This window comes from Gymnoscopelus braueri, assembly GCF_963280865.1.
Source record: "Gymnoscopelus braueri genome assembly, chromosome: 23".
Lineage (NCBI taxonomy): Eukaryota > Metazoa > Chordata > Actinopteri > Myctophiformes > Myctophidae > Gymnoscopelus > Gymnoscopelus braueri.
The window spans coordinates 26286262-26358036 of NC_137625.1; the positions used below are offsets into that span (position 1 = coordinate 26286262).

A 71775-nucleotide genomic window follows, 5' to 3' on the forward strand; every position below is an offset into this window, starting at 1 on the left:
ATGTGAAAGATAAATACGAATTGATTGCATGAAACAATCACCTGTGCATTCATATATATATATATATATATATATACTAGGGTGCCTTTCTATTCTGATTCCACCACCCTGACTATCCCCCTGACTAAGCTCCTCAATATAGATAGATAGATAGATAGATAGATAGATAGATAGATAGATAGATAGATAGATAGATAGATAGATAGATAGATAGATAGACAGACAGACAGACAGACAGACAGACAGACAGACAGACAGACAGACAGACAGACAGACAGACAGACAGACAGACAGACAGACAGACAGACAGACAGACAGATAGATAGATAGATAGATAGATAGATATATACAGTGTATATATATATATATATATATATATATATATATATATATATATATATATATATATACACACACACACACACACACACACACACACACACACACACACACACACACACACGCAGAATAATCAAACTTTATGAATGTCTTATATCTAATTTAAAAAATCAACATAATAATTTGTAGAGAGCAGCACTTGGTTTATCCGACTTTTTGATTTCCCAAAAACAGTCAAGGAATCTGAAGAGAGTGCACTGTTCGACCTGTTTGACCTCTGCTGCCCACACCGCGCACCTGTTTTGCATCAAAGTGTGATTCAGGCAGCACTACATGCATTGGCGGCAAACAACCAGCTAGCGTTAACGCTCAATTGCTTTAATGTCAGTAGTTACTCAGCTCAAGTTCTTTCAGGACGACTTTGCGGGGAAAACGCGTTTTGAATTGTTTGTTAACAGACTTCCAACAAACGGTCGGTTAGTTGGAAGGTTAGTTACTAACGGTTAGTTACTAACCTTCCACTTGCAGCATGGACTCTGTTTTCCCACAACATCGTCTTCTGTCATTTGAGACTCAGATAATTGACTTCAAATCACCCTTCAACCTGCTTCTTTCCATAGTTGCCATGCCTCATCATCACAGCAGGACAGGTAGGCTGATATGATAGGCCTATATAAGTATTGCCTTTATCTTGATATTTGTTTGAGGACGTGAATCTATATGTCTATAACCAACCAACTACCAATTAAATGACTCATTATGGGACAGCTACTACTTGTATATTTGGCTGATGCTGGTGGGAAGCTACTGGCCATGCATGACATCTCTGTGATTCTGTCTAGCTATAACAAAGACTTATGGGCATAAAAGATGAGTTACAGAGCATCTAGACCAGTGGTTTTCAAACCTTTTTTGTCCCAAACTGATATGTATTTTGGCCGCGGACCCCCATCTGAAAAGGTTTTGTGCCAAGGACCCCCCAGAAGAAATATGTTAAATAAATTCAATTTTATCATTTTATCATTTTTATCTTTAAAAAAATAGCAGATGTACAAGTTCGCAGCACGGCACAATTGTGACGTGCTGTGAGCTTGTAGATCTGCTATTTTTGAATAGCCAACATATAAATGGATAAAGTGATGGTGATGCTATGTTAACTCCTTTAGCTGGGGACCCCCTGGAATCCCCACAAGGACCCCTGGGAGTCCCCGGACCCCACTTTGAGAACCACTGATCTAGACAGTGCCTGTTCTAGATGCCAGTGCTTCCAGATAGGCCTATGATGCTATAGTGCAGGGCTACTCAACTTAAGATGGCTCAGGGGCCACTCAGCAAAATACCAAAAGTCCAAGGGGCCGCAAGCTAAAAATGACGGTCCTATTTTGGATTTTTCGATTTTGTAACACACACTACGCATTGTTATTGTTATAAGAAAATGTACATTTTGACATCATATTCTTTTCACTGTACCTGTTTATTTTGTGTGTATGTCCAGTGGCATCAGTTCAGCAAAAGCTAAGGTATGGCAAGGTTAGGGTTGCCAACTCCCAGAGATTGAAATAAGGGACACCTACCCTGGGCGCGCGGCAAAGCCGCGTGGCCGGAAAAAAATGGGGGTCAAACCCCCCCCAAAAAACTGAAATGCATAGAAAACTATGCATTATACCTGTAACAATTGATGTTTGTTTTTGAAAAAAAATGTAGCAACCCATATATTTGAACGGAAATGTATATTTTTATTTTTTATTTTATCCTGTGCTTTTTTTTTTTTTTTGACCATGAGGGGCCGCCAAGACGCTGCGTTGTGGCCGCATGCAGCCCGCGGGCCGCGGGTTGAGTAGCGCTGCTATAGTGCTTCCAGATATGAAAAGCAACATTTTCTCAGTTCATTTAGAAACATATTACACACCCATCAGTTCCCCACCTGACCTTTTGACCTTCTGGAGCACCAGCACTTCAGAGTTCAGAGTCAGACACTCCCGGGCGAAACACACTCTCTGACACTGAATGTGTGCTTGACCCAGGTCCCTCCTACACACACACACACACACACACACACACACACACACACGCACACCCGTGCACACGCACACACGCACACACACACACACACACACACACACACACACACACACACACACACACACACACACACACACACACGTATATGCATATATGGATATACAGTATTTTTCGAATTTATTTATTTGTTTGTGGGTATGTTTCCCTGCACATTTCATTTTTAAGGGAGTGCCCACTTAAACCGTCAGTATCCTACTTTACTGGTACTTTACCATAACCACTTATACCATGTACTTTGTTGTACGTCAGCAAGCTCAGAACACGTCCTGTTTCGACGAATGTTCTTCTATTTTCGCTGAATGTTTTAAACATTTTCACCAATGTTCACCTATGGATGACATGCTCATAGAGATGCTAGGGGTCATGTGGTTGTGAGGGGAGCGTTGAATGTTCTACACATTTTTTTTTAACCATTTGACCCATGTGATACGTTTTTTCCCTTCCTCAGGCATGCCAACAACCTCTCTGCCCACCTACCACGTTGAGATGCAATTGTTGGAGAGCCGTTTACTTTATTCAAAAGATGTGAGTGATGCTCTCCATGAGAATAATGGAAAAGCCTTTTGTTGACAAAGAGCAAACAAAACACCAAAGGGTTGTAATTTGAGGCCAAGTCTCCTGTCGACAGCTTAAACAACTGAATGTGAGGAAGGAAGGTTGGGGGCTCGGCTCGGTGGGGCTGAGAGGGGGAGACTTTTTAACAGGGCAAACTGCACATCAGTCCTCTGTAAAAAAGAAAAAGAAAGACACCTCACCTTCCCTGGTTCTAAGTGCTCTTTGTAGAATCAGATCTGATAACAGAAATCAAATGTGTCAAACAGAGGTTGTTTTAATAAGTTAACTGATCTACTGTTTACTGAGACCCTTTGTAGCTGGATAATGGCAGCTGTTTTGAGATGATCCAGAAGTCATAAAGCTTCAATCCATAACTTTCATTTCCTACCTGGGATTTGAACCTGGGTCCCCCACACTGGTCACGCAGGCACCACATGTTCTACTGCTGAGCTACAGAAAGCCTGTTTGGTTGGAGGATATATTGTGTTTTGAGCTTCATGCAATATCACTTTAAACCGGTAGTGGTCCTACCTGACCACAGCATGTACATTTCTCAATAGAAGAGCAGGTAGACCTACTACAACCACCGCAGATGTGTATATTGTATTAACATACTCTACCATACAAATTGGTCAAAATATACCTTATTCACATAAAGAAAGCTACAGATTGGAGCTTTAAAAGAAACCTGCTGTGCCATACTGGATTCCATGAGTAGTGCCCACTACCGCGGACAATGCTTCCAGAGAAAAGCTTCATCTCTCACTGTTCATCCGTCTCCATTTCAGCTGGAGTTTCAATAGTTTCCCTGGGAAGGAACATTTTGAGGGCTGCAGTTGTATGTTGGCTGGAACGTCACAGCAATTTACTCATAGTTTTCTCTGTGTTTGCCAATGATTAATGAGTCCAACATGGACATACAGCTCCTCCCGATGCAATGATGGCTGATGAGTGGGCTTTGTGTGGCTCTTTAAGATTTTGGAGAGCACGGATCAACTGTCCAAAAAAACAAGCAAAATTCTATGCTAAATTATACATGCGGTGAGATACAACTCATACAAGAATCACAATCATGTTTATCAGCCACCACAAGCACCCAATGTAGATCTCAGCCACCAGAGAGCTACATTGGGTACTTGCAGTGGTGGAAAAAGTACTCAAATGTTTTACTTAAGTAAAAGTATCAATACTGCAATGTAGACGTACTCCGTTACAAGTAAAAGTGGTATCAAAATGTACTTAAAGTACCAAAAGTAAAAGTACTAAAATGTTTGAAAATAGCAGATCTACAAGCTCACAACGCGTCACATCGCGACGCATTGTGAGCTTGTATATCGGCTATTTTCAAATTTTATAATTGTAGTGGAGTAAAAGTACAATATTTGCCTCTGAGATGTAGTGGAGTAGAAGTAAAAGTACTGAAAACTGGAAATACTCCAGTAAAGTAAAAATACCAAAAGATTGTACTTAAGTACAGTACTTGAGTGAATGTACTTAGTTACTTTCCACCACTGGGTACTTGTAGTACAGAATATACACAGGCCTCATTCCACTGCACTATATATTAACCCGTGGAAAATATTGTAGGCCTACTCAATGAGTGTAATACAATTTATTACACTCATTGAGTAGGCCTACTTACAATATTTTCTATATATAGAATAATTCTTCAAGTAGCCTACTTAATGAAAAGTGCTTAAAAATACAGGAAGCAGTAACCATTGTATTGTACCAGACAGTATTAAGCGTTACCAGGGCACTGATAGGCCCTCAGCAGACAAGAGTACACAATATGAGACAGCCTTCACCGTCACACACCATGAGCGCTGAGAGCGTGTTCTGGCACGCACTGTTGTGCAAACACTGCTTCTTTTAAAACAACTCAACTGTCTAATATTTATTGTTTGGTTTAGGTTACACTGCTAAATCACTGCATTGGCGGGCGTTATAGGAACGAAACGACTCCAGGACGGGGGATTTCCCACTCTCTCTGCCCTGTGAGCTTGTGTGAGCTCCGTTTAGATACAATACAGACCCAAGCTGATCAATGTATACAGTTAACACATCTGTCCAAGAGGGGCTCTACTGCGTGTTGATGGATTGGCCCATTGACTGATTTATTTTTGAAGGAAAAAAAAAAGACACACACACACACACACACACACACACACACACACACACACACACACACACACACACAAGAATTAATAACACTCAGAAATACTGTTAATCCCCCGCAGGCAGGTTTAATATGAGATCTACATCTGAGCCCACCCAGAAGAGTGATTGCAATCAATTTTTTCATGAGACACACACACAGCCATCTTCTGCACTTCAGCTTTGAAAATGTATACACTTTCTCCCCGTGTACCCCCCCCCCCTCCTCCTCCCACATCAACGCAGTCACAGTGGGATCCAAATGGAAACTAAGATATCTTTTCCTGACATGAGGACTGAGGCAGAGGAGCGTCAATGTGGCTGAGCATCGCGCTCTCCTCATAACAAAGATTTTCTAATGTTTTCCAGACTGGAGGGCAGGCAGGCAGCAGCTAGGCGCTGACTGTGGCGACTCCGTCGGCGTGTTGGATAATGTCTTGGCACCGTCGACTCGGTTTTGTGAAACGTAAATAAGACTGTCATAAAAAAATGGTGCTGCTTGGTAGTGGGAGCCAGGCATGCCTAGCAGGCATAGCAGAGCTCCCCACATTATGCACATCATCATCATCCTCTGCCGTTATACTGTGCCCCCTGCTGGTGCAGTGCGGTCACATTCACATTCTCATCATCCCGGCGAACTCAACTCTTACTGTGTGTGGCAGTGGGTCTCAACCATAGACTGTATAAAATGAGGTCTCAACCCGTGGGTCGGGACATGATTGTTTGGGGGGTCCCCAGGTGACAGTGCAGTGATTATTGAATTACTTTTAATACCTTTTTAATACCAAAAAAGAGAAAAGAAAGGAAAAAGACCATTACTGCATCAGCTTGTAGATCTGCTTTTTTCCCACAATCACACATTCACAGTCAAACTGAATTGAATGCCCCAATTCCTACATTCATGCTTGTCAAGGGTGGGGGGTCCCCAGTTCAAATAGGATTCTTTTGGGGGGTCACGGCCTGAAAAGGTTGAGAACCATCGTCTTATGGTACAGATCTCTTAACCACTTTCGACCTGCTGGCGTCCCTATTTTGGGTACATCATTATAGGCAAAATATTTCAAATATTTTCAGAAATTTACGAAAATAGCAGTTCAGCTATTTATTAAAGTATAAAATATGGCATAACGGCCCCATATCACACTGAACCCATAGGTTGTATTTATAAACTATGGCAGTGGTTCTCAAAGTGGATTCTAGGGACTCTATGGGTTCCTTTAGGGGGTTTAAATGGACCCTTACAAGTCTGTAACTCTGACAGTGTACAAATGGAACGAGTTAGAGTTGAGGAGAGAGAGACCTTGAAATGTAAAAGTTTGAGAACCATTGAACTTTGGCATCCTTGAGAGCCCCTGTCTGCCAAAGGTCACTTGTAGTGTCCAGCTTTTAAGGAGAGATGTGTTGTTGCTGTCCTACTCGCCTTCTGTTCCTCAACCACAGCTGACTTAATTACTTCCTCTATGTAAGCTTTCACTTTTTGGCAGTACTGGCACGATTGCTGATGAGAAAGATGAGAAAGGGATGCATGGAAGCGGTAATGACACAACAGTTTAAAAGAAGTCTGGGGAGGAGGGATAGAGGTGCAAAAATTACGAAAGAAAGAGAGAGAGAAAAAAGGAGAGAGAGAGAGAGAGAGAGAGAGAGAGAGAGAGAGAGAGAGAGAGAGAGAGAGAGAGAGAGAGAGAGAGAGCCTGCAGAGGCTACATCAATCCTGGCCTGAATTACTATCATTATTGTAATGGGTCTGTAATGTTTTCTTTCCTGGACCAGTAATTGTTACCTAGCCTGGTGTTCTGAGGTGCAGGTGGACAAATTACTCCCACCAGAGAAACAAGTATTACTTTCCATGATAGTGCGAGTGGAGTGGAACTTGTTTAGCTACACTTAAACTAATCACATCAACAACACGCAGGCCAGACATGAGTGCATACCCCTCTGCCGTTTTCCTTTACCATAATCAAACAATTGACTTATGCAACTATTTTATTTGTTTCTGATCCTCTTCTGGGAGATTACATACATAACAATTCAGAAGGTGTACTAAAGTAATAACATTTCACAATCTGTGTGTGTTAACCAACGAAAACAAAATGAAGAACAGAGTTCCTCTTTGGACAAAGTATTGATCAGATTGAGTGAAAGCAGTTTACAAGCAAACAGATTTGATAACGCTACATTTTCCTAGAGGCCATTTTCCCTTATTGTTGTGACTTCCCACTGTAGCTCAAGCCGCTCCCATGTGCTCGTGCCGTATTAGCCTATGTCTGCCTGTGCTGACCCCTTTAAACTCCCATGGTTCATATAACTCATATGAACCTCCCACTGTCTGCCTCAAAATACCCATGCGTCTTAAAACGGACCATATGGTTCTTTAAGTCATGTAAATACACTGAACACATGTCATGGCTTCATCTAGGGTCAAAACTGGGGAAAACACACTGGGGGCTCTTCAAAGAACTTGTTGCGTTATACATTTTCAGACGTGAGTGTCCCAGAGAAGCCGTCTTAAAGCCCTCTTTATGCATCAACGTCTTTCTGTTCGATCCCAGATGGTCCTTTAGCTGGGAACTCTTCAAAGTCGTTGCAAACGAACATACATCAAAAGGCAAAATTCCACGGCTTTGAAAGTGTTGTAATTACCAGTACACAAGCAGCGCATATGTGAAACATATTGCATCAATCATACGCAGAACACCTGATTTTAATCACTTTGCCACACTACTGCAGTCATCGTTTTGACACCCACGAGAAAACCATCGTCTCGTATTTGTGGAGAACAGTCATCGTGACAGCCAGCGGTTCTCATCGTTTTGTGTGTAACTGGATCACACCCTCCTATAAACTTAAGACATGTGCCCCTAATGTCACGAAGAAACATGGCCATTCTGCATTGCTGCACGCTGCACATTTAAAAAAACATCTTAGGGTTGGATAACGAATGCGGCCTTGGGGGGAGATGTGCTGCATTCTCAGACCTAACCACAGGAAAATGTTTTTGAGCAAATCATCACAATTTGAGCCCCATAATCTGGAGTTAACCGCAGTGTTGATTTCGTCGACTAAAACTATGACGAAAAATGTTCGTCGACTACCCTTTTTTCACTGAAGAAAACGAAATAATAAAATAATAAAAACTAAGCTATGATGACTAAAACTAAGACTAAATATATTGACAATTTTGTCAACAAATAAAAACTAGACTAAAATGTTAGTGAGGGAACGAGTGGAGAAGAGATCCAGTTGAACTAAGACAAGTCACTTTATGTGTTGCTCTCTGAAAATAGCCGATCTACAAGCTCACAACTTGTTGTGAGCTTGTAGATCTGCTATTTTCAGCATGCAACCAAGTGTCAAGTCAGCCATTACGACGCCATCAAGGTACCGCTAGAGTAGACTAACAGTAAAATGTTTCAGATGACAGAAATATGTCTAAAACTAAATGGAATTTGATTCAAAAGACTATGACTAAAACTGAATCGAAAGTTGTTGTCAAAATCAACACTAGTTAACCGTTAAAGAGATTGTGTTAAGGCCCCATTTATATATTATATTATTTATATATTGTAAGACCACTCTCTTACAGGTTCTAGCCTATGTCGATGCCATGCATTTGATTGATGTCTTACCACTTTGTTAGAGAGATGTTTCTAGTCAGCGAGTTACTCAGACCATGTTAAACCACAACTCCATGCCCTTGTGTTATTGTGACTGTCCCCTCCTACACTAAGCCCTGTAGAGTGTGCCTGTTTGTCGGAGCGTGCCTCTGAAACCATTTCCATGCTCTCTCTCTCTCAGAGAACAAACTTGCAAACAGCTGCATTTCCCATCAGAAGTGGTTTCAGAGTCATTTTTCTTTCTGAGGGGCAGAGGGGAGCGAGGGATTCAGGAGAATGGGTGGGAGGGTTGGAGATGAAAGCCAGAGAGGCCCGACTTTAAGTGAGAAAATATGACTGCTGCTTGGTGGCAGGGTTGATGCATGCCTCAGCAAGCAAAGCCTTGGTTAAAAGAGATAGATAGATAGATAGATAGATAGATAGATAGATAGATAGATAGTTTTAGTTCTGTAATAAATATGGAAGAAAAAAGTGTGCACTGCACAGATGTTTTGAGCACTCATAAAGTATCTTCCTCAGGGAGCAGTCCTAAGTCCTAACTCCATAATAAACTCCATTATAGAATCAAGATCATCTCTGCTCACAAGCTATCCTATCACTGTTGTTATGCCGATGACACTCAACTTTTTCTCTCTCCCCATCCCTCTGCCACTCAGGTGGAAGAGCCCATCGCTACATGTCTGGCTGACATCTCACAGTGGATGTCTCTTCTCTCCACCTCAAGCTGAACCCAGACAAGACCAAGCTTCACATCTTCCCAGGTAAGTCCTGCCCCATGCAGGATCTCACTATTTCCATAGACCAGGGGTCTTCAACAGGGGGTCCGGGACCCCTAGCGGGTCCTCAGAGTAACTACAGGGGGTCCCCCAAATCTTTGTGTGATGGGGAACATTAGCCGAAAATAGCCGATCTACAAGCTCACAACGCCTCGTGAAGTTGTGTGCTTGTAGATCGGCTGTTTTCGGAGAGTTGGTGTAGAGGGAAAAAGAGCAGACCAAGTACAGAGACTAAATATTGAGTGTTTGAAAGGTTAACTGTCTGAAAATGCACATTAGCGCGAATCCAAAGATAATGTGCAGGTGTGTCAAACAAGTCCATGAAGCTATCTATGAAATCTATGAAAAGGTTTAATCGGCAGCACAATTTTATACAATATGTAGTGGGGGTCCCTGCTTCATCGCTCTCTCAGCAAAGGGGTCCTTGGCCTGAAAAAGGTTGAAGACCCCTGCCATAGACAACTCCCTGGTGGCGTCGGTTCCAAGGGCCAAGAGCCTCGGTGTTGTTCTGGACAGTCAGCTCTCATTCAAGGCACACATTGCAGTGATAACTGCAATGTGTGTGCAGTTATATCCTGTACGTTTACACTCTATGTAACATTAGAAGGATTAGACCCTTCCTCACCCAGGAGTCTGCCCGGCTCCTTATTCAGGCCTCAGTCATATCAAAACTTGACTACTGTAACTCATTCCTGACTGGCCTCCTGACTTTAGGCCCCTCCAAATGATCCAGAATGCACGCTTGGTCTTCAACCAGCCAAAACCTTCATGTCTCCTCCCTTCCCCACTCCCTCCATCGGCTCCTATAGTTGCTGCCCACACCGAGTACAAAACACTGATGTTGGCTTACAAAGCAACCAAAGGCATGGCACCCCCTTACCTTCAAAGCCTGATTCAACCCTACAACCCCTCCCGCTCACTCAGATCAGCTAACACAGGGAAGCTGTCTGCTGAAACAGGAATATGAAATGTATTTCCATTCAGGCATTATACCATATCGGCAGGAGTGTCAAATGTGCATAGAAGCAGAAGGCACACAAATATATATATATAAACGATAACCCACTTCTATTCCACCTGTCTATGTGTAGCAGTAGTGGTCAGAGCCTCTGCCTGATGACCAAAAGCCTAATATCTCCCCGGGCCAAGGGGGAATTCCCCTTTAGGCTAGTGTTTAAGATGTTGGCTCTCAACACGTTTAAGCCTGATCAGAGACCCTTTGACTTCCATTTTAAGATTAAAGATGAAATGCAAAATCACATATTTCAAAAGGATAAAACGTGGAAAAATAAATTTGTTGCTGAACAGTCCAGCGGTTTGAGAATAGCTCCCGACACACACACACGCACACACGCATGCATGCACGCACGCACGCACGCACGCACGCACGCACGCACGCACGCACGCACGCACGCACACGCACACACACACACACACACACACACCCTCTTATGGTATGGCGGTGCTCCCTTGGTCTACTGACAGCGTGCACAAGAAATATGGTGCTGATTGCTCCAGCGTTTTGTGAGATTGGCCTCGGACAGACAAATTGTGCTCATTTAACACTTCCCCTTTATTTACCTTTGTTTTGACAGGTCGTCATGGGCACCTGTAGACTAAATGTAACATGTAACAAGAATGGTTGTCCCAAGTCATGAACTTCTTAGTTGATTCATGAGTTTGTAAGATAAGTTTAGACTCTCAATAATGTTAAACATTAAATTCCCAGTGCACTTTTTCTTTTTTTCCCCCTTTGAGCTGCCCAACAGACACAACAAAAAAACATGCAAGTACTGTATACTGAGCAGTGGGCTGAGGTTGAGGACAAAGCCACAGTTATCACAAACTACTATGCTCTATGTTCTGATCGTAATCATTACTATAGAGCAGTGGTTCTCAACCAGTCGTCCGGGGACCACCAGTGGTCCTTGAGGGGGTTCCAGGGGGTCCCCAGCCAAATTAATAGTTAGGAACCAAATGGACCCTTATGTGTCTGTAACTCTGAGAGTGTACAAATGGAACCAAATGGACCCGTTATTCCATTTGGTTCCATTTGTACACTCTCAGAGTTACATGAACACTAATGATGATGATACAGTGTAGATTGGGACCCCCAATAAATGAAATTGGTTGAGTCCCTGGCATATCTTTTCAAATGGGTGTCCGTGGGCTATAATATGTGTCAATTTGGGGGTCCTTGACATGAAAAAGGTTGAAAACCACTGCTGTAGAGCAGGGATATTCAACTAGATTAGGCAGGGGGCCACAATTGTAAAATGACTTGAAGTTCGAGGGCCACAAGAACGTGACAACAAAACCGTTTGTTGTGTGCTATAGGTCCGATAGGACACAATAATGGACACATTTTGTCCATTATGGTAACTTATTAGGGCCTGCTACTGATTTTGCATTTTGATGTTTGATAGGAAAGGTTCATTGTCAGTCCTTGGTGCACAGGCTTATATTTTGATATTAAGAAAATAGGAAGTAGATATTTCAGTGTGCTCTGTGCATGGAAGCGTCTTTGTGTGAAGAGTATTAAAGGCAGGCTGGTAAGGTGATGTGTTTAGATGTTCGTGTGAATGAAAGTTTTTTTCATTTAGTTTTTAGCACCCAGGTGATATTAAGAGCAAAGCTCTTATGGTGTGTTTGAAGTGGATGAAGATGGAGAAGCTGGAAGATGGACCAAATCCACACTAACACATAAAAGCTAATGGATGCATAAGGAGAATAATTTCTGTGGTGTATTTGACATCATCCACTTAAAACTCAGAAATAGTTACAAATGGATGGTCCGTGATGGATGAACTGCACTCAAAACCCCTGTTGTGCTCTTTTATGTTGATGTGCCAGCTAGTGGTGAAAAAAAAATGTGCTGAACTACTTGAAAGCTACATTATTCTGAAAGTAGAGAAGTAGAAGTAGACTACATTTCTGGCTGTTTTGTTTCTTTAGATTATGAAAGGGTCTTTATACTTTTACTTTTGGATACTTGTACTTTTACTTTTGATACTTAATACATATTTTAACACCAGATACCTTTCTTAAGTACATATGAGGTGAGCTACTTTAACACTTTTCTTTTGGTTGACTTTTGCACCAAAGATTACATTGACCCACATTTGGGTTCCTGAACAAGACTGTCTTGACTGCAAATGCAGTACTGGTACTGTAGGTGTTAATATCACATTACACATGTCTCAGTCTCGAGCCTGCGCCTGAACTGTTGACTCACACAATTTTCAAAGGCTTCTGTCACACAGTCTGTGCAAAGGAAACGCTGAAAATTATCCAGGAGTAAAGCGGATGTCCCGCCTCCCCCTCAATTTCTTTTCGTCTTTGCAGTCGCGTAAATCTGTCCTACTGTAAATCAAATTAGTCGAAGCATATATAGCTTGTTGCTTATCAGAAAGTGAAATTAAAAAACAAAATGTTACGATATTTTAACATTTGTTTCTGTGAACGGAAATGATGAATCTATGACAGCTTCCTGTCTCAGCTTTCCAGACTCTTTATAGCATTCAGAGATTGTGGAATAGCTGTATGGCTACGCGAGAGTACACTGTGTGTGTGTGTGTGTGTGTGTGTGTGTGTGTGTGTGTGTGTGTGTGTGTGTGTGTGTGTGTGTGTGTGTGTGTGTGTGTGTGTGTGTGTGTGTGTGCGCGCGTGCGTGTACCCTTTCACATAATCTAAGCCACTAAATTCTTTGTTCTTGTTAATAATAAATATCAGCATCAGTGTGACATCTAGTGGTTCTACATTTATATAAGTATATCTCCTTCAGGAGGAACTTTCTTCACTTGTGGGGGAAAGCTGCTGAATGTAGAAATATAACTGTGATATACTTTCTGTTATGTCCTCACACCTGCAGGATGTACTGATCTTATGATCCATCATAAATCCTATATTATAGTTTTTCACTGTGATTCTGATTTATGTCAGAGAATAGATCCAAATTGATGTTAAGTATTCACAACAGTAGGTCATTTAATAGACACAGTAGCTTTATAAAGTAGGAATAGAAAAAGTAGATAGATTGGATGTAAATGTGGCCAGTAGTGAAGCCATGGTGTCCATCATTAATATTTCAACAGGGTAAACAAATAACCCGTCCTGTGTTTAGAGTCTTCCATGCTGAGAACAATTTCTTATTTACAACTGCGGCCTGGCAAAAGGCAAGGCAAGCTAAAATAAATGAACAATAAAAAAACACACAGAACACAGTTCAAGTGCACACAAACGGATTACTGCATAGACAAATATTATATACAGTGTGTGTGTGTGTGTGTGTGTGTGTGTGTGTGTGTGTGTGTGTGTGTGTGTGTGTGTGTGTGTGTGTGTGTGTGTGTGTGTGTGTGTGTGTGTGTGTGTGTGTGTGTGTATACATACATACACTTTTGTTTTTAAAAGATATCTTTAGGGTTTCTGCCTTTATTTATAGTACACAGTGGAGATTTGACAGGAAACGGGGAGAGAGAGACAGGGAGTGACACGCAGCAAAGGTCGTTGGGATCGGGATTCGATCGCGGCGCGCTGTCAGGTTGCATTAGAGCCTATATGTGGTATGCGCCTGCATGGACCACTAGGCCAGCGGGCACACATATATATACAATGTTTACTGTCTTTGGATTTAATGGCGGCATTACTGTGCCTATGATATATCTCAATCAATTATATAACATTGTTTACGCTTAAACACCTGGCTTCTACTTCTTACCGATGTCTCTAAACCGCTGTGCTTATTAGTTTATCCACCCAAGCTCACTTCACTGGCAAGATGTTTGCTCTCTCATGCTAGAGACAATAATTAGAGTGCATTCATGTGCTGCTAAGTGTGCATGTTCCCCCTGCCTTTTGCTCACTGCCTCGGGTGACGAAAACATTTGCCACAGTAGCTGATCAATAGCGGTGGGTACAGTTTTAACCCTTTAAGACCGGGAAAGCATCATTTGAGTCATTTTAAGATTTATTTGGCTATTCAAAAATAGCAGATCTACAAGCTCATAGCGTGGCACCGAGTGCCGCGCTATGAGCTTGTAGATCTGCTATTTTTGAAAATTTGAGAAAATCTTTGAATATATATATATGTTTTCAAGGCAAACATTTGTAACTCAAATCTTTGCTTCTGGGGGATTCTACTAAATCTTTAGTCTTCTAAATCATAGTTTTTTGAAAAAAAAAAAGAATGTTGCTATAATCAGTGGTTCTCAAACTTTTTCATGTCAAGGACCCCCAAAATTATATGAATTTTGGTCGTGGACCCCTCTCTCAAAATATTTTGTTCCAGGGACCCCCCAGAACTTGTAACAGAGTTAAAAATGTTCGCTACGGAAAAATAGATATTCAAAGATTTGCACACATTTTCACGATTTTTCCAAAAAATAGCAGATCTACAAGCTCATAGCGCGGCACTCGGTGCCGCGCTATGAGCTTGTAGATCTGCTATTTTTCAATAGCCAAAGAAATCTTAAAATGACACACAGATGCGTTCTCGGTCTTAAAGGGTTAAGGCTGGCTTGTGCAGTCGGGCTGGTCCCGCCTCGCCAGGCGGTTGACTAATGAGTGTGAGGTGCGGTGAAGACGTGGCCGTCTGGGAGAGGTGGTCATCCTGCTGAGGAGCGTCCTCCTGGATAATGAACCCCCTGCTGAATTAGTGCCAGCACAGGTTAACTCATATGCAAATGGTAATTAGACAGATTCATTTAGCATGGTACAGCTTTTAGTGCTCGATGAGGCGCTGGTATGGACGAGAAGTCAGATTAATTGATTGACAAACCAGCAGTGGTGGAAAATGTACTCAAATGTTTGACTTAAGTAAAAGTGTCAATACTGCAAAGTAGAAGTACTCTGTTACAGGTGAAAGTTCGGAATAAATAATGTACTTGAGTAAAAGTACAAAAGTATTGGTATCAAAATGTACTTAAAGTACCAAAAGTAAAAGTACTAAAATGTTTGAAAATAGCAGATCTACAAGCTCGATCGGCTATTTTCAAATAGCCGAGGTATAAAATAGGGCTAAAGTAGTTAATGTATGTTTTATAATGTAATAATTTATATCTGCAAAGTAACTAGTAACTAAAGTTTTCAAATAATTCTAGTGGAGTAAAAGTAAAATTATAGACCATTGGAAATACTCCAGTAAAGTAAAAGTACCTCAAAATTGTACTTAAGTACAGTACTTGAGTAAATGTACTTAGTTACTTTACACCACTGCAAACCTTGACCTAAAGTTTATATTCTTTATATTTAAAATTTATTTTGGCAAATACAACGAGAATTACTTATTGATTAAACATCACAAAACATGCCTGAGTGTGTAGTCTCACAGTCTGTGTACAGTAGCTCATATATCAAACATAATGCTACTGCATGAGAGACAAGTAACTGTCAGAAAAGCAGAAAATGCATCAATCCTGCTCTTATCCAGGTTTCTCAGCAGTAAAGTGGGTGTAATCCCTCTGGTCACACATGTTCAGGTTCAGTTGCTTTGGTTGCCGCCGGACCTCATGCACGCATGCAGCCGTGACAAATCCCCGAGATTGCGGGGACAGTTATCTGGACTCAGAACGCATGGGGACAAGTCGAGGTCACGCTAAATTGGCTCACCAGAGAGAGAGCTCCACCCTCCGGGCAATCTCCTGCTCCTCCCTTCAATGATGTGTAACTCCCACAGCTGCTGTATTACACTGAGAAGGCCAGCCCGGCCGCCGTCTTGCAAATGGGGCGATAGGAAGATGGAGGTGAATCTCCCCGTGTCCTTGGAGTTTATAACAACAAGAAGAAAAGGCAGCAGAGATGTACAATTGTCACTGAATGAGTTGCTGGTGATCATCATAGCTCTCTCAAAAGTGACACACGGATTGAGGGGATCATATGCTGAGCCTAACCAAATATGAATGAATTTTATTTGTATAGCGCTTTTCCAAACAAAGTTACAAGGTGCTTTACATAAGTTAAAAACAGCAAACATCAGCAAGAGAAGAAAAATATGAAGAAACTAGAAAAAGTGCTCCTCGGAGCACAGGTCTCCGCCAGGTCAGGTACGTTATTCTGGCCTCCTGGTGGCGCTATAATAGGCCAATGTGAAAAGGGTGCCATTTATTCTTAGGTTTTTCATGGCAATCAGACACTGCATTCATGATTTGAGGCATTTGGTTCCAAAAATGTGTTTTGCTAAATTAGACCTGCTGGTGGCGCTATAACAGGCCAATGTGAAAAGGGTGGCATTTCTTCCTCGGCCTAGTGGGAATGTGCGTGTGAAAATTCACGGAAATCGCAAGCTGCGTGCATAGTTTGAGGCTTTTTGTTCAAAACGTACCAATCCTGCAAACTTTGGAAGCCAACCATAGGCAATGAGGATGGAATATGGGAAATCGGACAGATTCGTGTTGATCACATGACTATAGAGATACTGTGTACCGATTTGCATGACGTTTGGATAAAATCTGTAGGAGTAATGTAAAAAAAATGGGTTTTGCACAAATCGGCCTCCTGGTGGCGCTATAACTGGCCCATGTGAAAAAATTGGGGCAGAGGTTCTGAATTGGCATCCAGGGAGTGTGTGTGCACAGTTTCGGAGCGACCGGGCCAACGGTGTCGGAGATTAGCTGCTAACACACAGACAGGACGGACACACACACACGGACACACGGACGGACGGACGGACAGGGGGCAAAACATACTCTCTCGCCATGCCTTTCGGCCTGGCGGAGACAAAAATAAGAAAACATAAAAACATAAAAAACAGCATTTGTAGTCAGTCCTTAAAACAATCCTTAGGAAAAACACTTTATATACAGATGTGTTTTCAAAAGCGATTTAAAAGAGGACACCGACTCTGCTAACCTAAGATCCAAGGGTATAGGCATTCCAGAGCAACGGTGCCCGGGCCGAAAAAGCTTGGTCCCCCTGTGTGACGAAGTGAGTTGTGGGAGGCTCCAGGAGGGCCCTATCCGAGGATCTAAGCTGGCGCACTGGCTCATGAGGTTTTAGCAAGGCCACAATGTAACTGGGGGCCAGTCCATGTAGGGCTTTAAAAGTGATCAATGAAATCTTAAAATCAATTCTGTAGCTCACGGCAGCCAGTGTAGGGCAGCCAGGATGGGTGTGATATGGTCTTGTTTCTTTGTGTTGGTGAGTAATCTTGAAGCAGAGTTTTGCACCATCTGGAGATGGGATATGGCTTTTTTTCTACCTGAGTAGAGGGAGTTACAGTAGTCCAAATGAAATATGTCAGACAGACTAAAATGACCTCACTATCACAGTACATTCCACTGCACAGAAGACACCGGCGGCAGAAAAGATTTCTTTAGGCGTCAAAGTCATGTAAAGTGCGTGTAAAAACTCGGCACAAACTAACTTCAGGCTAATTGCCTTCTGCGCTGGAGAGAGTTGGTTCCCACAGTTAGTCAAAGCAGTGCTCTGAGGCTGGCGGTTTCTCTTGTGCTTCCTCTGTGAAGCCCCGGGGCCGGGAAAGTGGAGTCTGTGCAGCTTCATTTGCAGAGTCAAATTAACAAGAGTTAAATTCACCATACAGTAGGCTACTGATTGCTCGTCTAGAAGGATTAATGCTCAAACCACAAATGTACTTTTCTTTTCAGCTTAGACCGGAAAGACAGACACACATCAGTGCATTGAGCTGAAGATTCAAGATATTTTCCACTTTTGACACTGCCTCCCAAGGACTACACTTGATTTTTGATTAATAAAAAAAATGATAAATCATTCATTAATAAACACAAATAGAACAAGTTCTAATTTGATATTGGGCCATTTCTGTCAACATATAAGCCGATATATCTGTGATAGGCCGCAGAAGTTGGTTGACCGATAAATCAGTCAGGCTTTTAGAGAAAACCTCCATGGGAGGGGGGGGGGGGCAGGGATCTTGTCAAGGTTAAGGCAGGTACACATTGCAGGACCTTAAAGTGCTCGGGGGGTTATCTGATCGTTAAGCATTACACACTGCAGGAGTTTATTTCTTGAAATCGGCTGTCATAATATCGTTGTGGTCTTCACAACAGGATTGATCCCCGACAAGGGCTGACACACTGTAGGATAGTTCACTAGGATGCTATCTCCAGAGTCAGACCCAATACATACATTTGAGTTTATTCCAATTCATTTTAATCGACGTATCCCGTGATATGCCTCTCTCCCTCTCCCCCCTCTCTCGCTCTTTCTCTCTCCCTCTCTCTCTCCCTCTCTCTCTCTCTCCCTCTCTCGCAGTCAAGTGCGCAGAAGCCGTCAGTGACAGCGTTGCCATGTCCGCTTATTATAAGCGACTTTGGGCTTGTTTTTCTGTAGAGTTGCTTGTAAATATTGGTTGTTGCGGGGTGCATTTTTTGGGCTTATTTGTGTAGTTGCTTATTTGGCCTTGTTTCCTAATGTTGTTTAAACCAGTGGTTTAAACAACACATAATATGTATTTGTCCGCAGACCCCCCTTCTGTAAATATGTTGTGCCATCACTGACCCCCATACAAGATTTGTGTGGATTTGGAAAATATTCCACAATTTTCTCAAGATTTTTATTTGAAAATAGCTGCGACGCGTTGTGAGCTTGTAGATCGGCTATTTTCAAATATCCAATGTATTTGTAAATAGGTTTAAAGTGCTCAAGTGGCCTTTTCTTGGGCTTGTTTTCATAGACCTGGTTGCTTATTTCTCTCGCAACATCTGGCAACGCTGTTCATAACAGCGTGCACATGCTGCACACTCACACACACACACACAGAGCTCGCTCTTGCTCTCACTCTCTGTCTGTCTGTCTCTCTCTCTCTCTCTCTCTCTCTCTCTGTACAATTCCTCTAAAATAAACAGCCCACCACCAGGCTCGCTCACTCTCTCATTTTGTTTTATAATGTTAACTTAATACAGGACTGGACGGTAATATTGCGGTAGGGACTGTTTGTTGTGGTCAGATCCAGCGACGCTCCCCTGGCCACGGTGGCTGTAATGTGCTCTCATTGGCTGTAGCGTGGATCTCCTCGCAGACCCTTTCATAATGTATGATACTGTCCGATCTCCTGTCTGGGACAGAGCTGAATATCTAACATGGTAGTTATCTGAAAACGGTCGGAAAGCCGTCGCAGAGCGGATAATCGCGGCCACATCGTCTCGCGGAACCTTTCACACAGAGCGAGCATTATCTCGCAGATCAAAGGCCGATCTGCGTCAGATCGGGAGGTTTTGTCGGCGAGCGCCAAAAAATGTCGGCGACAGCAATCTCGGACCCAATCTCCTGCAGTGTGTACGGGCCCTTACTTGAACTTGGCACTAAGGACTTCTTAATGAGCTCATGACTTGAGGGAAGGTTAACACCCCAAAAAAAACAGCCTTTCTCTTACCCCAGGATGTTGTCTAATGGTTGTTATGCTAATCGCTTAATTAATACCATACATATCATTAGCCAAATGAGGACCTAAATGCCAGGAAACATTAATTACTGCTCAAAGACTCATCTACATTTCTGCCGTGAATGTTAACGGTCTTGCCAACAGTCATTTGCTTGAGCTCTTCCCAGCTATGTCAGAAAATGAGATGTTGTGTCAGTAGCACTTTAGAAATAAGAGGGAAGGCTCTGGTAATAAAATAAACATCCAAGCAATTAGCCTACTGCATAGTTTGTAGCTTATTCCATATAAATCACTGAGAAATTATGACTATTCCAACATGTAATATCTAGAGCATTGTATGTTCAAGTGCTCTATTGTGTGTATTGGTTTGTGATGTGTGTAATTGAAGATCTTTGCCCTTGCATGCTTCCTGTCCTGCCAGAACTTGCTCCTTGCCAACTTACAGAAGCAGTGTGTACAGTATCTAAAATGAACTTAGTGGGGGATTTCCTCATTTAATCTCAAGCCTCTTATTTGTTCTTATTGAATCCCCATTCACTATGTGTCTAATACCGTGTTTGTTTGTGTTGGTGAAATGACATCTGGGAGTAAAGGGAAGGGAACCTGGGGTAGGAATAAGGACAAGAGCGCCATACTAACTTCCTTCTTGGTCTCTGATTCATGAATGTGTGAATACATGTCTGGCCAGTGACCACACATGATGTGTTATAAGTAAACCTGTGAGAAAACTGTGAGGAAGTTCTGAATAGTCGTTAACCTTATGCTTAACCACTTTCAACTTGGCAATTTGTGCTTGTCATTATAGGCACACACACGCACGCACGCACGCACGCAAACCTTTTTTGTTGAAAATGTGAATATAGTCACTCTACAAGCTCAGGTGTCGAATTTTTACTATTAGTCGTACGATGATAGTCATATCCATCGTATGACTAAGTATATTATTCCATTGAAGGATGGTGTTGCTTGCCGAAAATAGCATGAGAAGTGTTTTGTGAGCTTGTAGATCTGCTATTTTCGAGCGAGCAGAACAATCATACAATGAAGTAACACCTGCTACTCACGTTATTTAATCATCAATTCATAATTGTGATTAATTGTTATGTTCCCACGCATTTCACACAATTTAATTTAGGCCTTTGCCCCAAGCATTCCAAATAACCTTCCTAGAATTCTTAGATTCTTTTATGCATTTTTAATGTGAAAATAATTTTTTTATCATCATATTTGCTTTAAAAAGGGCTTTTTTGCTTGAGGCCCTCCCTCCACAATTATACTTGGTCACATTAGGAAATCATACATATCATATAATTAAGTCTAACAAGGGAGCTGAACTAATCTCAGAGGGTGTAGCGAGAACATTGTGACCAGGATATAATTTTTGCTAGTGTTTCTAACTGGCTGAGCCACCAGGCACCCCCTGAAGAGGAGTTTTTGCGTTGCATTATAATGATCCCAAATTAATTCACCACAATGGTACTCTGTGCGGTACACTGATCTATTAACAGTCCAATGAATCATAGATGTTATGATATGCACAAGGTCACAGCAATAGCATTGCCCAAATAACCACAATAACCGTTCAAAGTAACCCATTAAGACGGGGGAACGCATCCGTGTCATTTTAGATTTCTTTGGCTATTCAAAAATAGCAGATATACAAGCTCGTAGCGTGGCACCGAGTGCAGCGCTACGAGCTTGTAGATCTGCTATTTATTTATTTTATCGTGAAAATGTGTGCAAATATTTGAATATATATAATTTTTTTAAGCGAACATTTTTAACTCAGATCTTTGCTTCTGGGGGGTCCCTGGAACAAAATATTTTTAAATGGGGGTCCGCATATTATTTTGGGGGTCCTTGACATGAAAGAAGTTTGACAACCACTGATATTATAGCAACATAAGGTTTTAAAAAAAAAACTGTTAGGATTTAGAAGACATTTGTAGAATCCCCAGAAGCAAAGATTTGAGTTAAAATGTTCTCTTTAAAAAAAACATATATTCAAAGATTTGCAAAAATGTTCATGATTTTTCAAAAATAGCTGATCTACAAGCTCATAGCTTGAGCTATGAGCTTGTAGATCTGCTATTTTTTGAATAGCCAGAGAAAAAGACAAGTGCCAGTCTATATATCTCAGGGTATTGTGGATTGTCGCTACTCTCGGGGGCATATGGTGACATTATGGCTTCCTGCCATGGGTACGCAAGACCTGGATGGATTTAAATGAATCTTTTGGTTGAAGGTTATAAAGATATGCATATGTCTCACCCTGGCCTCTGAACAATGGCTAACAGTATGGATATGTGGTCTTTGATATCTGTGCTCGGGTGTTATGTCGGGGGATAATAAAGTATTAAAGGTAGCCATCTTTAGATATGTGCTCTTGTCCTCAATCAACTGAATGTGATTGTTCACCTCGGGCTAAAGACCAGACACGTGAACCTGATATATTTTCTTTGAGTATTTCCCCAGAGTGCCGGAGATAGGATACAAACGAGTAATGGCCTACAGTAGTGAAAGGATGCCATGTCTTCCAGGTTATACTCTTGCTTTCAGCTGCCACATTTAATTTGCATTCATTCAGAATATCATCCAAGACCTTGAGAAAGCTACCATTAAATTCTCATCCTCCCTTTCTCGTTCGTATCAATTTCGTATTATTTAACAAAGTCAATCACTGCTATACCCCGTCACCACTCAACTTTACAACTGATTCTGGCATTATTCTAATTAAGGAGATGAAGTGCTCTTGGGGCTAATGTGTTAATGTGTTGTCCTACAGCAGATTAGTGGAGACCAGGGATTTCAATTAAGCTGGAGTATTCTAATTACATCACAGTGGGTGTCGCCTGTTTAAATGGATGGAATAATGAAAGAAGCTGCTCCTCTCAGCAGTCACTTGATTACTGCGGCGTATCTTAGCCTATAAAAGGCCCAACATTCACCTGAAACAGGACTCAAGGAAATTGATTAAATTACATGTGTCAATAAAACAGTGACAGCACTTTAAAGTCTTTGAAAGTCTTAATGACACTCACTTGTCCTGGTGTTGTTCAGTATACCAACATTGCCATCTAATGGACTAAAGTGGTACTACAGTCAGATTGATAAGCAGGCCCAGAGGCTGTTGCAAAAAAATTACCACAAAAACTATATTTGCTGAACACATGTCCACCACAACTAAACTTGAGCCTATGTCTAACATTTCTGCAGTAAATTCAGGCTCTATGGAGAATAGTGTAGCGATGTCACACTGTGTTATTTGTGCTTCTACAATAGCACATCTAAGCAAAAGAAAGCTCATTAGCTCAACAAAATCGTTTTGTATTTTCATCAATTAAGTTGGACATATTTTGTTTCTTGATTTTACTTAAATTAACATTTGCTTTGGTGTGAAGTGTGTGTAGCGTTGCAGCAAACCAAACAGTTACTCGCGCTTTTATGTTGTTTACTATGCACTATGACTCACAATAAATCCCGGCCTGCCTATACGCAATTATCTGCAATTTTCTTTAAGCTTCCCAAATTAACGTAATCTTCTTTCGTCGCTCCAGTCCGCCCACGTGCTTTGTTGTTTGATCCCATATGAGTCTAGCTAATCTTTGTAGCCATTTTCCAGAGTTCATACAGAGAATGAGCATTTTACACTCGCCACCAGACACTGCAAGTAAAAGCATAAATTCTGATTAGGATGCGAAGGGTGGTGTCTGCAGTCTTTGTGATAGCCACAACAAAGCTGTTCTGCAGAAAATGGTAGGGGAAGATTATGAGGCTAATTCCCATATAACTTCTCCTTATTAATCTCAGGGGAGGAATGAGATTCTTTAAATGCTAATGTCCAATAAAGATGTCACCACTGACATTTTACAGAGGAGAAGTTAGAGGTGCAAGATGCGATAGTTGTGTAAGATACTATCTTGTTGCGGAAGAACCTTTCTTCTCAATTCTTCTTACTAGGTATTGCATACCAATTTAAAGTAACTTTGGTTGGGTACAAGGTTGAGCATTCTACGTGCCCTTGTTTGTACTTGAAACCTTGAAACAAATGCAACTTGTTTAAATCAGACAAGGCCCACATGCACAGATACATTTGAAATAAGTATTCTTGATATTTTTCGCAATAACCATTCCACATAAATGTGTTGCGTGACCACTTCTCTAAATAGTACGGTAAATAGCATTTTTCATCCCAAGTGTCCCTACACTGGGAATCACAGTTAGAACCCATCCTGTATTGGCAATGTACTGTAGGTACCAGACTAAAGAATACTCAAAAAAGCTAAGTATAACAAGCTAAGTACACAGTATAACTTTAACTACCTCTGTACTGTGTCCATTTCAATTGTAATCAATTTACAAAGACCTCAAAATCAGCTTTCATATGAATCAGTCTAATTTCAGTTGATTTTATTTAAGTTAAGCACATGGCGCTATTTACAGGCAACTCATTGTTTTAAGTTATTTTAGGTCAATGTGGCAGTAGAGTGCTACAGTTTGTAGTCCTAAAATGCTAAAGTGAGTTAGCAATTTTGGAATTATGCAGAAAATAAGGTCTGTGGCTATTGTCAGCCTAACAGTTTCATATCAATATCTCATACATGAAATGTTTACACATTATTTGCATGTGGTTCTCAGATCTTAATTGATTTGTGAAGATCTTGTTTGCTACAGAGCTTATTCTCTTAATTTACACAAAACTTCCATCTGAAATCTGCTGTGGAATGGCGGATAAGTTGCGGTTTGGCGCACAAAAAGACGTCATTCTTGTAGCACTCTATATGAAGCAGTAGGCATTCCCTCGCAGAAATGCCTCTACACCTGCCGTGAAATGACCTTTACAGCTGCATAATCCCATTACACAGAATGTATGTCCAAATGACCCACAACAAAATGAACATCTCATTGGGTCACTCCTTGAATTTAGTAAATTAACTTTTTTCACAGGAGAGTAGACTTGGAAGATTCCCTTATATTAAAAAAAAGGTACTTTACATCCAGTATCAGTTTGGACACATACTTTTGTTGACATCATTGTCAAAGCACCATTGGAAATTAAACTAAGTGCGCTGGCGGACATGTTAAAGGTTTGCATAATATCGATCTCTGTTCTCGTAATCTCTGAAGGCAAACTTGGCATCCTTTTTGGTGTGTGGAATCCGGCCAAACGGCGCGTGGTCATTGAAACACGTGTCAAAGACCTCGTCTACTATTTTCTCTGCCTCTACTCTGGATATCTTCCTCACGGCCAGGATGGAACGCAAGGCACGTCCCCGGACACACTCCTGTCAACGCAAAAAGACATACATTTTATTGCAGTCACAGTTTACAGTGCCAAGAACTGATACAAAGAATATATTTGTGTATGGTATGTTTCATACATATTGCTATATTTAGACAGGAGAGATACAGGACGCTGGTAGAGGGGGTAGGACATGCATCTAGAGCCCGACCAATGCCAGATTTCTGGGTCCCAATTTTGGAATCATAAACCACAGATTAATTATCGATGTTTTGACTGATATTTTGAGAATTCATCCCTCAGTACCTGATGATGCTGCTTCATATTCAAGCCCAAGTTGAATCTGGCAAATTCATTGTTGAAGGAACAGTCTCCACTGAGGTTAGCTGCTCGAATCTGAAAACAAATAGGCACCAACAATAAGCGTTTACTGTGGAGAGTAGTAGTGAACCAAATAATACCATGCTGAACCAATTGGAAAGACACATTTCGGGCATCCAGCAAAGCACATGAACGGATAAACATAGAAAAAAAACTCTGTCATTTTAGATTTCTTTGGCTATTCAAAAATAGCAGATCTACAAGCTCATATGAGCTTGTATATCTGCTATTTTTTTAAAAACATGAAAATGTGTGCAAATCTTTGAATATTTATATTTTTAAAGTGAACATTTTTAACTAAAATCTTTGCTTCTGAATCCTAACATTAAAAAAAAAAACGTATGTTATAATATCAGTGGTTCTCAATGATATATGTATTTGTCCGCGAACTCCCTCCATCTCAAAATATGTTGTTCCAGGGACCCTCAGAAGCAAATATTTGAGTTAAAAATTATATATATATATATATTCAAAGATTTGCACCCATTTTCCTTTTTTTCTTTCAAAAATAGCAGATCTACAAGCTCATAGCGCGGCACTCGGTGCCACACTATCAGCTTGTAGATCTGCAATTTTTGAATAGCCATAGAAATCTAAAAATGACACACATGCCGCTTTCCCGGTCTTGGGTTAATGGGTTAGTTGCTGACCTCTGAACAAGCCAAATGTCTGAAGTTGCTGAACCAGTCCACGTGCGCCCGACAGTGGTCAAAGGCATGGATGAGCTCATGCGTGACAACTCTGTTCATATGTGGCTGCTGGTGAATATTATTCTGACACAGCACAATCTGCAACAAATGAACAAATGTTATCAGCGACAGTATAAACCATATTGTGTGAAAATATCATATCTGCACTGACTGACATCTTTCTTACTTGTGATGAGGCCGCGTCAAACCCCCCGCTGACAGTCCCGTCACAGTCTTCACAGGAGAAATGCCGGTCTTTTAACACTGTACTGTGTAAACACAAGTGTGAACAGTTCATCAACACAACAATTTGACTCCGTCTTTAAAGACAGAAATATCTAAAACATCGGCTCACTGCCATCAATGCAGATGTTTGAATCCAATCAAGTATGTATGATCAGGGTGCCTTTTTTTTTCTTCTTCACCCTGATGGACTAAGTGATATAAAGAAATGACATAAATGCACACAAAAAAACTTGTACAATGACAAATACAGGGATTCTGAAATTAAACAAATAATAACTAGGCACTGATATCAGCCAGTTTTAGAATGTCTAACTTAAAAGCACATGATGCAAAGTGACACTAGGGACATCAGTCAAGTCAAGTCAAGTCAAAGTAAAAAGTAAAAAAAAGTAAAAAAATAAATAAATCTCAAGTTTCATTCAAATGCTTTTCAAGTTGATGACCTAAAGTATAAGCTGGTACCTACCATCCTGAACCTTTCATGGCTCTTAGGAGTAGTTTAGCATATGGACCTAGAGAGAGAGACACACACACACAGACACAGAGAGAATAACAGGCTGATATCAGGAACCATGCAAACTGCAAATCCTCAGTGCTAAATGTGTCAATTTCTTTTACTATTTGTTACATTCAGTGGTGGAATATAACTAAGTACATTTACTTAAGTAATGTACTTAAGTACAATTTGTATACACTCATAATTACATGAATGGAAACATCAAGCATCACACATGTCATTTTCAGCATCAAGCTCCACAGCTATAGCCATATTTTTCTTTTTGATTACTACTCGTTTATATGATGTTTTTGCATAGCTTTTGTATATTTGTCTGTCATTAAATGTTTCAATGAATTGAATACACAGGACCCCAAAGGAAACAAACCAAACCATAGTGCTTTCTTGGGTTTTAATCCTTTTAGCAGACCTGTACTGTACTTTCTGTGCTTTTTTTTTCAATCAATCAATCAATCAATCAATCAATCAATCAATCAATCGAACTCACTAGTTTCCATAGCGAACTGTAACATAACCTGACACTTGTGGTTGAAAGTGAACAGGCTCTGTGCTATGGATCCTTTCTTGTATTTCCCTTGATCACTCCTGTCTGGAAACAGGTCGTATCCGTAGTCCTCCTCTTCGTGTTTGGTCTTCTGAGCCATATTGTCGCATGAAGATCTAAAGCTCTATGCGTTTTACTTTTGGTACAAAAAGATCTGAGTTGTTTGGACGTTAGCTCTGTGTTGTTGTTAGCTAGCAAGAGGTCATATCTGTTTTAGATGATCACGTGATAGGTCGGAGGACAAAGGTAGCGTATGGCTAGCCTTGGATCACACGACCGTCATGGATGAACTTCAACCTGGTGTTTGCTTGTTCTCCCTTTTTGGCCCGTACATCTACTGTAACGTTCAGATTTCAAATATAAAGTGTTTACCTCATGGCCATGGATGTTGCAATTATGTACGGGCTATCATAAGTACCTGTATTTTCCGTATTGTTCAATAAAAAGCATTTTAATCCGATTGGTGGCCATTTTTCTCATAGAGTTATAATGTATTAGAGAGCAATACACCTCCCAACCGATAGGGTCGCGTAGTTGAACGCATAAGGCGAACATATGGAGAAAATGGCCACCGATCTTTTTATTGAACAATATGGAAGATACGGGTACTTCTGAAGACCCGTACATAATTGTAACATCCGTGGCCATGGGGTAAGCACTTTATATTTGAAATTTGAACGTTTATGTAGATGTCCGGGCTGTAAATAGAGAAAGTGCAAACACCAGATTGAAGTTCATCCATGACTGTCATGATATGACAGTCATGTATCAGGGCTAGCGTGTGGCTAGACCGACATCAGTTTGCACATCCGGCCCGAAGCGGATACGAAAATGGTCTGCGTTTACATGTATGTGTTCGTGCAAATTACCGGATGCAGTAGGCGGGCTCTTGACCAAATCTGACAATAAATTGAAATCAGGCTTTCTGCTGTGGTGACGCGAGGGAGCAAGAATATCCCAAATTAATACATAGGTTAATTTCTTTTGAACATTTTTAATGAATTAATTTAAAATCAAATGTAGTTTTTTTCTTTTTAAATATATATAATTATGTTTTTTTTTAATCACTTTATACAGTCTATGGTTTTTATGTATTATTTTTCTCGCAAAGGCTGCTGGGAACAGTGTTGCCATGTCTGCTTATTATAAGCTACTTTGGGCTTATTCTTCTGTAAAGTTGCTTGTAAATATTGCTAGCTTCTTTTTTTCAAGATAATTATCTTCTTTTATTTTTTAAATAGCCGATCTACAAGCTTGTAGGTTGGCTGTTTTCAAATTGCCATAGCCTAGTTGCTTCTTTTGGGCTTGTTTTCATAGACCTGGTCTTGCTTATTTCTCTCGCAAAACCTGGCAACACTGGGTGTCATGGCGCCGAACATAAACAGAAGCCATTCGCATCGATCCAGGTTGAGGATGATGACACATTGTCGTAGTGTTTAGTCTATTTATTCTACTTCACAGCAACATTTATAACTCTTTATGGCAAACGAGAGTGAACCCAGTGACAGATAATCGCTCTATGTGAGTCATGGTCTCATATATACTCCATTTATTGTGTTTCTTTTAGTGTAAAGTTGCTACAAAGCTATATCTGCTAGCAGCAAGCATGTCAGTTTAGATTTGAAAGCAAGTTGGTTTATTATTTTCACACTTGACAACAGTGCTGTGAAGTACATTTACTCAAGTACTGTACTTATTTTGAGCTATTTTTTACTTTACTGGAGTATTTCCCATTTTCAGTACTTTTACTTCTACTCCTCTATACACCCCAGAGACAAATATTGTACTTTTACTCCACTACAATTATTTGACAACTTTAGTTGTAGGTTTTGATTATTATTACAAAACAAACATTCCACTTCAGGCCTATATATATATATTTCGGCCATTTGAAAATAGCAGATCTACAAGCTCACAATGCTTTGCGATGCAACACATTGTGAGCTTGTAGATCTGCTATTTTCAAAATAATGTTATACATTTTAAAACTTGTGATATGGGACATTCTGCATAATGAGTACTTTTACTTTTGTACTTTAAGTTTAATTTGATACCAATACTTTTGTACTTTTACTCAAGTACATTTTGAATTCCGGACTTTCACTTGTAACAGACTATTTCTACCTTATAGTATTGATATATTTACTTACGTAAAACATTTTAGTACTTATTCCACCACTGGTGTTTGTGAATTTCAATAGCTGACAGGGAATGACCTTTGACCCAAGCTGTTCCCTAGCAACGCAGTAGCCAATATTCCACTGACGTTAGAGCTTGTTCTCTATAAAACCAGCGTTTATCAAATAATCAAAATAAATAACCGTTCCACAGAAAGAGATGGCTGGGGGAAATAAAGCTGTTGAGTTACAACTTCAAATGCGACAGAATGCAGAGGATGTACATACCTTCATGAGAGAACTGGACAATTGGGAAACTGATGTAAAGAAGAAAGATGAGCAGCTGAGAACAGCAAACCTTGGAGAAGTTCAGGTATGTTCCAGCCACCATCCATATCAGGAGATGCATATTAATATACTAGTTTTCGTTAACTTAAAACAGCATTCAGTTAACCGCAAAATGTCCATACCTTTATTGTAGAAAGACCTCCCCCCTGTGCGTAACAAGGATTACAAAAAGAAGAAAACGGCAAAGAAAAAGTCTGTGAGCAACGGCGATACGAAGACAGCAGACTCCAAGCAAACGCCAAGAATAAAGTCGTATGACTACAGCTCGTGGGATAAATTTGACGTGGTAAGTGATTAAATAATTTATAAATGTACAAAACTAAGAGGAGACGGACAAATTGACCACAGCCTGTTTACTGGTTGCAGAACAAGGCTTTGGAAGTGATGGATATGGATAAGGAAGATAGCCCTGTAGAGTCAAATGACTCTGACTCGGAGGAAACCACTGTCGATCGGGAGAAGGCTCTGTCTGAGAAGGAAAAGGTATGATAGTGTCTGCAAGTCATAAATACATTTACTCCATATACTAATTAGAACTGGGTGATAGATTGATATAATATAATATTATCATGATCATGATATGATAAATTGATATTTTCTGGGATTTTAGCCTGGGATTTTGGTTATCATGATATCATCACATCATCAAAATGTATTTAGTCAAATATTGTGAAACAAACTTGATTACACATGTTTTGTACCCTTCATCAAACTAAATGATATTACACATTTCTTCCAAGGGTAACGCGCTGTTCAAAGAAGGGAAATATGAGGATGCTATTCAGTGCTACACCAAGGGGATGATTGCAGACTCTTTTAATCCTATTCTTCCCACAAACCGTGCTGCCTGCTTCTACAGACAAAAAAAGTAAGCCGTTTGACCTCCTAGACAGCTGTATGGCTGTGTTGTGCCATGGTCGCATAGCCTTGATTCTATATTTTTATAAGGATGCGATGCTTACATCCTGAGCATATACAGCATGGAAATGAAAGGCAAAGAATGTACAGAGAATGAGTGTCCTCAGGCTTTTATCCTATGAATCAGTGGTGAAAATGTTGTTTGCTGTAGGTATGCTGTTGCTGAGTCTGACTACAACCTGGCGATTGCGTTGGACAGCAAGTACTTGAAAGCGTTTGCACGAAGAGGTGCAACACGAGTCGCCCTGGAAAAATACGAATCTGCCTTAGAAGGTAAATATGTGTAAAGAGATACTTTACAAGAGATACTTAAAATGGTTTATTAATAACTTCTAAGCTTACCGCTCTGTTATTTTAATAATTTGAATGTCTTTATACACACAGATTATGAGATGGTTCTTAAGCTTGATCCTGGAAACCTGGAAGCTCAGAATGAAGTGAAGAAAATAAAAGAAGTGAGTTCTGTGACACTGTTGCATCCTTGCAGTTTGATCTCTGCTACCGTTCTCTCCTGACTCTCTCTGCTAACCCTATTGTAATATGCACCAGGCTTGACCCATCCCAGTATCTGTACACATCTTATAACTATACTCTCTTAAGCTGTGTAATCATGTAGACGTGTTTGTGTATGTACTTTTCTCCTTACCACATAACTATGTCCAGCATACTGTTTGTACCACATCTGTCTGTTCCTGCCTAGTCTTGCTTATTTCTGTATCAGTCACTTAATTTGACAAATGTACATATTCTCTGTACAGTATATGCTTAATAATAAACTTAAGAACATGGCATGCTTTGTGAAACTACCATGTTGGCGTCTGGTTCTCCGAGCTTGCTGCTTGCTTGCAGAGGGGTAATTCAACTGCATGTTGAAGAGAGGATAGCTTTTAGGATCACAACTACAGAGGACTGCTAAATTACACCCCACCCCATTCTCTTCAGACCTTGATTGGTGTCAAATGTCCGAGTCAAGTCACACAATCCGTGGAGGCCCCGGCAGTCGACCCCGAATATCAGAGCCTAATGGCGGACCAACAGAGACGTCAGGAAGCAGTCGTACAGAAAGACAGGGTACGTTTTTTCCATACACCACGTTTAGCTTCCAGAGCAGCAAACCAGTGGTGTAAAGTAACTAATTACATTTACTCAAGTACTGTACTTAAGTACAATTTTGAGGTACTTCTACTTTACTGGAGTATTTCCAATTGTCTATACTTTTACTTCTACCCCACTACATCTCAGAGGCAAATATTGTACTTTTACTCCACTACAATTATTTGACAGCTTTAGTGACTATGTAGATGATCTACATTATTACATTATAAAGCATACATTAACCACTTTAGCCCTATTTTATACCTAGGCTATTTGAAAATAGCCGATCTACAAGCTCACAACGCGTCGCATCGCGACGCGTTGTAAGCTTGTAGATCTGCTATTTTCAAACATTTTAGTACTTTTACTTTTGGTACTTTAAGTACATTTTCATGCCAATACTTTTGCACTATTACTCAAGTAAATTTTTAATTCTGGACTTTTACTTGTAACAGAGTATTTCTATATTGCAGTATTGGTACTTTTACTTAAGTAAAGGATTGGAGTACCTTTTCCACCACTGCAGCAAACCCATGCTGTGTTTCTAAAACAATTTTTATTCCAGTGACAGTTTTCATTGGTATTACATTTCTTCTTCCAGGGGAATGCCTATTTCAAAGAGGGAAAGTACGAGGCAGCTATAGAGTGCTACAGCAGAGGCATGGATGCAGACGGCACCAATACTCTCTTACCTGCCAATCGAGCCATGGCCAATCTCAAGCTGGAGAGGTTAGAACCATTACCTAAAAATGTGTCCTGTCTGTCCCTCTCACATTTATTTGCAGCCATAACACTTAGCAGTCCTCTGTGTGTCTGAAACGCTGCCAAAATTCACTTCGTTGTTTTTAGCCGCTACCGTTGATGGCTGCGACGTTGTAATTGGTTTGCTTTGTTTAGGACAAAATAGCAATCCTGACTTCAGAAAATATGAATACGTTTGACGTAAGTGTGTGTGGGATTTTAGTTGTTACAGCATATTATGTTATTATTAAGTTCTAGTCCAAAGATGACCATTAAACTTAATTGACTGATATGTTGTGAAAATCCCACATTTCTTCCTTTGTGTCTCCCAGGTATAAGGACGCGGAGGAGGACTGCAGTAAAGCCATATCCCTGGACAGAACCTATTCCAAGGCATTTGCCCGCAGAGCAACAGCAAGAGTTGCTCTAGGCCGGCTTCTAGAGGCCAAAGAAGGTACTGTACATAACATCAGCCAATAAGATGCACTGCTACTTACATTCAGTTGTTTTTAGTGGAAATAGCCATGTCTGCACATAATGTACCACAATTGAGAACACATTGTTGTATGGAAACGTACACAGTAAAATCCTCAGTGATCATATCCATTTGTAACTCTTGAGAGGGTACAAATGTAACGGGGTCCATTTGGTTACATTAGTGCAGTCTTCTGAGTTAAATGAACACTAAGGATGTTACAGTGCAGTCACCATCTTTTTGTAAATGTCGATTTTGTTTGACAGATTTCCAGGAGGTGTTGAAACTGGAACCTGGGAACAAGCAGGCTCGGAATGAGCTCCAGAAAATCATGATTGTATGTATAAAGATTTGTATATCTAATAAGCTGTTCAAGAGTAGTTCAGTTAAATGTTGAACTCTAGAGGCAGGAGTACTCTACTCTTGTACTAGGAGAAATGTAATCATTCAAATGGCCATTATCTTATTTACAAATTGTGCAGAGCCGTGTTACTTTAACTAGGATATCAAATAAATAATACACTCAAATATAATACTCTGTTGCATATCATAATTTCTTATACACAGCATTTCTTCATTTGAGAAGCTGACTTTAAAACCTTAATCCTACATCATACATGGGTAACTGGCGGCCCGGAACACTGATATATTATTGATTTCAGCTGTTACAATGCCAAACATGCAAACATGACCCGCTTTAATTACTTCTGTCTATATTAGTAGCTTAATGAGTAGTATTACAATTCTATTGTCTTTTTTCATGTCCAATGTATTTGTATTTAAGTTCATAAAGTTAACAGAAGTATAGCCTCGATCTCCAGGCTTTTATTGTTTAGTTTTGCTAAAGAAATAAAAGCCTGGAGGAGTGCGTCGGTGTACCCGTTATGGGAAGTGTTTCATTTCCCCCAACCAACCAGAGTGCAGTGGGCGTCGCTCGTAATGTTGTGTTAACGGGGCGGGGGTTGACGGGACAGATCGGTGAACCAATGGGATCAGGCGCAATCTCTCCGCGCTTCTATACACCCGCCCCTCTATACACGAAAACAGGAGCGCTAGTGCAGCCTAACAGAAGTATAACTAAATATGTAATTAACTACATGTAACTAATATGTAAAAAACTAAATGTGAAATTAAATATAGATTCCAATTCAAAAGTAGCAAAATAGCAGATCTACAAGCTCAAAACGCGTCGCACCGCGACGCGTTTTGAGCTTGTAGATCGGCTATTTTTGGGCGGTGTAGCCGCCCCTATAAGTGGGGTTGGGACACCACATTAGCTGTATTGTGATTGGCTCATTAGTACACCCCTAGCTGTACTGTGATTGGCAGACTCTATTGGCTGACTCTATTCAGCACTGTGATTGGCTAGCGAGACACATGATGACATTAATAACCTATAAATAGGATTATGCACTTCAAAAAATCATTTTTTTTTAAGTGAGTACCATTAATCTTCCGCTATTATCTTTCTGTAGGACATGGGAGACGGTGGTCTTTTGGCAACACAGGACAACCTACCGAGGAGAACAATCCAGCCCATCAACAAACCACCTCACTTGCAGTCAACTGTGGGTAACTCATTGTTTGACTTCTCAATCATTTGGGTTTTTTTGGGTGAAGACGGGCTGGATTTGACTGTGTGAACACCTTTACATTTGTCATCAGAAACCGCTGAGGAGAATTGATATCGAGGAAGTGAGTGGAAAGATCTCTGTGCCCATGGGTGAGGAGGCTTCAGGTGTGTCCGCGGCCACGCCCTTCCAGGACGTAGTGAAGGAGGGTCAGGATCGATCCTCGCCGCTGTCGACGTCCCCCATCGCTAAGATGCTAAAGATCGAGGAAATCGCGGAACTCCCTGCACACCTGTCACCTGTCAAGTAAGTGGTGCCATTGATTAACCCATTAAGACCGGGAACGCATCTGTGTGTCATTTTTTTAGATTCCTTCGGCTATTCAAAAATAGCAGATATACAAGCTCATAGCTTGTAGATCTGCTATTTTTGAAAAATCGTGAACATTTGTTCAAATCTTTTGAATATATATATTTTTTAAAGCGAACATTTGTAACTCAAATCTTTGCTTCTGGGGAATTCTACAAATGTCTTTCAAATCCTGACAGTTTAAAAAAAAGTTTTCATGTCCAGGACCCCCACAATTATATATATTTGGCCTCGGACCCCCATCTCAAAATATGTTGTTCCAGGGACCCCCAGAAGCAAAGATTTGAGTAAAAAATGCTCGCCCTAAAAATATATATGTTCAAAGATTTGCAAAAAAAAATCCAATTTAAAAAAAAATAGCAGATATACAAGCTCATAGCGCGGCTTGTAGATCTGCTATTTTTGAATAGCCAAAGAAATCAAAAAATGACACACAGATGCTTTCCCTGTCTTAAAGGGTTAAAAAGGCTCCTTATATAAAAAGGCTCAGTTTTATTTGATTTTACAACATTGATCATTGATGCTTTTTTTGTTTGTTCTTTGCCCAGGGTTCCTGAGGGCGATAATGTTGGAGGACAGCAAGAAAAACCAAGGAAAGAACATGTCAGTCTTCCACCAGAGACTCCTAGTGCACCCTCAAAAGAATCAGAGGTCGTCCTACCTCCTCCCAGCAACGGCTTCCAGCTTGAATCTGACCTCAGGAAGATCGGGAATCGGCCTGAAATGACTTATAAATATCTGAGGGTGAGTGAGTGCTGACCAGGTCCAACAAAACTAAACTGGTGTGAATATAATCCTTTGTTTTGACTGAAATCTATTTTTTTGTCTTTCTGTTGCTTTCCAGCAAATAAATCCGGAGGCATATGCAAAGATCTTCCAGAATTCTCTTGAACCTGACATTCTCAGTCAACTATTGCACACTATGCATATTTTCTTCATCAAGTTAGTACTGTAATAAACCTCTTCTCTGTCTAAAATCTTACCCAAGCACATAAGTATTACCGGTAGTTATTATTAGTGTTGAGGCTGGTACAAATTAACCGTGTATGAAAGTTCATCATCTGCTTTAGTGTCCAGTACATTTAGCATGACATAAAACTACAATAATACAATCAACTCTGCTTCAGGAATGAAACACCAACACACATACTGGAGATCCTCAGGAGTCTAGCGAGCGTGAGACGCTTCGACATGGCGGTCATGTTCATGTCCTCCCCAGAGAAGAAAGGTGCTATGTCTTGTTCAACTGCTGCTTGCAATGACCACCAGCAATTAATTTTTATTAAAGGACCACTTCACCCATTTTCCATCTTCATATAATTGGTCCTCACTAATGCTCATTATAAGATTGTACCATTTCTGTCTACTCACTCTGTGTCAGTGGACAGGTTTGTTCATTTCAAACTTTATTTTGTATGAATGCAAGAACATTGGCTTCTATTGCAGTATTCTAACTTTCCAAGAAGAGAACAGCCCATTAGCTTGGATTCCCCACTGATGTCATTGATATGCAGATTTCTGAACTGTCCATAGCCCACCAATGAATTGCAGAGTGAATAGACAGGAATTGTGCCATCTTATAATTATGATACATTTTTGATACACTTATTTGTTTTAGCTCTTGCTCATTTGATTTTCCTATTTGTCTCATCTGTTTAAGTAAGTAGGTAGCTGATATAGTGCACTTTTACCTTAGCGCTAGGTATACTCTTAGTTGCTTGCTTGTTTTAGAAGAGAATGCACTTAAGACTTCCAGTGATTAGTAGTTTTCTTGCCCATGTTGAATGGACACTTATTGTAAGTCGCTTTGGATAAAAGCGTCTGCTAAATGACCGTAATGTTATGTAATGTAAATGTGTGAAATGCTCTTTTAAACATTTGATTTCTCCTTTTTTTTTCTTTCAGTTCTGCAAGAACTGTTTGACTTTCTTCACCAAGCTGACCTGGACAGATCATCCGTTGCATCCTTGCGAAATAAATACGGCGTGTGACACTTGGGATTTCACAGGCGTCTCTAGTACAATTGTTCTGCATAACCTCTGGGAGCTGCCTACCACGGATGCTAAGCCATCACCAACTAGTTTGTTTATTTCAGAAGTAACTGATGAGGAGACGGAACACGCACATCCAAACCAAACTTAGGCAGGTGCTTAGCAGAAAACACAATGACTCAGACAAAAGGAGAAAATCAGTCCGCACACAAACGGCTCCAGTTGAAGCGTGATCAGGTGAGGTCACGCAGTCACTTATGCCCTTATTTGTGCGAGCTGACTTTTTCATTTTATTTCAGAAGTACACACTAATTTGTACTGAGCCTGCAGATGTTTCTGTCTTATTTTTATGGCTCATGAAGAAACAGATTGGTCTGTGCAGGCATGTAGTCTTGTTTGAATGTTCTCATTAGACCCACCTGAGTATCTGCTGTGCATAATTTGTGGGTTGGGAGTGTTTGAGGTTCTGTTACATTTACAGTTTATTGTTGCAAACACACCCCACTGAATTCCAAATAAAAAAAAACATTTTGTATCTGTGCGTGTGTGTGTGTATGTGGGAGAGAGAGTGAAACATAACCCACAATCTTTTTTGAACCACATTGAGCTTCATGTTTTGTTTTTGTTTTTGACAGTGCAATATATATTTACGAAGAGGTCCAAATAACATACATTTTTTCTGCTTTATTTTTGGTGTTGAGAGAGATGCAGGAAAGGGGAGAGAGAAAGGAGATGACAGGCAGCAGAGTCTCAGAATTAAATGTACGTATCAAAAGAGTAGGAGAAAAACCATGTAAAAATGTTGAAGTGTCCTTTTCCATTTTCTTCTCAGCAACCACACCAGTGAGGGTCTGTGATAAAGAGACCATAAATACCAGGTTAAAATTCAGTCTAGGTTTACTCAACACAAAATAAGGTGCATAATTATGAAATCGGGCAGAAAATCGTGGCACACCATAGACACTGATGGTCTCATTGACTACTGCCGTCTGTCCAGTCAAAGTGTTTTGGGCCTGACAGCTGATGAACTCTGTGTCCACATAGTGATTGATGGATATATCGATCACACTTCCTGTCATGCGTCTGCCGTACACACTCCAGGTGTAGCTGCATGAAGGGCTGCACTTGGCTGTGCACGTAAAGCTGGCCTGGACCCCCACTTCAATGGCATCTGGTCCTGAGATGGACACGTTCAGCGGTCCATCTGAAATGAAGGTGAAACTTTTAAGGAACAAAATCACGACCTTTGAAAATACTTAAACGGCTTATGCCATTTCTGCGTCCATATCAGTGATTCTCAGCCTCTTTAATTTCAAGGATCCCCAGTTTGATATGCATTAGGCCAGTGGTTCCCAAACTGGCTGTCGGGATCCCCAGGGGGTCCCCAAATTATTTTGGGGGGTCCCCCAGATGATTAGCTTTATGTGCATTGTTTTCTCACTCAACAGTAAACAAACCAACATACAGTATAAGTCCCTATACTACAGGGTATGTGCACATTTCTGAAGTTACAATTTCATGACTTTTAAGACCTTTTTAATACCAAATTGACAAATATTGTGAAAAATAGCCGATCTAAAATTTACAGGCCCTATTTTGCGCGTCTTTAAAGGAGGAGTTCACCCAATTTTTTTTTTATTTTCTATCAATTACACACCCCATGAAGCTTTTATTTTGCTTGTTTTTTATTTTTGTTTTAGTTTTAGTTTTATTTTTGTTTTTGTGGCATTCCTAAGACAATAATTTGATGACCGTGTGTATTTCCGGTAGGAGACACAAATAATCTACTTTGTGTCTCCTACCGGATACATTAGCCGGTAGGAGACAGGAATCAAATTATTAGCTTAGGAATGCGACAAAAACAAAAAAGAATCCATGGATTCAAGGCTTCATAGGGTGTGCAATTGATAGAAAATCAAAAAGTATTTTTTTGGGTGAACTCCTCCTTTAAGTACTAGGTCTTATGACTCAACTTAAGACCTCGAGGTGTGGCCAATGCTGTTTAGTTATTTTGAGTGTCCAAACAGCATTGGCCATACATGCCTCCAGGTCTTAAGTTAAGTCATAGCGCGCAAAATAGGGCCCTCGAGTGTACAAATGGAAAGTGTCAGTCATTTAGTTGAGGACCCCCTGAAACCCCCTCAAGGACCCATGGTGCTCCTGGAACCCATATTGAGATCCTATACTCAAGGGCAGGGGTCTTCGACGCCGAGGTCTTCGCAGCGCGAGGCATTGTGAGCTTGTAGATCTGCTATTTTTGCCTAAAGTTCTCAGAATAGCGATGCTAGGGTTCAAGCGTTTAAAACATTTTTATCATATCACAAAGATTTGCCGGCCCCCCCTGTAGTAACTCTGAGGACCCCCTAAGGGTCCCGGACCCCCTGTTGAAGACCCCTGCTCTAGGGATCACCTACAGTAGGCAGTTTGTGTGTGACGCTCAAATGATCTTTCGAGGGCCTAACCTTTAAAGGAAACAGTTGTCTTTGCATCCACAGAATTATTAGCTTACCAGGAATAATCACTGTAGTTTCAACGTTGTTTTTCTGCTTCGTCACTGAGTTGTATGCAACACAGATGAGGGCTGCTTCGTTTGGAGGTGCCACTGGTGTGAAAGATAAAGAAGCGTTCGAGGCGATCTTCCCGTCATTGTAGTACCAGCTGTAGGAACAGGCAGGATAGCAGTCGGCTGAGCATTCCAGGGCTGTGGTTGATCCAGGGAGCACATCTAGCTCCTCACCCACTGGACCTTTGTTGGATTTGATCGCCATCTTCTGGGGCCCAACTGGGAAATGGAAGGCAAACGTCACTGTTAATTAAAGGACCACTTCACCCATTTTCAACGTATTTTCATATAATTGGTCCTCAACAATGCTCATTATAATATGGTACCATTTTTGTCGACTCGCTCTGTTTCTCAGAGGAGGGCAGTGGACAGTTCAGAAACTCGCCTACCAGTGACATCATCGATGGGGAATACAAGCTAATAGAAACTGCAGGCTTTCTATTCCTGGAAAGTTAGCATGCCATAATGAATTGTTATCACCTTAATAAAAATCGTATTCATTTTTTTTTATCTTTAAAAAAAAAACTCCTGCCTAACGATGATGTCACTTTTAGGCGGGTTTCTGAAGGGTCTGCAGCCCTCCTATGAGACACAGACCGAGTAGAACTAAATTGTACCATTTTATCATGGGCATTAGTGAGGACCAATTATATGAAGATAGTTTGAAAATGGGTGAAGTCGTCCTTTAACAGTGCTTTATGTTTTGTTAGATTAGTTCAGTTTTCTGTTATCCCAGTGTAGAGTTTATAGGTGTACTCACAATTCACTTTTACTTTATATCCCACTGACTTCAAGGACACCCCCCTTTCTGTGACTTCACATTGGTACATTCCACTGTCTGACTGCTGGAGGGGGCTAAAGGTCAGTGTGGTGTTGTGGGCAGAGAGATGGACTCTGTTGGACACAGGTATGGGGACTCCATCTTTTAGCCATTTTATGGAGGCTGGGTTCTGTGAGCCCACACACTGCAGAGAGAAAGACTGACCAGCTACTGGTAGGACATGGGACACAGGACGCACAGAAAGGTCTAGGGAAAGGAAAATGAACACAAGTGATTCACTGTGAATTAGAAGGGGGGGAAAAGTCTACAAGTTCAGAATTTTTCAATGTGAAAGTGAATGTGCAGTGTTTTAGAATGGAACGCTTTGATTTCCATTTTCACACTTACTTGCCACTACTAGTTGTAGGCTGGTCGCAATGAACATGTCTGAGGCAGTGTTGCGAGCCTCACAGACCAGTGTTTCATTGTCAACCCCGTGACTTAGTTTGACTGAAATAGTGTTTCCTTGTGAGGTTCTCAAAACCTCTCGGTTCCATTTGACCATCCATGTATAGTTACAGGAGGGGTAGCAGTCAGCAGAGCAGGTAAAAGTTAAAGCAACTCCAACGAACAGCTGAGTTGGACCGGTGATCTTTATGTTAGATAGTCCAACTGCAAAGTTCAGGAAAAAGGTTTTTGAGTGTTACTGTAGGATAGAGCAGGGGTTCCCAAACTTTTCCATGCTAAGCCTAAGGACCCCGAAATAGCCATAGCCTCTAGCTGGGGCCAACCTATTCCAAAATGGCCTTTAAAGCTAAAATAGCCAATCTACAAGCTCACAATGCGTCACATTGCGATATGTTGTAAGCTTGTAGATGAGCTTTTTTTTGTCATTTTAGATTTAAAAAAAGATTTTTTTCTCACAATAAAAACATGACCAAAAATAGGGATGCCAGGTTGAAAGTGGTTAAACTGGCACCATAATCTTATGAATAAAAGTTCAATTGAAATTAAAATTTTCATATGTTTTTATGATTTTTATATTTTCATTTTCTTCTCCTTTCCAATTGCCCCCCCCCCTCCATCCTAATCTGTATTTTAGAGTGGCATACAACCTGTCACATGCAGTGATCCTGTTCAAATCATTGTTAGTTATATTTTTTAGATGTATTTTCTCACACTTACATGACACTGGTACTTGTAGGCTGGTGGCAATGAACATGTCTGAGGCGGTGTTGTGAGCCTCACAGACCAGTGTTTCATTGTCAACCCCGTGACTTGGTTGGACTGAAATTGTGTTTCCTTGTGAGGTTCTCGAAATATCTCCGTTCCATTTGACCATCCATGTATAGTTACAGGAGGGGTAGCAGTCAGCAGAGCAGGTAAAATTGGAAGCAACTCCAACAAACAGCTCAGTTGGACCGGTGATCTTTATGTTAGATAGTCCAACTGCAAAGTTCAGGGATTATTTTATTATTTTTATTAAAAAAAAGAAAATATATAGCTATATAGACTGTATTTATTTTCTAACTTAAAGCAGCACTATGTAACTTTTGATCAACTATATAACATATTATGTCCCACAAAATTATAAAGTTACGTGTTTAAGCAATAACAATCATCCTTCCATAAATTCATGAGTTTCATCTTGGCATTTACCAAGGCACCAAGGCAGAACTGCCAGTCAAAGCGACGACAGGCCAATCACAGCGCGTCCTCGCCAGACATGCTTGCAGAGAATCTTGGGTTGTGAAGTCAAAGATGTTGGCTGCCATGTTATTTGTGTCCAAAGTGGCCACTGATACCCCAAACTACATAGTGCTGCTTTAAAATGTAGAAGATTTCTGAATGGCATTGTTACTGTAGGCTAGAATGCAATAAATACCTGCCACTTGCAGTGTCTTATGGACAGTCACTGATGTTCCTGTGGTAGGGTTCACGGCTATGCAGGTCAGGACTTGTGCTGCTACGCGACCTTTGAGACGCAGGCTCAGTTCTGGTCCATGGGAGGTCACATTGTCCCTGATCCAGGTGAAAGTGCAGTTTGGAAAGCATTGGGCTGAGCACTGAAACTCATACAGGACTCCCACAGTCACTGTGTCTGGCCCCTTGATCTCCACTGATGTGGGCCCACCTGCGGACAAAGGTAGAATATCTTATCAATTCATTCACAATTACATTTGAATAGTTTAGTAAGTTAGCCTAGAGATTGTCTAGCAAATTCAACTGCTGGATTTCTTTTATTTATTTTTGCCAATAAATGTTCTTTATACTTGTTAGGTGCATTTTTTCACACTTACTTGCCACTGCTAGTTGTAGAATTGTGGCAATGAACATGTCTGAGGCGGTGTTGCGAGCCTCACAGACCAGTGTTTCATTGTCAACCCCGTGACTTGGTTTGATTGAAATAGTGTTTCCTTGTGAGGTTCTCAAAACCAATCCCTTCCATTTAACCATCCATGTATAGTTACAGGAGGGGTAGCAGTCAGCAGAGCAGGTAAAATTGGAAGCGACTCCAACGAACAGCTCAGTTGGACCGGTAATCTTTATATTAGATAGTCCAACTGCAAAAGTTCAGGAAAAAATACATTGTTATAATTCATTTATTTAAAATATGTATATTCTACTAACTTAAAAGGTTCCGAAATTTCTGAAAGACAGTGTTACTGTAGGTTAGAGTGCTATACTACCTATCACCTGCATTGAACTTGTTGAAAATAAATTTAGTTATACTTTTTAGATGTATTTTTTCACACTTACATGACACTGGTACTTGTAGGCTGGTGGCAATGAACATGTCTGAGGCGGTGTTGCGAGCCTCACAGACCAGTGTTTCATTGTCAACCCCGTGACTTGGTTTGACTGAAATAGTGTTTCCTTGCGAGGTTCTGGAAACCTCTCCGTTCCGTTTAACCATCCATGTATAGTTACAGGAGGGGTAGCAGTCAGCAGAGCAGGTAAAAATGGAAGCTACTCCAACGAACAGCTCAGTTGGACCGGTGATCTTTATGTTAGATAGTCCAACTGCAAAGTTGAAGTTCAGGAAAAACATAGATGGATATTCATTCATTTATTAAATTTTTAGGTAGGACAAATTCTGAGTGAACTTTTTTGAGTGTTACTGTAGGATAAAGCTGGGGTTCCCAGTTCCCACTTCCCAAACCTTTCCATGCTAAGGACCCGCAAATAGCCATAGCCTCTGCTTGCAGCCAACTTATTCTAAAATAGCTTTAATAATAAAAATTAAATAGCGACAATAGCCAAGCTACATTGCGAGGTGTTGTAAGCTTGTTGATCAGCTTTTTTGTTATCTATAGATTTTTGCAAGATTTTCCCAATTATAACATGGTCAAACTAGGGATGCCAGGTTGGAAGTGGTTGAACTTCCACAATAATCTTATGAATTGCAGTTCAATTGAATTTTCCATATAATTATGTGTGTTTTTATTTCATTTCTATTTTTTTTCAGTTGCCTACCCCCCACCCACCTAGTGGCATACGACCTGTCAATCACCTGCAGTGATCTTGTTCAAATCATTGTTAGTAATAGTTAACTAGATGTATCTCACACTTACATGACACTGGTACTTGTAGGCTGGTGGCAATAAACATGTCTGAGGCGGTGTTGTGAGCCTCACAGACCACTGTTTCATTGTCAACCCCGTGACTTGGTTTGACTGAAATTGTGTTTCCTTTCGAGGTTCTCAAAACCTCTCCGTTCCATTTAACCATCCATGTATAGTTACAGGAAGGGTAGCAGTCAGCAGAGCAGGTAAAATTGGAAGCGACTCCAACAAACAGCTCAGTTGGACCGGTGATCTTTATGTTAGATAGTCCAACTGCAAAGTTCAGGGATATAATCTTTTTTATATTTTTAAATATATCTAGTTATGTGTACTGTATTTATTTAACTTAAAAGTTTAGAAGATTTCTGAATGACAGCGTTACTGTATGCTAGAATGTAATAATACCTGCCACTTGCAGTGTCTTATGGACAGTCACTGATCTTGTTCCTGTGGTAGGGTTGACCGCTATGCAGGTCAGGACTTGTGCTGCTACGCGACCTTTGAGACGCAGGCTCAGTTCTGGTCCATGGGAGGTCACGTTGTCCCTGATCCAGGTGAACGTGCAGTTTGGGAAGCATTGGGCTGAGCACTGAAACTCATACAGGACTCCCACAGTCACTGTGTCTGGCCCCTTGATCTCCACTGATGTGGGCCCACCTGCGTACAAAGGTAGAATATCTTATCAATTCATTCACAATTAGATTTTAATAGTTTAGTAAGTTAGCCTAGATTGTCTAACAAATTCAACTGCTGGATTTCTTTTATTTATTTTTGCCAATAAATGTTCTTTATACTTTTTAGATGCATTTGTTCACACTTACTTGCCACTGCTAGTTGTAGAATTGTGGCAATGAACATGTCTGAGGCGGTGTTGTGAGCCTCACAGACCAGTGTTTCATTGTCAACCCCGTGACTTGGTTTGACTGAAATAGTGTCTCCTTGCGAGGTTCTCAAAAGCTCTCCATTCCATTTAACCATCCATGTATAGTTACAGGAGGGGTAGCAGTCAGCAGAGCAGGTAAAATTGGAAGCGGCTCCAACGAACAGCTCAGTTGGACCGATGATCTTTATGTTAGATAGTCCGACTACAAAGTTCAGGAAAAAATACTAATACTTGTTATAATTCATTTATTTAAAATATGTATATTCTACTAACTTAAAAGGTTCCGAAATTTCTGAAAGACAGTGTTACTGTAGGTTAGAGTGCTATACCACCTGTCACCTGCATTGAACTTGTTTTGTTTTTTTTACTTAAAGTTTTATCCCACGATTTTGTAACCAAATTTTTTACACCCAGTGCCAATTGTCTATGTAATCCTGGGCACTACCTTCCCTCTGCCAACCTAGGGAGGCCAGGGCCGAGCTCATGACTCCTTCAGTGCATGAGAGCCAACTGACCTTCTTGTCACCTGACAGGGAAGAGTTCCCTGGTTGGACGTAGCGCGTGGAAGGAACACGTTATTCCAACCAGTTCCTTTCCCCTCCATCAGGCGCCCCGGCTGGCCAGGGGGAGGCAGTATAGTGACCAGGATTACTGCATGTTTTTGTGAGGGTACCTACCCTAGGGAACACGGGGAGAACATGCAAACTCCACACAGAGAGGCCCTTTCACCAACCCCACCTAGGGTATGGGCACTGATGACACCTGCATAGAACTTGTTGAAAAGAAATTTAGTTATACTTTTTAGATGTATCTCACACTTACATGACACTGGTAGTTGTAGGCTGGTGGCAATAAACATGTCTGAGGCGGTGTTGTGAGCTTCACAGACCAGTGTTTCATTGTCATCCCCGTGACTTGGTTTGATTGAAATTGTGTTTCCTTGCGAGGTTCTGGAAACCGCTCCGTTCCATTTAACCATCCATGTATAGTTACAGGAGGGGTAGCAGTCAGCAGTGCAGGTAAAATTGTAAAAAACGCCAACGAACAGCTCAGTTTGACCGGTGATCTTTATGTTAGATAGTCCAACTGCAAAGTTGAAGTTCAGGAGAAACATAAATGGATATTCATTCATTTATTTAATTTTAAGGTTGGACACATTCTGAGTGAACTTTTCTGAGTGTTACTGTAGGATAAAGCAGGGGTTCCCACTTCCCAAACCTTTCCATGCTAAGGACCCGCAAATGGCCATAGCCTCTGCTTGCAGCCAGCCTATTCCAAAATAGCTTTAACATCTAATTAGAATAGGGACAATAGCCAAGCTACATTGCGAAGTGTTGTAAGCTTGTTGATCAGCTTTTTTTGTTATTTTAGATTTTTGCAAGATTTTCCCAATTATAGCATGGTCAAACTAGGGATGCCAGGTTGGAAGTGGTTGAATTTACACAATAATCTTATGAATTGCAGTTCAATTGAAATAGCATTTTCCATATAATTATGTTTGTTTCTATTAAATTTTTCAATTTCCTCTTCTTTCCAGTTGCCCACCCCCCACCCACCCAATCTATAGTTTAGAGTGGCATACGACCTGTCAATCACCTGCAGTCAGTGATCTTGTTCAAATCATTGTTAGTAATAGTTTTTAGATGTAGCTCACACTTACATGACACTGGTAGTTGTAGGCTGGTGGCAATGAACATGTCTGAGGCGGTGTTGTGAGCCTCACAGACCAGTGTTTTATTGTCAACCCCGTGACTTGGTTTGATTGAAATTGTGTTTCCTTGTGAGGTTCTCAAAACCTCTCCGTTCCATTTAACCATCCATGTATAGTTACAGGAGGGGTAGCAGTCAGCAGAGCAGGTAAAATTGGACGCGACTCCAACAAACAGCTCAGTTGGACCGGTGATCTTTATGTTAGATAGTCCAACTGAAAAGTTCAGGGATTTAAAAAAAGATGTATTTTTAAATATATAGTTATATGTACTGTATTTATTTAACTTAAAAGTAAGATTTCTGAATGACAGTGTTACTGTAGGCTAAAATGTAATAATACCTGCCACCTGCAGTGTCTTATGGACAGTCACTGATCTTGATCCTGTGGTAGGGTTCACGGCTATGCAGGTCAGGACTTGTGCTGCTACGCGACCTTTGAGACGCAGGCTCAGTTCTGGTCCATGGGAGGTCACATTGTCCCTGATCCAGGTGAACGTGCAGTTTGGAAAGCATTGGGCTGAGCACTGAAACTCATACAGGACTCCCACAGTCACTGTGTCTGACCCATTGATCTTCACTGATGTAGGCCCATCTGCGGACGAGGGCAGAATAGCTCATAGTTCATTCACTATCACATTTGAATAGTTTAGGAAGTTAGCCTAGATTTTCTAACAAATTCAACTGCTGGATTTATTTTATTTATTCTTGCCAATAAATGTATAGATGTTTCATTTTCATTATCCCACTATAGAATGTATCTGTGTACTCACAATTCACTTCTACTTGGTGTCCCACTGACTTGATGGACACCCCACTTTCTGTGATTTGACATTGGTACATTCCAGTGTCCGACTTATTGAGGGGGCTAAAGGTCAGTGTGGTGTTGTGGGCAGAGAGATGGACTCTGTTGGACACAGGTATGGGGACTCCATCTTTTAGCCATTTTATGGAGGCCGGGTTCTGTGAGCCCACACACTGCAGAGAGAAAGACTGACCAGCTACTGGTAGGACATGGGACACAGGACACACAGAAACGCCTAGGGAAAGGAAAATGATTATGAAAATTAACACAAGTCAATTATCGAGAATTAGGAGGGATTTTATTTATTTTTTATAGTAGAATTTGTTACATTTGAATTTCAGGCATAATTTCTTCCCCAAAAGTGAATATGCAGCATTTTAGAATGAAACGCTTCAATTAAAATGTAATCATTGTTAGTTACACTTTTTAGATTTTTTCACACTTACTTGCCACTGATAGTTGTAGACTTGTGGCAAAGAACATGTCTGAGGCGGAGTTGTGAGCCTCACAGACCAGTGTTTCATTGTCATCTCCGTGACTTGGTTTGATCGAAATTGTGTTTCCTTGCGAGGTACTCAAAATCAGTCCATTATTCCCTTTAACCATCCATGTGTAGCTACAGGAGGGGTAGCAGTCAGCAGAGCAGGTAAAAGCGTAAGCAACTCCAACGAACAGCTCAGTTGGCCCGGTGATCTTTATGTTAGATAGTCCAACTGCAAAGTCCAGGAAAAAATGTCTTGTTATTTATTTTTGAAAATACAACTTAAAACTTTAGAAGATATCTGAACGACAGTATTACTGTAGGTTAGAGTGCCGTGTACTACCTGCCACTTGTAGTGTCTTATGGACAGTCACTGATGTTCCTGTGGTAGGGTTCACCGCTATGCAGGTCAGGACTTGTGCTGCTACGCGAACACTCAGACGCAGACTCAGTTCTGGCCCATGGGAGGTCACATTGTCCCTGATCCAGGTGAACGTGCAGTTTGGGAAGCATTGCGCTGAGCACTGAAACTCATACAGGACTCCCACAGTCACTGTGTCTGGCCCATTGATCTTCACTGACGTAGGCCCACCTGCGTACAAAGGTAGAATAGTTTATCAGTTGATTTACCATAGGGGCGGCAGTGGCTCAGGGGTATAGAGTGGCGATCCCGGGCTCCCCCAGAGTTAGTGTCGAAGTGTCCTTCAGCAAGACGCTGAAAATTGCTCCCGATGAGCAGGTTGGTGCCTTGCATGGTTTTCTCCGCCATCGGTGTATTAATGTGTGTGTGAATGTAATGCACAATCTATGTAAAGCGATTTGGATAAAAGCGCTATATAAATGCACCATTTACCATTTACAATTAAATTGCTGAGATTTATATTATTTATTTTTGACAATACATGTTCTCGTATACTCACTGTTCACTTCTACTTGGTGTACCACTGACTTGATGGGCATCCCACTTTCTGTGACTTCACATTGGTACTTTCCACTGTCCGACTGCTGGAGGGGGCTGAAGGACAGTGTGGTGTTGTGAGCAGAGAGATGGACTCTGTTGGACACGGGTATGGGGACTCCATCTTTTAGCCATCTTGTGGAGGCTGGGTTCTGTGAGCCCACACACTGCAGAGAGAAGGTTTGGCCAGCCACTGGCAGTTCTTGGGATGCCGGACGCACAGAAATAGGGTCTATAGGCAAAGGAAGATTATAATGAAACTTATAAACGCGGAGGAAAACAAATTACTGTTCAGATTTTTTTACAGGTAAATTTCAAGCATCACACTCCCATATACAGTGGTGGAAAAAGTACTCAAATGTTTTACTTAAGTAAAAGTATCAATACTGCAATGTAGAAGTACTCTGTTGCAAGTAAAAGTCCGGAATTCAAAATTTACTGGAGTAAAAGTACAAAAGTATTGGCATCAAAATGTACTTAAAGTACCAAAAGTAAAGGTACAAAAATGTTTGAAAATAGCAGATCTACAAGCTATTTAGAGATTTAGTAGATCGTCTATTTTCAAATAGCCTAGGTATAAAATAGGGCTGAAGGTTTATGTATGTTTCATAATATCATAATTTATATCTGCAAAGTAACAAAAGTTTTCAAATGATTGTAGTGGAGTAAAAGTACAATATTTGCCTCTGAGATGTCGTGGAGTAGAATAAAAAATATAGACAATTGGAAATACTCCAGTAAGGTAAAAGTACCTCAAAATTGTACTTAAGTAAATGTACTTAGTTACTTTACACCACTGCTTACCAGTGACTGTCAGGATCTTGGTGGAGTTGATGGTTGCTCCTGAGGCAGTGTTCTGGGCCTCACAGATCAGAGGTTCAGTGTGGCTGTAGTCACTGATCGTGACCTGTAGCTTGCTCTCATCGATCTTTATAGCTCCCTTGTGGAATATGGGTGCCTGGATCAGGTTGCCATGGAAAATGCGTTTGCCCAGTGTCCATGTGTAGTTGCAGGACGGGAGACATGTCACCATACATGTGAACTGGTGGGTCTCTCCCAACTTCACTGAACTCGGGCCGTAGATGTACATATCATGTAATTCTGCAGACAAGGTTTCAACATAATCAGTCTGACTGTATTCTAAGCAGTGTTAGAAGAAGTACTCCATTTTTTTCACTTGAAAAAAGTAAAAGTATCAATACTGCAATGTAGAAATACTCTGTTACAACTAAGTCTGGAATTTAAACTTTACTTGAGTAAAAGTAAAAAAAGGTATTGGTATCAAAATATACGTACTATACTATACTACAAAAGTAAAAGTAGTCATTATTCAGAATGTCCCATTTCACAAGTTTTCAAATGTATAAAATGTATACAAATCTTTAGAAAATAGCAGATCTACAAGCTCACAATGCGTCGCATCGCGGCGAATTGTGAGCCTGTAGATCGTCTATTTTCAAATGGCCGAAATGTATATAGGGCTGAAGTGGGTAATGTATGTTTCTTTCCAAATCTACAAAGTAACTAGTAACTAAAGTTTTCAAATAATTGTAGTGGAGTAAAAGTACAATATTTGTGGTGGAGTAGAAGTCAAAGTACTGAAAATTGGAAATACTCCAGTTTGTGGGGAACAAAATCTACACTAAACATCTCTTTGACCTTGTTGAATATTTTTTATTTTTTTTAAATACTTTTTTCTCTCACTTACTTGCCACTGGAAGTTGTAGGCTGGTGGAAATGAACATGTCTGAGGCGGTGTTGTGAGCCTCACAAACCAGTGTTTCATAGTCGACCCCTTGATTTGGTTTGAATGAAATTGTGTTTCCTTGCAAGGTTCTCAAAGTCTGTTGTTTCCATTTAAGAATCAATGTATAGTTACAGGGCGGGTAGCAGTCAGCAGAGCAGGTAAAATTGGAAGCGACTCCATCGGTCAGCCAAGTTGGACCGGTCATCTTTATGTTGGATGGACCAACTGCAAAGTTCAGGAAACGTTTTATTATTATTTTTTATTTTTTTGCAACTTAAAAGGTTCTGATATTTCTGAATGACAGTGTAGGTTAGAGCAGTGGTTCTCAAAGTGGGGTCTGGGGACTCCAGACCAACAAACTATACTATAAAAACTGGTCAAACATAGGCCAAATTGTCAAATAATATAAGAAAGAGGCAAAAAAAAAAAGAGCTTGCTATTTTCACAATATCTATCTGTGGAACTCAGGGTCCCCAGTTGAAATATGGGTTAGAGTGCAATGCTACCTGCCAGCTCCAGTGTCTTATGGACAGTCACTGATGTTTTCGTGGTAGGATTCACCGCTATGCAGGTCAGGACTTGTGAGCCTACGCGAGCCTCGAAACGCACGTTCAGTTCTGGTCCATGGGAGGTCACATTGTCCCTGATCCAGGTGAACGTGCAGGCAGGGAAGCACTTGGCTCTGCACCAAAACCCATATGGGACTCCCACAGTCAGGATGTCCCTCCCATGGATCTCCACTGACATAGGTCCATCTGCAGACAATTCATTCACAATTACATTAGGGTAGGAGACAATTATTCTCAGGCATGGACAACAACACTAACCCATAGACCATAGTAGCCTTGATATCTGGATGACACAATGTGAACATGCTATGTTGCATAAAAAAGACTGGCGAAATGTCATCCTTATACAGTGTTGAAAATTATTACAAATACTGTTGAGTAAGTAGAAGAAATAAGAAATAAGTATATAATATAATTATTATTATACTAATAAAATAATATATTCATATTATTACATATAATTTTTGATTGAATTAAAATGACAAAAAAGATTATACTGTATAAAAACAGAATTTTATCTTACATGGTATTTCCACCATGGTTCCACTTCTCACTCTCTCACTGGCGAAAATTCCTTTAGTAAGAAAGAAAAAAAAACAAAGAATGGATCAATATCCATTTTCTGAGTGATCATCAAACCTGGCAAGTTAGTAGGAAAATGAAATACAGCAACAACAACATCAACAACAATACGGTATTCCAATCGAAACCATGTATTACCTGCCAGGCAGGTGAGAAGCAGAGTGAATGATGAATGATGGTAACCCATGGTGCTGCAGACAACCAACCAAGACAGCAACCCTGGTGTCAAACGTCTGCACTGTGAGCAGCTCTGCTTGGCTCTTATAGCCCTTAGGAAAATGACCTTATCCATTCTTATCAAATGATCACTCAAACCACAGATGACGGCATTGCCCAACATTACTGGCAAAGTGGATACTGCTGTTTGGCCTCGATGGTGGTTATCAGTATGTTTTCCTTGTACTGTATTAAGGGCGTGCTAATGTGCTTGGCGTCAGCTTAGGTGTTATTGTGCCCTATGGGGTTGTTTCTTTTGTTCCCACAAAGTCTATTCAAAGACAGATCTGACAATACTGTGCCTCTTTTCATTTTCATATCTGTTTGTGGTTTCGAACGTACGCTTGTGTGCACTGATTTATCATTACAGCCCGATAGAATACAACTGCTGGTGGCAAATACCTGATACGGTTTTGATGTTGTTTTGCTATTTTGTTGGTTTTTAATTGACCTTATGGGAATTATTTGACAAACACTGTTGTGCTGTCCCTCTTGCTAATGAAGTTTGTATCATGTGGCATTCCCTCTAAAATATACAGTGTAATCAGTCAATCAATATTTATCATAATTTATTCAATCACTTTGGAAACTTTTTCAACAGTAAGATCACAGATTAGTTTCAACTTCAGTAGCCTAATGGTGCATACATTATAGAGGTGTTCCTTGTATTGTAATGAAGTGAACGCATTTAAAATCACAGCGTACATTTTCAGAGCAGAAATGATTTAAGCATATCTGACAGCTAGACCAGGCTTATAATTGGTTATAGATTAAAAACACAAACCACACACACTGTGATTGATTGCTCCCCAAGAAGTATTACCACATTAATTGTGTCATGCTGATATGAAGTCTGGGTGGGCCCTTAACTGTCAGTTCTAAGGGCCGAAGCTGGAGTACAGCAAATATGTACCAATTCATCTAATCACTCAAACACACAGCAGATACGCAGAATCTTTTTTTAATATACATTATTTTTTATTGTTTTTTATGAGACATAACAAGCAGGTACATCAACAAGACATAACAAGAAAACAAACACCAGACTATAATGCATAATAAACATGAGTAATATGATATGATGAGATACGCAGAATCTTGAACTTCAGCTTCGAGCTGCGTTGCGAGCTTGTAGATCTGCTATTTTCACTACTTCTTAAACTTTTTTAAAAATGTATTTATGGGAATTTTAAGATTCTATTTATGAAAAGTTGTGATTTTTATGTTTAAACTTTTTTAAATCTTTTGAAATAATATAATCTTGAACCTCATTCCTTAAATTTGAAAGTCAAAGTGGCAAAGGTTCAAAAAGATCAATCATTTAACACATTACTGGTAATATTACAAAAGCACACGTTTATGGTGAGTGGTGACCAGGAGAGAAAAAATAGTCCAAAAACTAATTCTAGTTAGTTTCAAATTCCACCCTTGTGCTTTACCTGAAAAAGTAAAACAAGACAGATAGTTAATTGAATTTGATTAAGAAACCTTATGTACATTTCTCAATCAATTAGAACAATATACACGCTTTCATGTATGATATCTCTGCTGTCCGGCCGGAACCAGCTAAATCCAAAATGGTAATTGTTCAGGAAATGAAAAACAAAATATCATTTTTTTTTTAAATGAAGAAAACCTTATATTTTTTAAACAAAGCAATACTGCCTCATCAAACTTGATATTGTGACTTTATATATTATCAGATACTTGCATGTGTCATTATATTATCACCACTTTACCCAAATACAGCTCAAGTGGAGTTAGGAGTTTTGTCCAAACACAAATCCAGCGCAAGTGGAGTTAGGAGGTTTTGTCCATCATTGATAAGAACAGCTGGCAATGGATCTCAAAGCTCACAACACATCACAACGCATTGTGAGCTTGGAGATAAGCTATTTATGGTGAGCGCCATCCTCATATACTAAGTATAGATCAAGCTGAATTCTGTACTTAAACAACTTTTATTTTAACATGCATTGTAAACAACCATGGATCTAACTGTTACCACTGTTGTTCTTCTACAGTTGAGTGCAACAAACAATTCTGCCTCAATACTCAATCATGTATTTAACAAAAGCAATCATGGCACACCAACAATAAATAAATGGCATATAAATACAAAATACATTCATGAAAAATAGAATCTGTAGCCTATCAAATCTGTAGCCTACTGCATTAACAATAGCAACCACAGTTGAATTGACCTATCATATACCTATCAACATTTTATTATCACACTGTTGTGTGTTGTGTGTTGCGTGTGTGTGGTGGGTGTTCCTTAGTGCTTTAGATTGTCATAAAAGCTGTGAAAGTCTTTTGGCATGATCTCCTTGAGCTCTTAAACAAACTCCTGCACACACTCATTCTCTGTCCATTAACATTTAAAAAGAAAACACGAGCAGATGACCTTTGTGAAGACACCCTTCTCCTCTTTACTGGGGTGACATCTATCAAACCTTGCACATACATTCTCTTCTCTTCCCAGTTTATGTTCTCCCAAAAGCATTGAAAAATCTTCTCCCTGTCTGCCTCATACAGAGCAGAGCTTCTCTGAGAGCCTGAGAGGAGGGGGGAGTTGTTTGTTTTTGACGGACAGTTTGAGGGTCCAATGGAGTTAGGAGTTTTCGTCAGAGGCGCTTTTTAATACTTTTCATATGTTATTATAAAAAAAAAAATTACACAGATGTAGAGGGGGTTCAATAGCGTTGATTTATGAAAAAAAAAAAAAAAACTGAAAATTGAGTTAGCTGATCCCGGCTGGACACTGACGAATTATGCTAACAGTCTCACTTAGCCTATGAACTAGAGAAAATATAGGATTATGTCATATACAGTAGATGACATGATCAATGTATGGGCCATTTATAAAGAAGGATTGATAACAAGTATGAATGTACCTAATATTTATATACCAGAAAGTCCTTATCATGACAGCTTCAGAAGGGAGAATCATCTTCTCTGAGCAATAGAAAAACTATAGCAAGCTCACCTCACTGTACACTCATGCCTTCATGTGGATTAAGGAGGAATTACAGTGTAGATGATGAGGGCACACAGGAGCACAGCTGTGGTTTGTTGAGCACGAATGGCGACGCCCTTCTCTGAAACAATGATAAGAAACATCACCATTACAGAATACATTAGGCCAGTGGTTTTTAGCTCAAGACCTAAACTAGTGAAAATAGCAGATCTACAAGCTCACAACATGTCGCTTCGAGCTGCGTTGCGAGCTTGTAGATCTGCTATTTTCACTACTTCTTCAACTATTTTTTGTATTTATTTTCACTACTTCTTCAACTATTTTTTGTATTTATTTATGGGAATTTTAAGATTTTATTTATGAAATACTTCAGAAAAAAATTTGAATCGTTTTTTAATTGATGAAAAGATGTGATTTTTTTGTTTAAACTTTTTAAAATCTTTTGAAATTATATATATATTCTTTTAAATGTAGGAAATGGAAAAAAGGAGATATTCACTCGCGACCCACAACAATTGGTCCCTGACCCAAAGATGGATCCGACCCACTGGGAACCAGTGAATTATAGACTAACACAAATATACAGCAATTATTTGTGAGGAAATGAGACTTTTTTCATTTAAATACCTCCCACAAAAACAGTTTTTGTGATTGTTGTTGTTTTCTTTGAGACTGTGTTCTGTGCTTCACAGCTGAGAGTGAATGACGTCATGTGATGCTCCTCATGCTCCACCGTGATGTCTATCCTGCTGCCCTTCAACGTCTGACCATCCACCAACCAGGCATAACGACAAGAGGGCCGACACTCAGCAATGCAGATAAATGTAAATTGCTTTGCAATGTTTACTGAGTCTGGGCCTTTGATATGGCCACTGGATGGACCGGCTGAAAATAAATATAGAACATAGAATTCATGAGAGAACTGTTATTCATATGTGGCCAATAAATTGTCACAATAACATTGTTATAATAACTTTATTATTATTTTTTTTATGTCTATATGTGTGTTTGTATGTATAGGTGTATTATTATTATATATATTTAAATTATTAGCTTAGTTTTCCCTGTATATAGCCTCTTATATGCCATTGATCTGACTTGTTAATGTTTTCCTTAAAAATACAAAATTGGTCAAAAAAACAAATGTGAAGAGTTTCTACGGTGTAATCTTTAAAAACCCTCCATGACCAGTGGTGTAAAGTAACTAAGTACATTTACTCAAGTACTGTACTTAAGTAAAATGTTTGGTACTTTTACTTTACAGGAGTATTTCCAAGTGTCTATACTTTTACTTCTACTCCACTACATCTCAGAGGCAAATATTGTACTTTTACTCCACTTCAATTATTTGAGAACTTTAGTTACTAGTTACTTTGCAGATATAAATTATTACATTATAAAAACATACATTAAACACTTCAGCCCTATTTTATACCTAGGCTATTCGGAAAATAGCCGATCTACAAGCTCACAACGCGTTGCATTGCGACGCGTCGCGACGCGTTGTGAGCTTGTAGATCTGCTATTTTTGCTATTTCAGTATTTATTTGGTACTTTAAGTACATTATTTTACCAATACTTTTGTACTTTTATTCAAGTAAATTTAGAATTACTGACTTTTACCTGTAACAGAGTACTTCTACATTGCAGTATTGATACTTTTACTTAAGTAAAACATTGGAGTACTTTTTCCACCACTGTCCATGACTTACATGTCACGTTTACATTTCTGACCGAGGTGACATACAGGCCGGACATGCTGTTGGTGGCTTTGCACATGATGGTTTTGGAGGTTTCTGCCTCCTGAGGAACCACAGCGATGACGTTCCCCAGGCCCCCCAGCCACGGGCCCTTATCCACATGCCAGGAGTAGTTACAGGAGGGCCGGCAGTACGCACGGCAGCTGTAGCTGTGGCTCACCGTTGGATTCATCATATCAACGCCTGAAATGGTCAGGTTAGCTGGTCCAGCTAAAGGAGAAAGACAGGAAAATACATACAAAAAAAATACAAAAGACAAAATCGGAACTCGAACACACAAGCTGATTAATGATCGTTGTTGGGTTCTCTCTCTCCTGGTTGTAAAATTGAGCTTGTAGATCTGCTGTTTTCAGTGACAAGTAACTAACTCAGGCTTTTGGTGTTGCTGTGCCTGTGCACAGATTAAAAGTGTAGTGTGTCAAGGCCAGCACGTTGCCTTGACCTTGTGCGCCCTCGCCATCCACAGCCATAGAATAGGTGCAGGAAGAGGAAGGGCATTTTGCTACACACTCAAAGCTGCATGGCACGCCCACGGTCACGTAGTCAGGACCCACGATGTTGATTTCTGGTCCACCTAGAAAAATACTTTATATCAAGGAAATGTATTCACTTTTTGGGGTTTTACAGATAAAATAGGATTGCACTGCAATGGCCATTGTATTGAAATCTGATAATAGGAGATTCTCCAAAACAGAAATTAGAGAAACAGTTAAAAAATAATACCACACATACTGTACTGAAAAAAATAAACTTTCAATGTAGCTTCTATTTGACCACTTGGACCCTATATAGCCTGCTTTACCAGTGTTGATTTTGACAGCAAATTTTTATGTAGTTTTAGTCATAGTCTTCTGAATAAATTCCATTTAGTTTTAGTCATCTGAAATGTTTTAGTTTTTGTCTAGTTTTAATCGACTAAATATAAGATTATAATCGACTAAATCTACAGTTGATTTAGTCGACTAAAATGTATTGTGGCGGGCCTTGATGGCGTCGTAATGGCTGATTTTACACTTTTGCATGCTGAAATTAGCCGATCTACAAGCTCACAACGCGTCGCAGCGCGACACGTTGTGAGCTTGTAGATCTGCTATTTTCAGAGCGCAACACTCTAGCGCAACCAAATATAAAATGACTTGTCTTTTAGTTCTACTGGATCTCTTCTCCACTCGTCCCTCACTAACATTTTAGTCTAGTTTTTATTTGTTGACGAAAATGTCAATATATTTAGTCTTAGTTTTAGTCATCATAGTTTAGTTTTTATTTAGTTTTCGTCAGTGAAAAACATTTTTCGTCATAGTTTAGTCGACGAAATCAACAGCAATATAATACAGCAAATAGTGAAAGTAATCTATCTACAAGCTCACAATACATGCGACACGTGAGCTTGCACAGGGTACCTCCTATCTTTGAAGGTTTTGGGATTCATATTTTCCCCAAATATAGGCATAGCAGTTTTAATGTGGTTAAATATATTAGGATGTAGTGTACAAATCACCGTTATCACTTTCATCTTCATCATTGTCGGGTTCTCCGTCTTGTTCCTCTGTGAGAACTGTTCCCACCTGTAGGCCTACATGGTCAGATACACACAATGAACACGATGCCTCCATAAAGTGAAAGGCCTATTTCATTCTCACATTTAACTTAGTATTTAAAAGTATTTGAAGTGCGTATCATCTCAGTAGTTCATTCAATGTTGCAGTTGACTGAATCCTAATTTTATGCCCTCGCCCCAACACACACACACACACAAACACCCAGGTACCTGAAGTCTGTCATTCACTCAGTCATTTAGTTTCGCTTCTACTATAAAAGACTGGTGGTCTGAAAATATTCATTTTAAAACTAACCCAGCTCAGCCTGACTGATGCCAGGGCGTTTCTTAACATAAATGCTTCCATCATTCTATTATATTTGTGATTAATAAAACCATACTGAACATGAGATCATCCTCAGCGACCATTACAAGTCAACACAATAATGAGTACCGCTCAACTGCAAATACACCACGTTCAGGGTCTGTTTTCCTGCCTACATTTTTCTCTCCTTTTTCAAAAGTAAACAGTATATTACTTTTCTTGGTATGGTTTGTATTACCTGTCAGGTACACAAGCAATAGAAGCCACTTGAGGCGTGAATATCCTCCGCTGTCGTTTGAGGCACATGTACCGTCCATTGTTGTGTAGGGATCGCTTTAAGGTGTGTATGGGCACAATGAAATGGAGAGCAACGTGGCTCAGTATGCTTATTCAGTCAACACACACGGGCAAACAGCTCTTATCAAAGGGAACACGACTAACACATTTATACCCTCACATGCATTCTATTGAAGACACAGTGTTCTTAATGACTGTCAATAGGTTGTGGTTAAACAGTCTAACCTCAGCACTACTTAAGGCTCAAATAAAGACTAAAATCTGACCACTGGCATAATAATATGATACATATGTATCTGCCCTATTGTGTCCAACCTACTTCTCATTCACCTCTGTCTTGTGTGATATACAGCATAGGTTACCACACCCATGGGGAATTATAATGGTATCAGAATGAATTACTGAAAGTCAAACAGAAGTGGTACTACTCCCACACTGAGGCCAAATATCAGAAGGGAGCATTTAATTGTTGATAATATAGTTTGTGTGTCTATGCATTAAAGTTGACACTCTTTGATTACTTTGAATAATTTCCCATACATGTTGACCTTTGCTTCCACTTAAATCCAACTACAGCATACAGACAGAGACACATTATACAATATACATAAACAATGAAAAATAATAGACAGCTGAGCCTCATGACAATTGAACAATTACTTTACATTTATTGAGCGGGAAATGTAATCAAACTAAGGGAAGGAGGGGAATATCAGCATTTTGGTATAGGCATGTCTCTGTGCAGATGTGTGTGTGTGTGTGTGTGTGTGTGTGTGTGTGTGTGTGTGTGTGTGTGTGTGTGTGTGTGTGTGTGTGTGTGTGTGTGTGTGTGTGTGTGTGTTTATGTTCAATAAAGGATCCCCATTAGAGACACATGAATGAGCCTCTAGTCTCATCGTGTGTGTGTGTGTGTGTGTGTGTGTGTGTGTGTGTGTGTGTGTGTGTGTGTGTGTGTGTGTGTGTGTGTGTGTGTGTGTGTGTGTGTGTGTGTGTGTGTGTGTGTGTGTGTGTGTGTGTGTGTGTGTGTGTGTGTGTGTGTGCGCGCGCCGTTAAAGTGGTGTCTCTTTGGTATCCCTGGGCGGCCTGAAGGTCAGGATCTCTGTGAAAGTGTGACCTGTCGGAAACACAAGCACATCATTATCCATCATCATTGTAGTCCTCCTTATCCTGTCTGTTTTCAACTCATACAGGACACACAATGATGTACACCAGGGGTCTTCAACAGGGGGTGCGGGACCCCTAGGGGGTCCTCAGAGTTACTACAGGGGGTCCCCCAAATCTTTATGTGATATATATATATATTTTTTACATTAACCACTTGAACCCTAGCATCCCTTTTCTGAGGAGAACTTTAGCCAAAAATAGCCGATCTACAAGCTCACAACGCCTCGCAGCGCGAGGCGTTGTGAGCTTGTAGATCGGCTATTTTTGACAAAGAGCTATCGGTGTAGAGGGGGAAAAAGCAGACCACGTAAACAAGCAGACCACGTAAACAAAAAAAGTGTAATCCGAAACACAATTTTATACAATATAGAGGGGGTCCCTGCTTCATCTCTCTCTCAGCTAGGGGGTCCTTGGGCTGAAAACGTTGAAGACCCCTGATCAAACAAACAACCTGTGTACTAGTGTGAACGGGTGAGAAGAGAGGAGCTCCTAGGCGCCAGTGTTACTATGTCAAGTTATCGTTTTAACTAAAAGTAAGCTGCAGCCAAGAAGCAAGTAATAGCGCACCCAGCGGAAGAGGAACGTGTCGTTGCTGCCGTGGGGTTTCGAGCGCTGGATTTATGAATGAACCGCCGGTCACCGAGAGGATTCTGACGGAGCAGCGGGTGAGATAAATCCATATTGCTGTTCCGGGTGGATTACAATTAGGGGTACCCCGAACTTATTATTATTATTTGTACCGTGTATCAGAAGACGTTTGCGTTTCGTTTTGGATCATTAAAGGACACAATAGACATTCTCGGGTCCGCGGATTGAAGAGGCCGTTTGGACTATAACGCAGGGCTGTTTTATTATTGTCATGCAAAGCGAGTGAGCGTCTGTTTGCGGTAGCGTTCTGACGTCATCGTGTAATTGTTTATTATTTACGTTTGAACTGTTGATTTAAGGGGTTTTTGGACAAAGTGTTGATTGATGATTTGTGTGTTTCTTTTGTGTATTAGGGAAAGAGATAGGGACAGACGTCTATTTTAAGAGCCTGCAGTGTACTGTTTATTTGCCATTTGATTTGTGAAGTATTATTTTTGTGGCTTAATGATATAAAGTACCTCAGCTAAAATCCTGCCGATCCCGTTGTTTTTCCTTTAGCTAATAGTTTTCCTTTCGAGGTAAAGGGCGATTGTTACAGTATATTAACAGTATCTTCTATTTTTGTTCTATCTATCAACATCTATGCTTTTCTTTATTCCTCCGTTTTCACATAAACCTCGTCTCCTTCCTATTTCCAAATCCTCCTCCTTCCAAAACACATTCTTCTCCTCCTCCCCTCCCTCCTTCCTTGCCGTCTCTTACGCCATTGGTTCTCAAAGTGGGGTCCGGGGACCCCCAGGGGTCCTTGGGGGGAGTACCAGGGGGTCCCCAGCGAAATTAGTTAATATAGCGTCACAATCATTTGAATCACTTTAACCATATTTTATACTTTGGCTATTCAAAAATAGCAGATCTACAAGCTCATAGCGCGGCACCGAGTGCCGCGCTATGAGCTTGTAGATCTGCTATTTTTGAGAAATCCCTGGCACAAAATATTTTTAGATGGGGGTGCATTTCATTTTGGGGGTCCTTGACATGAAAAAGTTTGAGAACCACTGTCTTACGTTTCCACTGATCCACGGGCAGGTCTGTGTTGTCCATAGAGTGGTCGTACGGCTGGGCCTCCGTCTCTTCCTCTGGTTCTCTGAACTCGCCGAAAAACGGCATGGTCAGGGCGTCGGACGCGTTCACCCTCTGCTCGGGGTCGAGGAGCAGCATGTGTTCCAGCACGCTCACCGCTGTTAATGCACAGTATTAAAATGATTAAAATCTTAAAGACGGGGTGCCGTGATTTTCAGTGTTTCCCCCCCCCCCCTAAAACATAATCATCAGGTATTATGGTTATACTAGGAGGAAGATTTTTTTCAAAAAAGTGTACAGAAATTGTTAAAATTATGTTTTTATGTGGACACGCCTCCAGTTCATTAAGTATACCTGGTTCTCACCTTAGCACCTCCTCCACCACCTTAGCACCACCCACCTGTCCTAGTCCCTCCTCCTCCTCATGCCCACACCTGTTGTGTTATGATAATGAGGGGGAGGGTACGTTTTTACTATGACACTAAAGCGCTGTTTCTCTATTGGCACGTTTGACCCTCAAGGTTTCAGCCTCCAGGTAGAAACTCAAAATAGTCAGAGAAGACATAAAACACCATAAAAACACCACCAGGGGGCTTAATGAAGTTCTATCAACCTGATAGACACATGAAAAACAGAAAAAGTGCAAAACCATGGCACCACCTCTTTAAAATCTTAGTGTTTTGCCAATTATTTGGGGGCCCAAGACCACAGGTTGGAAATGGCTGGTTTATGATATGCATTATGCAGCGTACCATTCGAGCTTGCTTTGGTGAAAATGGTGTGCAGATCCTTTTTTGGCACTTTGGGTAGACTTCTGATGTAGTGTTTGGCCTGTTGGGAACAAAGGAGGCAATGGAAGAAGTCAGTGAAGCGTGACATGAGTTGCAGGTATATGGGCGTAGATGCAGTGGTGGAAAAAGTTCTCAAATGTTTTACTTAAGTAAACGTATCAATACTGCAATGTAGAAATACTCTGTTACAAGTAAAAGTCCGGAATTCTAAATTGACTTGAGTAAAAGTACTGACATCAAAATGTACTTAAAGTACCAAAAGTAAAAGTACTAAAATGTTTGAAAATAGCAGATCTACAAGCTCACAATGCGTCGCATCGGCTATTTTCAAAGAACCTTTGTATAAAATAGGGCTAAAGTGGTTAATGTGTGTTTCATAATGTAATCATTTATATCTGCAAAGTAACTAGTAACTAAAGTGTTCAAATAATTGTAGTGGAGTAAAAGTACAATATTTGGATCCGAGATGTAGTGCAGTAGAAGTACTGGAAATTGGAAATACTCAAGTAAAGTACAAATACCTCAAAATGTTACTTAAGTACAGTACTTCAGTAAATGTACTTAGTTACGTTCCACCACTGGACGTAGATGTATTCATAATGCTGTGGTAACTTACGTCTTGGCTGTGTAGCTTCATGACAAAGTCGGCCGCTGGCGTTCCAGTGATCTTCATGATCTCTTTCAGTTGATCTAGATCTGCGATCAGCTAGGGGTCAAGGGTCATACTTGGTTCTAAATACAGATTTGTATCAATCACTTCTATGCGATGTTGTCTGGTGGAGTTCTGTATACATTGATGTTTGAAACAGAGCAAGAGAGGACGCTAAATAACATTTATGTATCCTTATTATTGCAAAAGATATCCCGTATTGGTAAAGATTTAGCACTAACAGGACTACAGAAAGATGTAGCTATTAGCTATTTATGGTGCATTATTGTGCGTCGTCCGAGTGTAACAAACATATAAATGAATAAAATAATAAATGCTTTAGCACTATGGTTTCAGGCCAAGTGGAAAGAATGTTTAAGGATACGATCATTTCCTTTGAACAGTGGTTTTCCCAGCAGCATTTCAGCCATGATGCAGCCCACAGACCAGATATCCACTGCAAGAAAGCAGAAACATGATCTGTTAGAATACTGAACAATACACAGTAAATCCTCACTGTTTATTTAACTCTGGAACAGGTCAATTTTGGCCATTTTTTACACTCTCAATGTTAACCACTGAAGCCCTATGTACTTCAGTGTAGGAAAAATAGTGAAAATAGCGGATGTACAAGCTCACAATGTTACACGTTGTGAGATTGTAGATCTGCTAATTTCACTATTTTTGACAAATTACATACCAAAAATAGGAAAGCCAGGTTGATAGATAGATAGCTTTATTGTCATTCAACAATACATGAAATGCGTAATTTAACAAAATTTCGTTCCACTGGCTTACTATAATCTAAAACAAATCCTAGTTAAAAGAATGCTCAAATACTACAATACTAAAATCACCACTAATATGTGTCTATACACTTGTTGAGTATAGACACATACGCACGTCCCATTGGCATTCGCTGCCATCTTGTGGCTTCAAGGAGAACTGCGAGAGAGAGAGTTGGCTCACTGACCTGTCTGTGTGTAGTGCATCCAGTTGAGGATAACCTCAGGAGCTCTGTACCAGCGAGTCACCACGTATCCTGTCATCTCTGTGTCTGCCTGCCGTGCCAGGCCAAAGTCAAGAATCTGAAACAAGACACAGCGAGGTAGCAGTGGTGTAAAGTAACTAAGTACATTTACCTAAGTACTGTACTAAAGTACAATTTTGAGGTATTGTTTTACTTTACTGGAGTATTTACAATTTTCAGTACTTTTACTTCTACCTTCTACCTTCCACTGCATCTCAGAGGCAAATATTGTACTTTTGCTCCACTACAATTATTTGAAAACTTTAGTTACTTTGTAGATTTTGATTATTATTACAAAACATATACATTTGAAAACTTTAGTTACTAGTTACTTTATAGATTTTGATTATTATTACAAAACATACATTACCCACTTCAGCCCTAAAGATATTTTGGCCATTTGAAAATAGCCGATCTACAAGCTCACAATGCACCACGACGCGACGCATTGTAAGCTTGTAGATCTGGTATTTTCATAATATTTTTATACATCTGAAAAGTTGTGAAATGGGACACACATTCTGCATAATGAGTACTTTCTACCATTGGTACTTTAAGTACATTTTGATACCAATACTTTTGTACTTTTACTCAAGTAAATTTTGAATTCCGGACTTTTACTTGTAACAGAGTATTTCTACATTGCAGTATTGATACTTTTACTTAAAATGTGATTACTTTTTCCACCAGAGAGGTAGTAGTGTACCATAAAAAAGGGGGGAAAAGTCTGCCTGTAGGGGGTGCTGTGCAACAGTGGAATACCTTCAACTCGCAGTCTGGGTTCACAGCCAAATTTCCAGGTTTGAGATCCTGTTAAGTGCAGAGAAGAGAGATGTATGAAAGCAAAGCATGATGCCAGATAATTAACCACTTATACCCTGTTTTATACTTCTGCTTTTTGAAAATAGCGACTGTGTGACGTGTTGTGAGCTTGTAGATCGGCTAGTTTTTGAAATGTGTTGAAAAATGTAGAAAGGTTTGGAAAATGTTCACCTATAACATGGCCAAAATAGAGGCACCAATGTTAAAGGGGTAGTTCACCCCAAAAAAATTATTGTTTCTATCGATTAGTCACCACATGGAGACTTGAATTCATGGATATTTTTTTGTTTTTGTCGCATTCCTAAACCAATAATTTGATGACCAGAGGACCGGTAGGCAGCGGTTCCGGTAGGAGACACAAAGGAGACTCTTTGTGTCTCCTACCGGAACCGCTGCCGGTCATAAAATTATTGGTTTAGGAATGAAAAAATATCCATGAATTCAAGTCTCCCGGGGGTGACTAATCCATAGAAAAAGTCATTTTGGGGGTGAACTATCCCTTTAATGCGGTTAAAACAGACATCAACAGACTGCACACACGCACGCACGCGCGCGCGCGCGCGCGCACACACACACACACACACACACACACACACACACACACACACACACACACACACACACACACACACACACACACACACACACACACACACACACACACACACACACACACACACACAAACATGAAGTAGTTTTCTGGTGTGGGAGACAGGATGAATGGGAGTGGGTGTAAAAAAAAGAGCAAGCGCCCAACCCCCCAATGCTCATAGCGTCAAAGATCAAAGTTCACTTACCCTGTGGATGATCCCAGCTGAATGGATATACTGAAAGGAGATGCAGGGATGGTTAAAGAAACTCTAAACAAAACTTAATGAAAAAACACATCAACGATAGCATTCACTATCACTAGACCAGTGGTTCTCAAACTTTTTCATGTCAAGGACCCCCAAAATGAAATGTATTTGGCCGCGGACCCCCATCTCAAAATATTTTGTTCTAGGGACCCCCAGAAGCAAAGATTTGAGTTACAAATGTTCGTTTTAAATATATATATATTCAAAGATTTGCACAAATGTTTACGCTAAAAAAAAATTGCAGATCTACAAGCTCGTAGTGCGGCGCTCGTAGTGCGGCACTCGGTGCCGCGCTACGAGCTTGTATATCTGCTATTTTTGAATAGCCAAAGTATAAAATATGGATGAAGGGGTTAAAATGATTGTGACACTTTATTAACTTACTTTGCTGGGGACCCCCTGGTACCCCCCCTAAGGACCCCTGGGGGTCCCCGGACCGCACTTTGAGAACCAATGGACTAGACGTCCCAGTTTGGCTGGGATTGTCCCAGTTTCAAGCTGGGGTTCCTGAGCCCCAACAAATCTTTCCAAAACTCCTAAAACGTCCCGATCTTCAACATTCACTACCAAGCCATGCCGGGTTTTCACCACAACTAAAATAGTAGCCTACTTGTTTTGAGCGATTACGCATTCATCAATGTTCTGTGCCGTTGCAAATTGCAGTCACTAGGTGTGCTAAGCACTAAAATAATAGTCTCCCATCCTGATGATAACACCATGCAAAAAAATATAAATTAACTTTAAAAATCCAAAGAAATAGCTAAAATAGCCACTCTCTGCGTCGCAATGTGACACGTCACGTTGTGAGCTAGTAGATCTACTTCAGTGGTAAGGGTCCTCGTTTGGGTGTTTGAAAATAATGGTCACGCTAATTTACTCAGAACTAAAAATTGTTTTATTAGATGCTAGGTTTGATGTTTAACTAGTACTCTGCTTTCTTTGAGGCACGACTACAGTGTTCTCTTTGCAGTTTACTTGCGTGACTATTTGCCCTATCGTTTGTTGACTGGGGTTCACGTAATTTACTCTGATTTTGCTTGTGAGGGTCCATTTGGTTCTTACCGATATAGCTGGAGTACTCCTGCACGATTTGCATTTCTATACAGGACAGTTGGCCACTTGTCTACATTACATTGTTAGGCAAGAAGCAATGACCTCCACCTATGTAATTACATTACAAAGGAGTGTCAATGACCGGCGTCTGTTACACATACCTGTGGATTTGAGGGGGGGGGGTACTACTACTGTGCTATGGAAACATGAGATATTTTTGGTGCTGGTCCGTGCAAAGGCCATAGGTTTGGTGTGGCAGTGTTGATTTCGTCGACTAAAACTATGACGAAAAATGCTCGTCAACTACCTTTTTTCACTGACGAAAACTAGATAAAAACTAAATAAAAACTAAGCTATGAAGACTAAAGACTAAATATTTTGACTAAAATGTTAGTGAGTGAACTAGAGGAGAAGAGATCCAGTAGAACTAAAAGACAAGTCATTTTACGTTTGGTTTGGCTCGGGTGTTGCGCTCTGAAAATAGCAGATCTACAAGCTCACAACGCGCCGCGACGCGTTGTGAGCTTGTAGATCGGCTATTTTCAGCATGCAACCAAGTGCAAAATGAGCCATTACGACGCCGTCAAGGCACCGCCAAAATACATTTTAGTCAACTTAATCAACTGTAGATTTAGTCGACTAAAATCTTATGATATTTAGTCGACTAAAACTAGACAAAAACTAAAACATTCCAGATGTACTAAAATATGACTAAAACTAAATGGAATTGTATTCAAAACACTATGACTAAAACTAAATCAAAATTTGCTGTCAAAATCAACACTGTGGTGGTGTGGTGCTGGGCTGCCATGTGGAAACCCAGCATAGAGTCGCTCTGTGTGAGAGCGTCTGCTAAATGCCTGAATTGTAATTCATGTGTACCTTGAGCCCTTTCAGCATCTGGTAGACGAGGAACTGCACCCTTTCCTCTGATAATCTCTCCATCTTCATCAGTTTGCTCAGGTCTGTGCCCATATACGGCATGGCCAGGTAGCTGAGGAGCAGAGGAGAGAAAAGTAGAAAACATCTCAACCCACATCATGTGTGTGACTCACTGTGTATGGTTATGTGTGGGAACAGCAGTGGTGGAAAAAGTACTCAAATGTTTTACTTAAGTAAAAGTATCAATCACAACTGCAATGTAGAAGTACTCTGTTACAAGTAAAAGTCTAATTTACTTGACTAAAAGAACAAAAGTATTGGCATCAAAATATACTTAAAGTAGCAAAAGTAAAAGTACTAAAATGTTTGAAAATAGCAGATCTATAAGCTCACAACGCGACGCGATGCGACGCGTTGTGAGCTTGTAGATCGGCTATTTTCAAATAGCCTATGTATAAAATAGGGCTAAAGTGGTTAATGTATGTTTTATAACGTAATAATGTATGTCTGCAAAGTGACTAGTGACTTGTTTTCAAATAATTGTAGTGGAGTAAAAGTACAATATTTGCCTCTGATATGTAGTGGAGTAGAAGTAAAAGTACTGAAAATTGGAAAGTAAAAGTACCTCAAAATTGTACTTAAGTACAGTACTTGAGTAAATGTACTTGTTACTTTACACCACTGGGGAACAGGAAAGTAAACTTACAAGTTATGAAATCGGTCCAGCGATATCTCAGAGGTGAATACGTCGAGTAGACCAATCACCTGTTCAATGGCAAACAGGAGAAACAGTGATTATCAGGCTTTGAACCCAAATGAATTCTCCAAAAGCAAAACGTTTCATCAGGGGAAATATAATCAGCAACACATGCGAAAGCTTCTCACGTTTTCATGTTTCATGTGTTTGAGGAGACGTAGCTCTCTGTAGGCCCTTTTGGCAAACAGTTTGGACTGGAAAGGCCGGTGCAGTTTCTTGATGGCCACCTGCAGCCCCGTCCGACGGTCCAAGGCTGAACTGCAACCAACAATGAGAAAGGATCATTTTGTAGATAAAATTCTATCAAGGTTTACTTGAACCTAAATTATATACAATAATAAAACATCTGGAAGTCTGCATCACAGTTGAACCAAACTGGGAATCCATTTGGTAAAAAAACATATATTATATATAGTTAACATGCAAAAAATAAAATGTCTTTGCATTAACAGCTGCAGTATGCAGGTTCAAGTACAGCAGGGCTTCCAGTGCTTACAAAAGTACAGTCTATCAACTGCATCTCTCAGAACATTGGTTCTCAACCCTTTTCAGGCTGTGACCCCCCAAAATAATCATATTTGAACTGGAGACCCCCACCCCGATAAGCACTTGGAATGTAGGAGTTGAGGCATTAAATCTAGTGTGACTCAGTTCCACAGATAATAAATATTGTGAAAATGTGCCTCTTTCTTATATTATTTGATAATTTGGCCAATGTTTGGCCAGTTTTTATATAGTAAGGTTATATAGCTTTTATGCAGTAATGGTATTTTTTATTTTCTTGTTTTTTGTTGAGGTAATAAAAAAGTCCTAAAAGTCCTTAAAATTGTCATTTCACTGTCATCTGCGGACCCCCCCCCAATCATCTGGGGACCCCCCTTGGGTTCCCGACCCACAGGTTGAGAACCACTGTCCCAGCTCACTTTTGACAAAAGGTGTCTTTATTCCAGTAGGCTATAAAGCCCCTGCTGCTGTGGCTATGTTTTTAATAAGCTACTGTACATAGAAAACAATATTAGATAGATATTATTATTGTTATTATTATTATTGTTTTGTTAAAACGTTTCTTACATGTTTGGGACCAGTGTGTATATGAAAAGCCACCCGGGCTGTGTGAAATGTGTGAAAGAAAACCGATCCATGTACTTAACTCCGGGTCTTTTGACTGCTCCCAAACAATCCCAACAATGAAGACCTGGGGGTTCTTTGTTTACCCTTAGTTTCCACACATCACACACACGATGCCAACGAAGCTCTGTCCGAGCGAGCGAGCTGTTTTGGAACGGCGACGAAACTATGCCGAAACAGTAGCTTGGATCAAGACATTGACAATCATATATTTATCGATTTTGACAAGTTTACATCTACGATAGTCTTGGCTAGCACCCCCCACTGCGTCCTGCACTTTCACCAGTAAAGCCCGTACTTCTCCGTACATGTACAACAAATATACATACGATGCTTACCCGGTTGCCCCAAATGTTAACTCACGATCCAGAGTCTTTGTGCAATGTATCATTTCGTATTTTTCAATAAATATGTGTTTTAATCTCGTCTGTGACCGAACGCCATTTCCCCCCCTCGTTTACTTCCTGTTTACATTGAGTGTAATTCCGGCTATCGCCGGATGCGCCTCGCCACCACCACCCATTGAGGAATACAGGGAAATTCCGACACAGACGGGATTAAAACACATTTCTATTGACAAATATGGACTAATACATTGCACAAAGACCCCGCCGCGTGAGTTTAACATTTGGGGCAACCGGGTAAGCACCTTATACATTGTTTTTGTACATGTACGGAGAAGTACGGGCTTTACTGGTGAAAGTGCAGGACGCACTGGGGGGTGCAGGCCAAGACTACCGTAGACACGAAAGTAAAAGTCAAGACTCGATAAAATACATCTATGATAGTCTTGATCCGAGGCTATTACTATAGACGAAAACATCACCGGGATATTTTGTCTTTTACACCTATCTATAAATAGCCATACAGACATAAAGACGACAGTCATTGGGGTCAATCCGGTTTTCGGTGATTTAAAAAAAAAAATCATACAATCAAAGCACTGTCGTGTTGCGCTTCAAGGTTAGGCTAAGTTTTCCATGAACTCACCATACTGTCCCATAGGCTCCTGTCCCGATCTGCTTCAGATCGCGGTACCTCTCCGGAACCTCCCAGACGGTTCTGTTCACCTCCTGCCGGTAGAACCCCGTCCGCGACTTATTGGTGGTAGTCATAACAGCCTAGATATCGGTACTATCGATTGATCGATAGCTGCTGGGTCAGGAGGATGTGATCGCTCCGCTCTGCTGTCTGAGGTCCAACAAACTACTACTGAGTCCTTTTTCATTCATGTGAAGAAAATTAGGATCGTCGCTATAGAGGAGTTCATTAAAAATGCTAAAATACGCAATGCGTCCCAGGGCACCCAGGAGAGATAACCAGCAGGCCAGCAGTCAGGACAGGACAGCCCATATACATACATATACATACCCCCCCATCCCCCCGTCCCAACACAGAGCTGGTATAGGGTCTTTGGGGCTTTGTTGATGGGTGTGTCGTTAGCTCTCTGGATGTGTCGTCACTGATTCTCAAGCCTTTTAACTTCAAAGACCTGGGACCATAGTGTTAAGCCTAGGACCCACACTTTGGCAGTGGAGGAAAAAGTAGGCTACTCACATTTTTTACTTAAGTAAAAGTATCAATACTGCAATGTAGAAATACTCTGTTACAAGTCAAAGTCCGGAATTCAAAATTAACTCGAGTAAAAGTACAAAAGTATTCGCATCGAAATGTACTTAAAGTAGTTTTCAAATGCTAACATTGTATAACAATCTTTTGAAAATAGCAGATCTACAAGCTCACAATGCGTGGCATTGCGACCCATTGTGAGCTTGTAGGCCAGCTATTTTCAAATAGACAAAGTTTAAATAGGACTGAAGTGGTTAATGTTTTGTAATAATAATCAAAATCTATAAAATAACTAGTAACTAAAGTTTTCAAATAATTGTAGTGGAGTAAAAGTACAATATTTGTCTCTGGGATGTAGTGGAGTAGAAGTAAAAGTATTGGAGAAAAAAAAGTATGAAAATACTCCAGTAAAGAAAAAGTAGCCTACCTCAAAATTGTACTTAAATACAGTACTTGAGTACATGTCGTTACTTTACACCACTGCCAGGACCCACACTATTTCATGTCAAGGACCCCCAAACCCCCAATGTATTTGGCCGTGGACC

General features: G+C 40.4%; 5 protein-coding genes across 6 annotated transcripts; 1 reads left to right on the forward strand and 4 right to left on the reverse strand.

Annotated features, from left to right (window-relative positions):
* Positions 1-24288: 24288 nt before the first annotated feature.
* On the reverse strand, positions 24289-27700 carry atp23 (ATP23 metallopeptidase and ATP synthase assembly factor homolog). Its single transcript, XM_080421797.1, has 6 exons — positions 27443-27700; positions 26905-26950; positions 26380-26461; positions 26154-26291; positions 25429-25518; positions 24289-25165 (listed from the first exon to the last, which is right to left on the reverse strand). The coding sequence occupies exons 1-6, from the start codon at positions 27597-27599 to the stop codon at positions 24962-24964; spliced, it is 717 nt and encodes a 238-aa protein (XP_080277923.1). The 5' UTR covers positions 27600-27700; the 3' UTR covers positions 24289-24961.
* Positions 27701-28875: 1175 nt separating this feature from the next.
* On the forward strand, positions 28876-37659 carry rpap3 (RNA polymerase II associated protein 3). Its single transcript, XM_080421266.1, has 17 exons — positions 28876-29020; positions 29831-29989; positions 30098-30250; positions 30331-30447; positions 30705-30832; positions 31034-31155; positions 31267-31337; positions 31825-31953; positions 32579-32706; positions 33051-33172; positions 33460-33530; positions 34669-34761; positions 34859-35070; positions 35682-35877; positions 35978-36075; positions 36261-36361; positions 37039-37659. Exons 2-17 carry the CDS (start codon positions 29837-29839, stop codon positions 37122-37124), a joined length of 1980 nt encoding a protein of 659 aa, XP_080277392.1. The 5' UTR covers positions 28876-29020; positions 29831-29836; the 3' UTR covers positions 37125-37659.
* A 15532-nt stretch (positions 37660-53191) lies between these two features.
* LOC308079966 (uncharacterized protein) lies at positions 53192-56906 on the reverse strand. The gene is made up of 4 exons (XM_080421634.1): positions 56654-56906; positions 55569-55826; positions 54951-55062; positions 53192-53400 (listed from the first exon to the last, which is right to left on the reverse strand). The coding sequence occupies exons 1-3, from the start codon at positions 56874-56876 to the stop codon at positions 54980-54982; spliced, it is 564 nt and encodes a 187-aa protein (XP_080277760.1). The 5' UTR covers positions 56877-56906; the 3' UTR covers positions 53192-53400; positions 54951-54979.
* A 163-nt stretch (positions 56907-57069) lies between these two features.
* Positions 57070-58893, reverse strand: LOC308079181 (uncharacterized protein; the record flags this gene model as incomplete). The annotated part of the gene is made up of 3 exons (XM_080420560.1): positions 58802-58893; positions 58200-58274; positions 57070-57275 (listed from the first exon to the last, which is right to left on the reverse strand). Exons 1-3 carry the CDS (start codon positions 58878-58880, stop codon positions 57070-57072), a joined length of 360 nt encoding a protein of 119 aa, XP_080276686.1. The 5' UTR covers positions 58881-58893.
* Positions 58894-59878: 985 nt separating this feature from the next.
* Positions 59879-70975, reverse strand: mapk12b (mitogen-activated protein kinase 12b). 2 transcript variants are annotated; one of them, XM_080421790.1, is made up of 12 exons: positions 70652-70975; positions 68662-68791; positions 68483-68541; positions 67777-67888; positions 65782-65811; positions 64925-64972; positions 64106-64220; positions 63518-63589; positions 63100-63173; positions 62445-62523; positions 61677-61850; positions 59879-59974 (listed from the first exon to the last, which is right to left on the reverse strand). In XM_080421790.1, exons 1-12 carry the CDS (start codon positions 70774-70776, stop codon positions 59910-59912), a joined length of 1083 nt encoding a protein of 360 aa, XP_080277916.1. In that variant the 5' UTR covers positions 70777-70975; the 3' UTR covers positions 59879-59909. The 2 variants fall into 2 exon arrangements, with proteins under 2 accessions (XP_080277916.1, XP_080277915.1); XM_080421789.1 differs by having other exon boundaries at positions 63100-63179.
* Between the last annotated feature and the right edge of the window lie 800 nt (positions 70976-71775).

Excerpts from the sequence above, each read along its gene's own strand:
- atp23 (XM_080421797.1), bottom strand. The coding sequence starts at position 27,599 with ATGGCTCAGAAGACCAAACACGAAGAGGAGGACTACGGATACGACCTG. Across the intron at positions 26,292-26,379 it reads TTGACGCGGCCTCATCACAA|ATTGTGCTGTGTCAGAATAA; the intron begins GTAAGAAAGATG and ends CATTTGTTGCAG. Across the intron at positions 25,519-26,153 it reads GACATTTGGCTTGTTCAGAG|ATTCGAGCAGCTAACCTCAG; the intron begins GTCAGCAACTAA and ends ATTTGTTTTCAG.
- rpap3 (XM_080421266.1), top strand. The coding sequence starts at position 29,837 with ATGGCTGGGGGAAATAAAGCTGTTGAGTTACAACTTCAAATGCGACAG. Across the intron at positions 30,448-30,704 it reads CTCTGTCTGAGAAGGAAAAG|GGTAACGCGCTGTTCAAAGA; the intron begins GTATGATAGTGT and ends ATTTCTTCCAAG. Across the intron at positions 33,531-34,668 it reads AGCTCCAGAAAATCATGATT|GACATGGGAGACGGTGGTCT; the intron begins GTATGTATAAAG and ends ATCTTTCTGTAG.
- LOC308079966 (XM_080421634.1), bottom strand. The coding sequence starts at position 56,876 with ATGATGAATCCAACGGTGAGCCACAGCTACAGCTGCCGTGCGTACTGC. Across the intron at positions 55,827-56,653 it reads CAGAAATGTAAACGTGACAT|CCGGTCCATCCAGTGGCCAT; the intron begins GTAAGTCATGGA and ends ATTTATTTTCAG. Across the intron at positions 55,063-55,568 it reads AAAAACTGTTTTTGTGGGAG|AGAAGGGCGTCGCCATTCGT; the intron begins GTATTTAAATGA and ends TCATTGTTTCAG.
- mapk12b (XM_080421789.1), bottom strand. The coding sequence starts at position 70,776 with ATGACTACCACCAATAAGTCGCGGACGGGGTTCTACCGGCAGGAGGTG. Across the intron at positions 68,792-70,651 it reads GGAGCCTATGGGACAGTATG|TTCAGCCTTGGACCGTCGGA; the intron begins GTGAGTTCATGG and ends TGTTGGTTGCAG. Across the intron at positions 63,590-64,105 it reads GATGCACTACACACAGACAG|TGGATATCTGGTCTGTGGGC; the intron begins GTCAGTGAGCCA and ends GCTTTCTTGCAG.